The sequence below is a fragment of the Nicotiana tabacum genome, chromosome 3 (genome assembly GCF_000715075.1).
Source record: "Nicotiana tabacum cultivar K326 chromosome 3, ASM71507v2, whole genome shotgun sequence".
NCBI classification, from domain to species: domain Eukaryota; kingdom Viridiplantae; phylum Streptophyta; class Magnoliopsida; order Solanales; family Solanaceae; genus Nicotiana; species Nicotiana tabacum.
The window spans coordinates 94676846-94748934 of record NC_134082.1 but is presented as its reverse complement, the minus strand read 5'-3'; the positions used below and the strand labels follow the sequence as shown (position 1 = coordinate 94748934).

Genomic DNA, 72089 nt, shown 5'->3' with positions numbered 1-72089 from the left:
AAAATAAAGTGCAATTTTGTGTTTTTTTCAAGTTTATGATAAATACATAAACTAAAATTTATATATATATTTTTGTAATTTTTCTTTTGCGATGAAAATAAAGTAAAAATAGTTAAAAATAACTAATTAGACCCAATTTCACATATTCACGCTAAAAATGTGAAAATTCTCGGGGAGGGTCAAAAATCAGGTGTCTACACCCATTTACCCCCGAGCCCGAATATATAATTGATTTTGGAATCTGACATCAATTTGAGGTCTAAATCCCCAAATTTCAATATTCATAGGTTTTACCCAAAATTTTCAATTCCACCATGAAAATAATTGATTTGAAGTTGAAATCATGTTAAAAGATGTTAATGATTGAATAAAACTAGTTAAAAATGACTTACAATTGATTTGGAGAAGAAAGGTTATTTGAAAAATCGCCTTTTATAATTTTGGGGTTTTGAAAAGTAAAAAATAACTGAAAAGTCCGTTTAAATATACTCCTCTCAGACCCTCTCCGCGGACCGCATAAAAAGGACTGCGGTCGCGGAGCTCCACCGCGGACCGCAAGAAATCGAGCGTGACCACGGAGGCTTGGCCTTGCTCACCACGGATCGCACAAATCTACCGCGGTTGCGAAGTTTCCACCGCGGACCGCGAGACCTGGCTTCAGAGACCTGCAACTTCTATGAATCTGCAACTTTTTCCTAAGTTCAAAACTTGCCGAAACACATCCGAAACACACTCGAGCCCTCGGGGCTCCTAACCAAACACACGTACTAACTCAACAACATCATACGAACTTAGTCGTGCGATCAAATCGCCAAATCGCCAAAATAACCTCAATAACAATGAATCAAACCTCAAAATCAAGAACTTTTTTTTTCCTCAAACTTCATCAAGTATCAAATTTAGCAATTTAGGTCCGAATCACGTCAAACGACGTCCGTTTTCAACCAAAATTTACAGAAATGACTTAAACCATATATAAGACCTGTACCGGGTACCGAAACCAAAATACGGGCCCGATACCATCTCTTTCTAATCAAGCTTCATTTCAAATTTCCTTAAAAAATTTCAGAAAACAATTTCCTTTAAAAATTCATTTCTCGGGCTTGGGACCTCGGAATTCGATTCCGGGCATACTCTCAAGCCCCATATTTTCTTACGGACCCTCCGGGACTGTCAAATCATGGATCCGGGTCCGTTTACCCAAAATATTGACCGAAGTCAAATTTATTCATTTTATAGTCAAAACATATCATTTTTCACAAAAAATCATATTTAAGCTTTCCGGCTACGCGCCCGGATTGCGCACGCAAATCGAGGTGACTTTAAAGAGGTTTTCAAGGCCTCGGAATATGGAAGTTTTGTTTTAACATGGGGTGACTTTAACATGGGGTTGCTTTAATCAGATTTAATGCGACATACATTAAATGACACAGTCATGAATGAGAGGGGAATAATAATGAGCAATAAATGTATTAAATGACAGTAAATATAAATAGAGAGAAGGATTCACCCAATATTAAATGAAGTGGATGATTCCTCTTTGACAATGGTGTAAGACAAATAAATATGAGAATATATGAAGATTTCTCGGATCTGATGCGTGAAATATGAAATAAACAACAAATCAAATCTCTTTTGAAAGACGGTGTTTGTATTATACTTGAGAATCAACTTTTCAAGAGAGCTCTTATCATATAGAATATTACATGCTCATTTTCTTCTCTCATACCTTTCTATTTATATGAGACATACCCCTTGCCTAACCCAAAGTAAAGGTGTAGAGAATATTCAATAGAATATTCCCCTAAAACATCTTATTGCAGGACTAGCCGTTATTACTGGTCTGGGTACCTGACCTCGTCCCCGATTAATCAGCTCGCCAGTAGGTTCCTTCAATCTTGTGTACGACCTCGTCCTAATCGCCTCTTAGTAATCTATCCTTTTACCAGATTCCTCTAATTAGATTTTAACTCATACAATTATAACATATCTAATACATGATTGATTTACAACATCAAAAATATGATTTAATAACAAGAGAAGATAATATGATTCTATAACCAAAATGAAGGCACGTATTTAAATATTGAAGACAATTACAATTCATGTCCGGTGTAAGAGTCCGGAACCCAATTGTGGTTTTTTGGACAAATATGACGTAAATATGTGTAAGAAAAAGAGAGTGATCATTCTATATATAACGCGATTTTACACCGCGCTATATCCGATATTTGCATTTTAACGCATAGCGCCTTAAAGAACAACGCGATCCATCTTTTGCCTAGAAATCTGCTGCTACATTTAATTACTTCTCTATACAAATGGCCAAAATTAGCTTCAAACTGAATTTGAGATCACTTGTCTACATCAGTTTAACGGTTGGTGGTTGAAACATTTTCCCAACTTTTAATTTAGATGGGTAATTTCTGAGAAAGTTTGTTTTAAGTTTTAACACATGCATGAATATGAGAATGTGAGTGTGGTTATACATAATTTTCTAAAGTCAAAGAAAGAAAAAAATCTACAACTCCCTTTGTAGATGTAGAAATAGGATGAAAATCTATATCTATATTATATTAAAAGGAGAGTAGTGAAGCATGAGATTAAGCCAAGTGGCAAGCTAAAAAAAAGTCACTTGGCAATTTTAAGACAACATTAAAAATTTAAATTATAAATAAAAACATAATTAATGGAAGTAGTAGTTCAATAAGAATTATTTTTAATTATGATACAAATCTCTATTAGTAGTATAATTTAGTTAACATTTTTTTGTATAATTATGGTAGGGACGAAATAATTATAGTAGAGACGAATTTCAATTAATTGATCAAGCTTCGTAACTGACCTTATTTTGGTACAATATACATTACTGTAGGTATCTTTAATTAAAATTTTATGCATAATTCAGTTATGGTAGTTATCCTTTTTTGAGAAAGAATCAATTAAATTTTCGTTTTGTATCTTACACATTAATTTTAAGTTGAAATAGTAATTCTTTATTTAGTACAAACTTTGTATCTGGCCTTATTTGGGTGCAATATACATTATTGTAGGTATCTTTAATTAAAATTTTGTGTATAATTCCGTTATGGTCGGTATCGTTTTTTGAGAAAGAATTAATTAAATTTTTATTTTGTATCTTACACATTAATTTTAATTTGGAATAATAATTTTTTAATTAGTACAAGCTTTGTATCTGACCTTATTTGTGAACAATATACATTACTATAGGTATCTTTAATTAAATTTTGTGTATAATTCAATTATGGTAGGAAAAATAATTAAATAGTAATATATATATATAATGAGGTTATATTAATAAATAAATTAAATAGTAATATATATATATAATGAGGTTATATTAATGTTGACAATTTGGACAATAAATATTTTATACATAAATAAATATTTCTTGAAATAGTAGTGAAAATGTTGTTGCAACAATTAGAGGTTTTACGATTAATATTTGAATTGAGTATTGCTAGGTTAAGTTTGAAAGTATAAGATGATTTTTGGAAATGTGGTCCAATGGAGAAAATAGAAGAATAAGATATATTTGAATTTGAGATGGGACTTCTTTTTTAATATGATAAGAAAATTCATATTTAAGAATATAAGCAATAGAGTCAAAGTTACAACTGAAACAATTTTTATTTATTATTTGTATTATATTAAAATATATATGATAAAAGTGGATATTAAATTCAAGTAAACTAATAAAAAGCATATGACAATGTTAATAATATTAAGTATTGAATATATAAAAGCAAAATGTGAAACAAATAGAGAAAAAATCAAAATTTCTATCATAAAGAACAAAAAAGAATTAAATTTATTTAAATTTGATATAAAAAAGGTTTTTTTTAAGTATGATAAAAAATAGCCATGATGTGGATAAGGCCACATAACTGAAGTTTAATAGATTAAAAAATTTTAAAAAATCAAAATATTAATAAATTAGAGATAATGTGAGGTTATTTATACTAAGAATTAGTTTAAAAAATAAAATAAAGTAAATATATAATGCTTAAAAATATTATTAATAAATTTAAACAATTTGATAATTTTGGGTATTAATTTTAAATAAAAGAAATATTTATTTCAAGATTAAAAATCATGCATCTATTTATATAATAATATTAAAGGATATAAAGAGGCATGCTAATGAAAGCCACATAAGAAAATAAAATACTATATATTAGGTAACTTAATAACAATAATAAAAAATTTAAAAATATTTAATATTAGAAATAGAAGGAAAAGACGATTTGAACTTGAGATTTAGATTAAAATTATGGTGAAACGCTCAAACTATGGATAAGACTACAAAATTAAAGTTTTACTAGATAAAAAAAAAACTAAAAATTGGATAACAAATTAAAACTAAGGAAATATAAAATAAATATCTCGTGTGGGTAATTTTATGAACGAAAATTAAAGTCTATTTGTATCCTAACGTTAAAAGAGAAAGAAAATTTAATTACATGTGATACAAAAAATAATTATAAGAAAATTTAATAGATTTAAAATATAATAATAAAAAAATTATCTATTAATATTTTAAACTAATTCAAAGTTATAACTTAAAACAAAATGTGATATTATATATTTTGTTTATTGGTAAAATATTAATGTAAAAAACTAATTAAAAATTCATAGTAGGGAAGAGGATGTATAAAGAGGAAAATGGAGATAGTGTGAGAATATTTATATTTTGAATTAATTAAGTATAAGTATATTAAATAATTAAATAATACTCAAAAATGTTGTTGAAAGATTTAAATGAAAATAGAGTTCCAAGTAAGAGGATAAAAGTAAAAAATAAATTAAATTTTAGGAATAAAAAAATTTATATTTATATATGTTTATCAAAAGGGTAATAAGCAAGATATCAAGTCAATTGGTAAGCTAATAAAAGATCATATGAATATAACATTATTAAGTAATAGATAATGCAATAACTATAAGCAAAGATTAAAGAGAGAGTTGTTTTGGGTGAAAATGTAGAAGGATAAGACTTATTAGAATTTGCGGTGAAACATAAAGTGGTAGTAAGAATTTTGTTAAATAATATGCTCAAACAAGACATATCACAAACGTGATATGTTTAGTATTATTTAATATTGACTATAAAATAAAATACAAGTACTAAATCAAGGAGTTAGATTGTTAAAGATATAAAATAAAATATAAATAAAAAGAAACATGTTATCTGGAAGTTTTAAATTTTAAGATAATTCCAATAACTCAAATTCTAATTTGATATTTGTGTCCGCGCACCGCGCGGGTACTAATACTATTGATTTCTTAAAAAGAGTTTTGTCTTTCGTGTGTTGAGGTTGAACACAGCAATAGGCCACTCATTACACAATTAATTTTCAGGGTTTGGTAAATATACTACTTATATCTTAGGAATTAAATATTTTTCAAAAAGGCAAATCTAGGTATAGCGTTGTTCTTTTAAGGCTGTGAGCACGTGATTTTTGTTTCGCGCGACAATCGCTCCAAAAGAAATAAAAATAATAACAATTGGTCCTGCTGTACAAATTTTGGATTTTTACATGGCACTTTGTTAATTATTTATGATTTTTGCCCATTTTATTTTATTAAAACAAAATACAAAAAAATGTATGTGTCATGCGTAATTTGAACCATAATCCGGTTGTTAAATAGAAAATCATAAATAGGCATCTTGGTCCGTGATTTTTGTTTTATTTGATTTTACCTGTTTTGAAATATTTTAAGGTGTGTGCAAACAATTGTATTAAGTGTTTATTTAATTTTAATTTGATTTACTTAGGTTTTGTTTTTTTAAAAAAAAATAAAGAAAAAATAAAATAATAAAAAAAAATAGGAAGAAAGAAAGAAATCTTTTCGGACTTGGGCCAATTTTAAACAAATTGGCCCAAACAAACTCAGCCCAAAACCCCGTGCAACCCAGTCCAGTCCAGCTGACACCAAGGACGTCCAAACGACGTCGTAATGGTTGAGTCTGATCTGAGCCGTTGATCTCTGAATGATCAACGGCCAAGATCACCTCCTCACAACCCATGATAAACCCGACCCATTTCCACCCGGACCAACCCAAACCCCCTTTGGATGAAACGACACCGTTTCCCCTAAGCCTTCAGATCCAAGCCATTGATTTCGATTGATCCGACGGCTGAGATCAACCCACCCATTCCATATATAAGCCCCTTACCATACCCTGCCCCCCTATCCGATACCCCAGCCTTCGTCCTCACCAAACCTTTCCCCTTCAAACCCTAGCCGCCCCCATCTCCCTTCACCAGAAACCCGACGGCATGGATGCCGGTGACCCTACCTTTAACACCATAGATGCTCCTCACTGTCCTGAACCCAAATCCACCAACCACACACCTCGAATCCCATCCCACCTTCTCGAATCTTCATTTGAAGATTCGAGTCAAAACTCGATCTACCCCGATTTGCCCTAAATTCATACCAGGCAGTCCCCGGACCCCCCTCGTGACCAAACCATGCTTGGTTTGGTCCGAATCTGACCAGGGAAGCACGAATCCCGGATATAACTTTTGAAACTTTAAAGGTCCTCGTCGATGGTCCGTGTCTTGTTCAAACCAAAAGATTAAGGTCTAATGGACCTTAATCGAAGTGTTTCTCATCTGAGAAACATTTCGATTAAAGTCCGTTCAGCCTTAAGAAAGGTCTGTTCGAATCCAAGTTAAGATTTTTTGATTTTTCGGGTTTTAAGGTGAGTTTTCTTTCTTTTCTTTATTTGTTTTGGTTCATCTGATTGTTTTAAAGGTCTGTTCATGTTTTGTTTGTGTCCCTGAATTTTATCAACTATGCCCTGTCCACTCTGCCTGAACCTCTGTTGTTTGATTGAGTCTTTCTATTTGTTCTGATAATGTGTATGTAAGTGTTGTGCAATTAGCTGATTTTCAAATTTGAACTAACTGATTGATTCCTCGAATACCACTTTGTTTAGTCAGTATAATTCAAATCATGTGTCGATACTGTTAAATGTCTGATTTTTGGCTACGATTGTGCATGTTATGATTAATATAGTCGAGTCGACATGTGTCGTCAATTAGTTTCAGCTGCCTGAACAATAACAAATCGATTTACTTTTGATAAGCATGGTTTGAATCACTTAGGAACTGAGTTTAGTGCTTATAATTAGTAATTTGAATCAGAAATGTAAAAATCAATGTTCTGTTTAGTCACAGTTCTGAAATTGGAGAGCATATGCACTTATGCACAACATGTGCATTTTGTGCACAGCCTGTGCCCTGCTAAGTGCTTTTGAATTAAATAGTTTGACAGCATGTGCTGTCAGACTACATCCTGCTGCCCACATTCTGCTTTAAGTTTTAGAAATAATAAAACATTACTAAAAAGTTAAGCCTGCCAAGGGAATGTCATGGGATTAATACTTAAATAGCTGAGTGGAAACTGAAAAGAAGATGGCACATGTGAGGGGTGTTCTTTTGGTCTAACAGGCTGTTAAAGGGATGAAGTTAGGGCCTATAAGAGGGGAAGACATCTGACATTAAAGGAGACAGAGATAAGAGATTGGAGGGTAGAGGGCTGAAATACATACATATTAGTACACACAGAACATAAAGGAGAGGGAGAGGGATATACAGAAAGCAGAGACTGTTTTCTTCTTCCTGCTGTTTGTTCGATTCCCAGTTTGCTTAACCTGTTCAAATAAGTGCTGATTTCCTCCCAAGTATCAGCTAGGTTTTTGTTTGTTTGGTTCGTATTGGTTTGCTTTCTCTTGGAATTGGATCGTCTGAATTCTGAGTCCACTCCCCTGCTTATTGCTGTCATTTTGCTGCCTCTTCCCATTGGCTATAACTGCATCTTGCACTGGGATTTTGGTTATCTGCTGTTACTGCTGCTGCACTTGTTTGTCATTGTTACTCTGCTGACTTCCCTTTTTTCCTCAATTGTCAAACATTTCCAGGTACACAACTTCTGAAACCATATGTTGTTGAAAGTTTGAAGTTGAAGCAGAAATAAAGAAACGAATGTATGTTTATGTTATAATACTTGTGTTCAAAAATAGGTTGAATGTTAGTTTGGCCTGTATTTATTTAAATGCAAACTGTAAATACTCTGTATAAACTAACATACATTCTAAGTTGAGACGAACAATTAGATAACATTTGCTTGTTAGATCAGATGTGTTTTGATGTATACAACCGTTAGTTTTGTTTCAGTTGTGACATCATAACATAGGATCTTAGCAAGCATGCGTATGTATTTTTGCCTAGATCTCTGAACTATCGAATCTGCTACATTCAGTTTCATTTGACTTCAAGATAAGTGTACCCCAAACTAATTCCCATGCATGCATTACGTTAACAGGGTGATAATGTACACCAACCCTTTTGTTAGATCACTTGCTTCTACATAGTTTTGATATGGGCTTCAATATAGATTCATTGTTTCGGAATAATGCGATGACTTTCGAGGAAAACTAATAGGCATTCTCAAATCCAATTAATAGTAGTTTTTCTTAATAAGTAGCCGATTTCATTCATCAAGCCTAATTATAAAGTTCAAAATTTAAGGTTTGTTTAATGTTAAACTTAGTATGAGTTATTTGTTGCTTGCAATCTCTCCTATCAAATTAACAAAGCTTATTCACTCTTTGAAGACGAGGCATGAAATAATTCTCACCTCATAAACAACCAATCAGGCAATCAAGCAAAATTCGGATTTGTCACATATAGTAGAGATTTAGTATGTTAGTTTGCTTAAATAAGTAAGTTTGGTATTTTCTCTTTTATTTTTTAGAGACAAATGTAATAGAAATGTAGTCGCTTCAGGATATCCTTTTTCTAAAATAATGAGACGAGCCTCGTCAAGTAAGAATGCGAATTGCGGGGCCCTCAATAACTAACCATAATAAATATTTAGAATCCAAGACAGGCCGTTTAGTGAATCTCACGGCCTTATCCAAAAATAATAACGCGTTAGACCTTTTTAGGCACGGTTTAATCAAATTATATTCTTAAACACGGGTGCACATTGATGTGACCCAAATTCAAATCTCAACGGAGTCAAAATGTGTCGACGACTACGGGTGCATTGATTGTGACGTGGTTCAAGATGCATTTTCACGACGTTGCAATTCTATAAAAATAAATGATAATAATAAAAGCGGTTTAAACTTAATAAAAGCACATAAGTTACAACATGTATTTAAATCAGATATTTAGCCATTATAACAATTTAAGCGACCGTGCTAAAACCACGGGATTCGAGGGTGCCTAACACCTTCCCTCGGGTCAACAGAATTCCTTACTTAGAATTTCTGGTTCGCAGACTTCATTTGGAAAAGTCGAAAATTTCCTCGATTTGGGATTCAAGATAAACCGGTGACTTGGGACACCAAAAGCCAAACCTTTCCCAAGTGGCGACTCTGAATTAAATAAATAATCCCATTTCGAATATTGTCACTTAAATTGGAAAAACTCCCCTCGCGATTTAACCCTTCGGGGCGGGCGCGCAAAAAGGAGGTGTGACAGCTCTGGCGACTCTGCTGGGGATACGAACCCAGAATCTCTGGTTCAGGGTTCAAGAATTCGAGCTTAGAATAATTGTTACATTTGGTTTTATTATCTGATCTTTATTACATGTTCTTGCATAACGTGCTAAATGTTGTCTTTTACCGCTTTGATATTATCTGAACTGTATATAAACTGTGCCGAAACCCTTCTCTTCTTACCTCCGGGGAGAAGCTCGCTGGTCGAGACTCCCTATTCTTTTAGTGTCGATACCTGAAATAAGAAAGAGGTCGGACAAGTTACAAAGCCGGACGATCTCGCGGGTCCCCGGTACGTAGCCCCCTCCTCGACTCGAGTTGTCCGCTCGGGTACACAGTCTAGAACAAATACCCAGGGTATAAACCTAGTATAACGAAACTTCATGCCGGATCCCTAGTAGGAACGTTTATTTGCATCATGTTGCATTTGACTTAGGGGGCTCAACACAGGGGTTGGGTCCGTCTAGGACAGACAACCTGAAATGAAAAGACCACCCTGATGCATCCTATTTGTTTTGCGCATTTATTTGCTTCGGTTCCGCATGCTGACCGGTTTCTAAAAAAAAAAGAGAAAAAATAGCAGCGTAGGGAGATAATTACTTATTTTGGGAAAATAAAACCAATGTTCAAGTAGTGTCACAACCTCGCCGGAATTTTTCTAAAAAAAAAGAATAAAACCAACATTTGTCGTTTAGTTTGATTTACTAAAAAAAACATATAAAAATTTTTCTTTTCTTTTAAAAATCAAAAAGGGTATTTATTTAAAAGTAAAAAAAATTGGAAATTCATAATGTGTTGTTTCTTTCGTAGCACCTCTTTATAAATTCAGACTAATAGTCCAAATACTTCCTTAAAAAAAAATCTTTAGTCTTTATCTCTTTTCGAAAGAAAATAATAAAAAAAAATATTCTTGCTTTCTGGGTTTAATTGATTTTCTCTATTCATGATGTACTGAACTACGCGGGTCTGATTCTCACCGGATGTGAGATACGTAGGCAAACCTCATCGGTTTCGACCCCAATTTTCAAAAAATATCCAAAAATATTTTCCTTTAGTTCCTTCTTTATAAATCTTTCCTTAGAAAATGCAAAAAAAGAAATAAAAAATAATATAGAAGTTTTCTTTAAACTAAAATAAAAAAATAGTTTCCTTCTTTCTAAAGTCTTTCATACGAAAAATGAAATAAGAATTAAAAATCAGCAACAAAAATCAAAAAAATACTCTTTTCTTTTTAGTCTTTCTTTTGTAAATGTCCATAAAAAATAAATATTTGAAAAATTAATTCCAAAAAATATTTTCGCTTTTCTTTAGAAGTGCTTTTGTAAATAAATAAAAACTCAGAAATTCCAAATCATTTTCTTAAAAGTCCCTCTTTCAAAATTTAAGAGGCAACATCATAAATCAAAAAATATATTCTTTCTTCCGTAGAAAAAGGTGAAACAAATGAAAAATCAACCAAACACATTTTTTTAAAAATCAAACAAACACATTTTTTTTCTTCTTTTTTTAAAAATAAAAATAATATATATATATATTCCCAAAGTTCAAGTCAAAAGCAAATAACTTTTTTAGAAGTCTTTCTTTAAAAAATAAAACAAAAATCAAAATAAAAAAAATATCTTCTTTCTTCTTTTAAAGCATTTCTTTCGAAAATTCCAAAAAAAAAAAGAGTTAGTTTACTTACTCCATTCACGATCGCCCGAACTACGCCGGTTTGATTCTCACAGGGTATGAGATACGTAGGCAACCCTCATCGGGTTCAACCTCCCCCTTTTCAGAAATAGCCAAATGTCAGAATTTTAATTTATGAGTCTTTATAAATGTTTCTTTAGAAAATACAAAAAAAGGAAATAAAAAATAATATAGAAGTCTTCTTTAAACTCAAATAAAAATAGTCTCCTTCTTTCTGAAGTCTTTCATGTGAAATAATGAAATAAGAATTAAAAATCAGCAAAAAAAAAATACTCTTTGCTTTTTAGTCTCTCTTTTATAAAATGTTCAAAAAAAAATAGTTGAAAAATTGAATTCCAAAATATTAGGACTTTTCTTTAGAAGTGCTTTTGTAAATAAATAAAACTCAGAAATTCAAAATCATTTTTCTTAAAAGTCTCTCTTTCAAAATTTAAGAGGCAACATCATGACAAAGAAAATATATTCTTTCTTCCGTAGAAAAAGGTGAAACAAATGAAAAATCAACCAAAACACATTTTTTAGAAGCAAATAATGTTTTTAGAAGTCTTTCTTTAAAAAATAAAACAAAAATCAAAATAAAAAAAAATATCTTCTTTCTTCTTTTAAAGCATTTCTTTTGAAAATTCCAAAAAAAAAAGAGTTAGTTTACTTACTCCATTCACGATCGCCCGAACTACGCCGGTTTGATTTTCACCGGGTGTGAGATACGTAGGCAACCCTCGTCGGGTTCAACCCCCATTTTTGCTGAAATAGCCAAAATCAATGAATAAAAAAAAATGTGTTTCAAACTTTAAAAAGAGTCGTAAATAGATCGGGTGATGCTGTTTTGTCATAAATAGCCGAATGTTCCCGAAAGGGACGCCGGAAGGCTGACTTTGCATAAATAGCCACTTTTGGGTCTTGTTTAGTATTTTGTCCAGTTGACCCACACGGCCTTAAAATCTTCGTCCTCAAGGTGTTTAAAGGTCGTGTTCAAAACTTAATCCCTTTTGTAAAATATTTTTTAGTCAAAATCATTTTTGTTGAAATCACCTTAATAAATGTGCAGGATGAGCACGATGCAAAATGAACATTTTTCAATAATGACCAAAATCCCTGTCAAGTTACGGCTATGGTGGAATGATCTTGGTGCTGAAGGACAAAATGAGGTCAAGAAACATCTGAAAGGTCTCGTGGGTTTGTTGGAAATCTAGCCTCGGGGAGATATCATAAGAGCTTTGGTTACCTACTGGGACCCGGCGCACAATGTTTTCCATTTCTCTGATTTTGAACTCACCCCCACTTTGGAAGAAATGGCCGGATACATCGGGAATGCTGAACTTCCTTTGAGGCAAAAATACTTGGTCGCCCAAAGAGTTGTCACGGTACACCGGTTCCTAGATTCATTGAAGATACCCAGAACAGTCCACAACCCGGATCTAGCGGCCGGATTTTGTACTTCATGCTTCGTATATGATAGGTACGGTCATGAGGGGGGATTCAATAATCCAATCAACAAACTGTGCAGCAAAGGTGTTCGTCAGAAGTGGGACAAACACAGACGGACAACGTTCTTGATGATGTTCCTAGGCCTTCTGGTATTTCCAAGGAAAGACGGAAACATTGATTTGAAGATATCAGGGGTCGTCAGCACTTTACTCACGCAAAGTGACAGTACTCTCGCACCTATGGTGGTATCTGACATCTTTCGAGCTCTTACAGTTTGTAAAGCTGGGGGAAATTTCTTCGAAGGTTGTAACTTGCTCCTACAGATATGGATGACCGAGCACCTCTGCCATCATTCCGAGATTTTGAGCCATGGTTCCCCGGAAAAGACTTGCATAGAAGAATCTTACACGAGAACCAAAGAGATCAGTTTGCCCAAAGGAGTCCTGGCATGGACCTCGTTCTTTCAAGCTCTTACTGCCAGCCAAATACAGTGGACGCTAGGATGGTTGCCTGTTGATGAGATCCTATATATGTCGGCAGCTAAAACTCATTTCTTAATGATGGGGCTTAAGAGCATTCAACCTTACGCACCCTGCCGAGTTTTGAGACAGTTCGGAAGATGCCAGACAGTACCTCATGAGGAAGATCTTAGCACTCAAGCAGTTGAGATAAGTCCTAACGGACAATTCCCAGAAGCAAAGATTCGCCAAATCTGGAGTGAGTGTCAATATTTGAAATCAGATACTTGCGTGCGGGATCGAGCCAAAGGAGAGATGGCGCCAGGTTACCTTGCATGGTATAGAAGGGAACTTGAGCATGAAAGGCCAGCTAAGAGACCCCACATCCGGAATTTCACCGAATCATCGCAAAGGCAGTGGGATTGGTTAGCAAAGGAAAGAGGCTATTGCGCCGAAATCAGCAGGTTAAAGCAACAAGTGGAAAGTTTGAAATATGAGCACAACGTGCAAGATGCTACCAATCTGGGAGAGCGGAACAGGTTAATTCAGGACAACGAAAGACTCAGAGCCCAGATCAAACAGATAAGGGTGGATGCGGATAAACAGCCAAGGCATCGATCAGACGAGCAGCTGATAAAAAGGCTAAAAGGTGAAATCACGGAATGGCAAGATGGTTTGGAGAAATCTGAAAACGTCATAGCAGAGCTCAGGGCACAGTGGGATACAAGAGCAGATAAGCATCGCCGATACCTGAATCAATTGGAAGGCGACCACGAGAAAACTGTTGCTAAAATAAAGAGAGAGATGGCTACACTTGAGATCAAAGCAGCTAATCAGGCCAAGGATTTCCAAATTGAGAGCAGATACTGGTACGACTCAATAGCCCAGATAAAGTTTGAAGTACGACGACTGAAGCATCAGCATATACAGGATGCTCAAGTATTCAAGATATGTAGCGATCAGATAAAACGCCTACTCGTAGAGAAAAGGCAAACCAGAGATAGGATCAAGGCCATTGCCCATGCCATCACCAGACGATGTCTACGATGTGAGAACATGTCCAGCGTTACCGTCCTCTCGGCAGTAATGGGTTATGTCAAGCAGACTATGCATGAGCTGGAGCAACTTGAGAGAGATCTCACGCCTAGGACCGCGGTGAGGTCGAACGATGCCCCGCGGACACCGATTTTCAAAACCATAATGCACTCATAGGTCAAATCTGTATCTTAGCATCTTCTGCTTGTTTTTTCCATCAGGGTGATTTTTAGTCTATCTTGAATCTAGGTTTATTTTCAAAGTTCGCTTTTTTCTTTTGCAAGATGTAGTTTGTAATAGACCATTTCAACAATAAAGAGGTTGCTTCTTTTACGCTCATTTGTGTTTTTCGAACTACGCAATGATCTGATTCACGTAGGCATCGTGATACATAGGCAGTCCTCATCGGATCCGGTCGCATTTCTTTTACTGCAAAATAAAAAAAAATAAAAAATAAAAAATAAAAATAAAAGAAAAACAAAAAAAGGGGGGAAACTAATAAGAGGAAAAATGTCGGAATGACGCATGCTCTCGTAGCAAACATATAGTAATCCACTTAACTGCATAGGTGCATCATGCCCAACGTGAGATTAACTATTTGTTATTTGCTGCAAATTAACCGTGCGTTTGTCGATGAGTTTCTAGGGTTTTTGGAAAGACGGTTGGTTTGGTGAAAGTCTGGCCTCGCACTCATACTTCACGAGGTCAAGGAGAAGTGTTCAACTACCTGCTGTTAGGACCAGAAGCAGTACTCACACTTACTTCACCAGGTCAAAAGGAAGTGTGGAAATGTCTTCAGAAATTCCATTGCAAACAATCCTTGTTTCCGAGGAAAGCCCGATCTCAGCCGTCCTCACACCTGAATCCGCAACTGCGGAGGAAAATAGAATCCTACGGCTCCGCATGCTGGAAATGCTGGACGACTGGAATAATGGGAAAGAGCCGCCAAGTGTCGTCCCCGGATTCCCTGAATTATTCTCCAGGTCAAGTGGGACTTCTAATGTTCCCATAAATTATCCTGCTACCCCATTCGGGTACCCAGCCACCTCAGCCTTCGTTGCTGGATCGCCTTCTGAGCCTCATCCCCGAATGTCGGCCACTGATGCAAGCATGAACATCTTTACTGCATCGCCTTGCCCGATCACGGCACAGCCAGCCACGTACAAGCCAAGATTTGACTCATCCTTTTTTACATTCCAAGCACCATCGTTCTCAATGGAACCAACTAGGTTCGCTACCAGTACTAATCCTCTACCGCCTTAGTGCGATCTCGCACCTGGGCAGGATCAGAACCCCAGAACTGCAGAACAAAATGAGATTGCCAAGAGAATGAGAAGCCTTGAACAAAGTTTGAAGAATATGCAAGGATTGAGCGGACAAAAGAGCGTCTCTTACGCTGACCTGTGCATGTTCCCTCACGTGCACCTGCCAACGGGTTTCAAGACCCCAAAGTTCGAGAAATATGATGGGCACGGTGACCCCATTGCACATCTTAAGAAATACTGCAACCAATTACGGGGAGCCGGCGGAAAAGAAGAACTGCTGATGGCGTATTTTGGGGAAAGTCTAGTGGGGATAGCTTCGGAATGGTATATGGATCAGGAAATGTCCCGATGGCATATATGGGATGATCTCGCCAGAGATTTTGTAAAACAATTCCAGTATAACATCGACATTGCGCCAGACCGAAACTCTCTGTCGAATTTGAAGAAGAAACCTTCGGAAAGCTTCAGAGAATATGCTATTAAGTGGCGTGAACAAGCGTCGAGAGTGAAGCCTCCCATGGATGAAGTGGAAATGGTCACTACCTTTCTCCAGGCTCAAGAGTCTGACTATTTCCAAAACATGATGTCAGCCATGGGTAAGCCATTCGCGGAAGCGATCAAGATTGGAGAGATGGTGGAAAATGGCCTGAAAACAGGTAGGATTCTGAGTCAAGCAGCCATAAGGGCGACCTCCCAGGCCGTCCAAAGCGGGTCCGGAGGAACGACAAGGGGGAAGAAGAAGGAAGAAACGACTATGGCAGCCTCTGAAGCAAGGGAGTATCGTCATCCCAGGCCCCATTTTCCGGAAAGAGCCCCACAACACTACTACCCCCACTCAAATTTGGCATACGCTCATCAACCTTATATGGTCATGAATGCCCAACCTTATACCCCTCCTCCACAACAAGCCAACCGAGGCCCAGCTCCACCTCCCAGAAATCAGCCTCCTTACCGCAACCACTATAACCCACAACCCCCGCAGAATAACTTCCGCCCTCAGGAGCCACCCAGAAGGCGGACTTTCACGCCCATCGGTGAGCCATACTCAACTTTGTTCCCAAAGCTGGTCCAGTTGGGTTTCTTGCAACCAATCCCTCAAACAAGGCAAAACCCGACGTCACCTTCTTACAAAGCTGGAGTCAGATGCGCCTATCATTCAGGAGCCGAGGGACATGACACAAATGACTGCTGGTCGTTGAAAAGAGTGGTCGAAAACTTGATAGAGCAAGGGAAAATAGTGCTAAGGGACGAGGAGATCCCGAATGTAACTAACAATCCATTACCTGCTCACAATAATGGGCCGCTGATCGGAATGATTTGTGAAGACAAAGAGTTCGACCCTGCTCTGAAAGCCATAATTGCCATTGTCGACACGGGAAAGAGGCCCGAAACGGACCAAAAACCAGAAAAGGGGGAAGAGGCCAAAGCTATAAAGAAAGTGCCTGAAAAGAAGGTGGAGAAGAAAGTGGTACTGGTAAAGGGTGGAGTTCTTTACATACCACGAGGTCAAGCTGAGAAGACGCAGAACTTCGGAATCAAAAAGACAAAACCTATGTACGTGCCAAAAGGGGCATATGTGGTCCGGGGGACGATTCAACCACCTCGGCCGAATGAGCCAGTGGTTATCGGACGCGTGCCACAAAAGCCAATGACCAACCCGTCCACAGTGCCGTGGAATTATCAAAAGACTTTGGTAATGTACAAAGGTAAAGAGGTCATGGGAGAACTTCTAGAAAATACTTTCATTGGAAGGTATTCAAACACCCAAGAACTGAACAACGCCACACAGAGGCGCTTCCCGCCAAAGAAGCCCGTGAGTGTTGAAGAAGCGGAAGTGTTCTTCCAACAAATGAAAATGCCAGATTACGAAGTGATAGATCAACTGCGCAAGTACCCCAAGCAAGTGTCCATGCTGTCATTGTTAATGAGGTCGACCGAGCATCGAAAGATCTTACTAAAGACCCTGAATGAAGCATATGTGCCAGTTGAAACCTCGGTAGAGCAATTAGAGTGGATGACAGAAAGATTCTTCGCCGTCAACCAAATCTCTTTCAGCAAGAACGATCTACCCCCGGAAGGAGCGGCACACAACAAGGCTTTGCATCTAACAGTTAAATACGAAGACTATTATGTCAAGCGGGTAATGTTGGATGGGGGCTCAGGCGTTGATATTTGCCCTCTCTCCACGCTACAAAGAATGGAAATTGGGACCGGAAGAATCCGACCCAACAATGTCTGCGTAAGGGCTTTCGACGGCATCAAGAGAGATACCATGGGAGAAATAAACCTGTTGTTGGTCATAGGACCAGTCGAATTTCAAGTAACCTTCCAGGTGATCGACATGGATACATCCTACAATTTTCTCCTTGGCAGACCTTGGATCCATGCGGCAGGAGCCGTGCCTTCCACTCTTCACCAGATGGTGAAGTTCGAGTACGAAGACCGAGAGATCGTGGTCCATGGGGAAGATGAGCATGCCATTTATCGGGACCCATCCATCCCGTATCTTGAACCGAGAGAAGGGAGCGAACATACGGTCTATCAAGCTTTCGAGATTGTACTGGCAGAGCAGCACGAAGAGGGAATACCCTGCCCCCAGCCTTTCTTGTTTAACGCCTCGGTTATGGTGGCCAAAGAGATGATCCGGCATGGATTTAGGCCAGGGAAGGGGCTTGGACAAACCCTTCAGGGAATAACAGAACCCATTACTTTGCCAGTCACCAAGAAACCTTTTGGACTAGGTTTCAAACCTACTCCAGCCGACGAAGAGTGGGCAAAGAAAAGGAAAAGTGAGGGTTGGAAGTTACCTCGACCACTGCCGGATTTATATGCAACTTTTATCAGGCCAAGGTACGCTGAAGAAGAAGATGATGAGGTCTTCACAGCTGAGGAAATCGAGGAGATACGTGGGGCGATGAGAGAGATGCTCTACGAGGTCCACATGGTTCAACCAAGTGAAGGCACAAGCATTGCTGAGATGATGTACGTGGGGCCGAACGCCAAACTTCAAAACTGGGAGGCCACGCCATTCCCAACTAGACAGAAGTCCGGGTAGACCTGTCCTGCCACCTTTCCTGTGTCACAAGTTATCTCCAGGACATAACTTGAACGTTTTCTTCCTTTTAATTGTTGTTTTGAATTCCTAAGTTGTAAACAGTGTTGTCTTCTAGCTTTCCAAAGAAAATAATAAAAAAATCATCATTGCTTTCCCATTTCTTTCTTTTGTTCTGATTTTTGTTTTTTTTTCCTTTTATCTTTCTTTTCAGTTATAATAATGCGGCTTTAAATATGACATGCTTGCGGACTTCACGCCCAGATCACAATGAGCTATTTAACTGCGAATTAATGAACCCAGAACCAGAATATGATGCGGAAGAAGCTTTTAGGGAGATAAACCGAGAGTTGGAATATTTCGAGAATAAACCTAAGCCAAATCTGAATGACACTGAACCGGTAAATTTAGGAACCCCAGAAGAAATCCGGGAGACCAAGATAAGCATTCACACGGACAAGAAAACGCGAGAGGCGATAATTCAACTTCTTTTTGAATTTAAAGACGTGTTTGCTTGGTCGTATGATGACATGCCGGGACTAGGTGTTGATCTAGTGGTTCATAAATTGCCGATTCATCCTAATTGTCCTCCAGTTCAACAAAAGCAACGAAAGTTCAAAACTGAGGTCAGTGACAAGATTAAGGAGGAGATCACCAAACAACTGAAAACGGGAGTGATTCGGGTAGTCCAATATACAACATGGTTGGCGAATGTGGTTCCAGTACCAAAAAAGGACGGGAAGACTAGGGTATGTGTAGATTACCGAGATCTGAACAGAGCAAGTCCTAAAGATAATTTCCCGCTGCCCAACATCCACATCCTCGTTGACAATTGCGCCAAACACGAGATACAGTCTTTCGTAGATTGTTACGCTGGGTATCATCAGGTACTGATGGATGAAGAGGATGCCGAGAAAACTGCCTTCACCACGCCTTGGGGCACCTACTGCTATCGGGTCATGCCATTCGGTTTGAAGAATGCTGGGGCTACTTACATGAGGGCCATGACTGCCATTTTTCATGACATGATGCATCAGGAAATAGAGGTGTACGTGGACGACGTGATAGTCAAGTCCAGGACGCAGGATAATCACATCCAAGACCTGAGGAAATTCTTCGAGAGACTAAGGAAGTATGACTTGAAGCTGAACCCAGCCAAATGTGCTTTTGGAGTTCCGTCAGGCAAACTTTTGGGCTTCGTCGTAAGCAGGAGAGGTATCGAGCTAGATCCAACTAAGATAAAATCCATCAGAGATCTGCCTCCCCCGAAAACAAAGAAAGACGTAATGAGTCTGTTGGGCAGGTTGAACTACATCAGTCGGTTTATTGCCCAGCTGACAAGCACGTGTGAGCCCATATTCAAGCTGTTAAGGAAAGATGCGGCGATTAAATGGACGACTGAGTGTCAAGAAGCCTTTGATAAAGTCAAAGAATACCTTTCGAATCCCCCAGTCTTGGTCCCTCCAGAACCGAGGAGGCCAATTTTCTTGTATCTGACAGTCTTGGAGAACTCTTTCGGTTGCGTCCTCGGGCAACACGACGTAACCGGAAAGAAGGAGCAAGCAATCTACTACTTGATCAAGAAATTCACCGGCTACGAGGCCAAATACACACTGTTGGAAAGGACATGTTGCGCTCTCACGTGGGTTGCTCAAAAGCTGAGACATTATCTCCAAGCCCACACTACATTCCTCATAAGTAGGTTGGATCCTTTGAAGTATATATTTCAGAAACCAATGCCTACTGGGAGACTGGCTAAATGGCAAATCTTGCTTACGGAATTCGACATAGTCTATGTCACTCGCACGGCAATGAAAGCCCAGGCGCTAGCAGATCATTTGGCCGAAAATTCAGTCGATGAGGAGTACTAGCCATTGGATACCTACTTTCCAGATGAAGAGGTAAATCCTGTAGAAGTAGTCTCAGAGGACGCTCATGTTTGGAAGATGTTCTTTGATGGAGCCGTGAACGCCAAGGGTGTAGGGATTGGGGCAATTTTGATCTCGCCTTCTGGTCAACATTATCCCGCCACAGCTAGACTTCGTTTCTTTTGCACAAATAATACAGCTGAGTATGAAGCCTGCATCATGGGCATGCATATGGCAATCAATCAGGATGTCGAAGACTTACTGATTATGGGAGATTCTGACCTGATTATCCGGCAAGCCCAAGGCGAATGGGAAACTCGGGATGTCAAACTTATCCCTTACCGACAGCATGTGGAGGACCTCGGCAAGCGCTTTACATCAATAGAGTTCAGGTATATCCCGAGGTGTCACAATGAACTGGCAGACGCACTCGCTACTCTGGCTTCAATGCTACCCTACCCAGGCAACGCCCGCGTCGATCCTTTGGAAATCCAAATCAAGGAAAGACACGGTTACTGCAATGTAATCGAGGCGGGATCAAATACGCAGCTTTGGTACCATGACATCAAGAGGTTCCTGAAGACACAAGAATACCCCGAGCACGCTACTGGAGATCAAAAGAGGACCATTAGGCGACATGCAAGTGGTTTCTTTCTGAGCGGTGAATTGTTGTATAAGAGGACCCCGGACCTCAATCTTCTAAGATGTGTCGATATCGAGGAGGCAAAAAGATCATGCACGAAGTACACGCAGGTGTGTGCGGACCTCACATGAACGGGTATGTCTTAGCAAAGAAAATCCTTCGAGCAGGTTATTACTGGATGACCATGGAAAAGGATTGCTTTAGCTTCGTTCGGAAGTGTCATCAGTATCAGGTGCACGGTGATTTGATTCATGCACCTCCCACGGAGCTGCATCCCATGTCTGCACCTTGGCCATTTGTCGCCTGGGGCATGGACGTCATTGGACCAATCGAACCAAAGGCTTCGAATGGACACAGGTTTATACTGGTTGCCATCGATTACTTCACAAAATGGGTAGAAGCTGTCACTCTCAAGTCGGTCACTAAAAAAGCTGTAGTGGATTTTGTACACTCAAATCTTATCTATCGTTTCGGTATTCCTGCGACTATCATTACAGATAACGCAGCAAACTTGAACAGTCACTTGATGGGAGATGTATGCGAGCAATTCAAGATAAAGCATAGGAATTCTACTCCTTATCGGCCGAAAGCCAATGGTGCTGTGGAAGCAGCGAACAAAAACATCAAGAAGATTTTGAGGAAAACGATCCAAAGTTCCCGACAGTGGCATGAGCAGTTACCATTGGCATTGTTGGGGTATCGCACTACGGTACGCACATCAGTAGGAGCGACTCCTTATCTTTTGGTTTATGGGACCGAGGCTGTAATACCGGCAGAGGTAGAAATTCCTTCGCTTCGAATCATTGTCGAAGCAGAAATCGAAGACAGCGAGTGGGTCAAGACTCGGTTAGAGCAATTGACTTTGATTGATGAGAAGCGAATGGCCGCGGTTTGTCACGGACAGTTGTACCAACGAAGGATGGCCCGTGCTTACAACAAGAAAGTCCGACCCAGGAATTTCGAAGTATGTCAGCTGGTATTGAGGCGTATTCTGCCGCATCATGAGGAAGCAAAAGGGAAGTTTGCTCCAAATTGGAAAGGCCCATACATCATAAAGAAGATATTGTCGAGAGGAGCATTGTATTTAGGTGATATCGAAGGAAATGACCCCGACACAGCAGTAAATGCGGATGCAGTCAAGAGATACTACGTCTGAATTATACTCCAGTAGTCTTGACGCATTCGAAATGACGAAGGTTTTATTCCCCACTACTCCCCAAACACTACCCAATTCTCTCTACAAACCTTTGAGCCGCTTACAAAAAAAACAAAACAAAAGAAAAAAAATTTGATTGAGGCCTGAACTACGTTTGACTTGATTTCGAAAGGATACGTAGGCAGCCTCTCCCTGAGGTTCAGTCACACCAACAATAAAATCCCATTCACCCTGAAATTGAAACCGGGGCACGTCGAGCAGTTGAGAAGTTAGTATTATCTACCTCTCTTTACCAAGCACAAGCCTTCAAATCAATTACCGAAGATGGTGGAGAACCAATAAGCGTCACAAATGGAGACCGGCACACTCTGAATTGAGAGAGATAAAATGAGAGAGTCTCGTCGGTGAAAACCTTCGGGCACCACGAGGTGACGGGAGTAGAGAAACCAAAATGAGAGAGCTTGTTTAGTAAAAAATCACAAAGAGTGCTATCAAGCGATGACAGGAAGAGAAATGAGAGAGGTCAGCCGGCGAAAACCCGCAAAGGGCGCTGTTGGCCGAAAGAGTGACCCCACCCAAGGAGGTTTCGGCAAAGTTCCACCAGGTTTGGAATCACATATCCGTTCTGGTTGAGGGAAACGCAAGCTCATGGAAAGTCAGGCGTCCAGTCCAAAGAGCATGTCATGTCATTTAAAGCCAGCATTATCTTCCTCAGATAAGTCTTTCTCGTCCCGAAGAGGGCACTCCTTTTCTGAAATTCGTTTTATCTTTTCTTTGTTTTTCTTCGAATCTCTTTTATGTTTAAGCCCAAGTTCTAGATGTACCAGAAAGGACAGGTGGCAGGTTTGGTTGCACGGAATTCCGTTTCATGAAGGAAAACGCCTCGTTTCGTTGGTACGTTTGTCCAAGCCTGATGAATCATGATGTTTGATGGAGTTCAAAGTAAAGAGGAAAAAGAGAAATTTCCCCCAGCAAGTCCGCCTTCGAACGAATCCCCACAGAGTCTCCCTTTGTACAATCCCCCACAAAGTCTTAAAAATAAAAAATAAAAAAAAATCCCCGTTGGAATTTCCCCAACACATCCCCAGCGGGTCCCTTTATAAAAATTCCCCAACAAGCTTACCCCAACCAAGCCTAGAAAGCCCGCTTCAAAAAAAATCCCCAGCATGCCCCATTGTACAAAAATCCACACAAAGAATCCACTTTGTAAATATTCCCCCATAGGGTTTCCTTTGTACAAATCCCCACAAAATACCTCCAATAAAATCCCCGTTGAGAACCTCCAAGCAAAAAGGGACACAAAAAAAAAAAAAAAAAAGAGCCTTACGAGGCAAATCATCACAGAATCTGGAAATACAAGCCTGAGCGGTCTAAAGGGTTTCAGCATATGAATCAAATCAATGGCGGGACTTCACAACAGAAATGAAGACGCAACAAAGCAACCGGGAACGATCAAGGTCACTAAACCGACCGTCATTTCCGAACTAACAATTGTTCTTTGTCTGAAAAGTTGAAACAGGTGTAATCCAAGACAACCGTGCAAGAAGCAGGTGTCGCCCAAAGAAGAAGGTGCATGGGTACAAGAAATATTTTGGTAATAAGGAATTCACTCGAAAGGTAAGTTTCCACGAAACTCCCTTTTATCTTCTACTAAAACAAGAAAATTCAAAAAAAAAAGAGGTCGCTTAGTATTCTCGAACTTTGTCCCCAGCCAGTCAGCATTAGGGTTTTAAACCCTAAATTGACCCTTTTCCTTTAATCAACATTAGGGTTTTAAACCCTAAACTGAACCTTTTTCCATTCAGCCAGCATTAGGGTTTTAAACTCTAAACTGAGCTTTTCCATGCAATCAGCATTAGGGTTTTAAACCCTAAACTGAATTTTTCCTTTAATCAGCCTTAGGGTTTTAAACCCTAAACTGAACTTTTTCCATTCAGCCAGCACTAGGGTTTTAAACCCTAAACTGAGCTTTTTCTTTCCAGTCAGCATTAGGGCTTTAAACTCTAAACTGAGCTTTTCCATGCAATCAGCATTAGGGTTTTAAACCCTAAACTGAATTTTTTCCTTTAGTCAGCATTAGGGTTTTAAACCCTAAACTGAACTTTTTTCCATTCAGCCAGCATTAGGGTTTTAAACCCTAAACTGAGCTTTTCCATGCAATCAGCATTAGGGTTTTAAACCCTAAACTGAATTTTTCCTTTAGTCAGCATTAGGGTTTTAAACCCTTAACTGAACTTTTTTCCTTTCAGCCAGCATTAGGGTTTTAAACCCTAAACTAAGCTTTTCCATGCAGTCAGCATTAGGGTTTTAAACCCTAAACTGACCCTTTTCCTTTAATCAGCATTAGAGTTTTAAACCCTAAACTGAACTTTTTTCCTTTCAGCCAGCATTAGGGTTTTAAACCCTAAACTGAGCTTTTCCATGCAGTCAGCATTAGGGTTTTAAACCCTAAACTGACCCTTTTCCTTTAATCAGCATTAGGGTTTTAAACCCTAAACTGAACTTTTTTCCATTCAGCCAGCATTAGGGTTTTAAACCCTAAACTGAGCTTTTCCATGCAATCAGCATTAGGGTTTTAAACCCTAAACTGAATTTTTCCTTTAGTCAGCATTAGGGTTTTAAACCCTAAACTAAACTTTTTCCATTCAGCCAGCACTAGGGTTTTAAACCCTAAACTGAGCTTTTTATTTCCAGTCAGCATTAGGGCTTTAAACCCTAAACTGAACTTTTCCTGTTAGTCAGCATTAGGGTTTTAAACCCTAAACTGAACTTTTCCCTTTCAGTCAGCATTAGGGTTTTAAACCCTAAACTGAACCTTTCCATTTCAGTCAGCATTAGGGTTTTAAACCCTAAACTGAACTTTTCCCTTTCAGCCAGCATTAGGGTTTTAAACCCTAAACTGAACCTTTCCCTTTCAGTCAGCATTAGGGTTTTAAACCCTAAACTGAACTTTTTCCTTTAATCAGCATTAGGGTTTTAAACCCTAAACTGAACTTTTTTCCATTCAGCCAGCATTAGGGTTTTAAACTCTAAGCTGAGCTTTTCCATGCAATCAGCATTAGGGTTTTAAACCCTAAACTGAATTTTTCCTTTAATCAGCTTTAGGGTTTTAAACCCTAAACTGAACTTTTTCCATTCAGCCAGCACTAGGGTTTTAAACCCTAAACTGAGCTTTTTCTTTCCAGTCAGCATTAGGGCTTTAAACCCTAAACTGAGCTTTCCCTTTCAGTCAGCATTAGGGTTTTAAACCCTAAACTGAACTTTTCCCTTTCAGTCAGCATTAGGGTTTTAAACCCTAAACTGAACCTTTCCCTTTCAGTCAGCATTAGGGTTCTAAACCCTAAACTGAACTTTTCCCTTTCAGCCAGCATTAGGTTTTTAAACCCTAAACTGAACCTTTCCCTTTCAGTCAACATTAGGGTTTTAAACCCTAAACTGAACTTTTTCCTTTAATCAGCATTAGGGTTTTAAACCCTAAACTGAACTTTTTTCTTTAATCAGCATTAGGGTTTTAAACCCTAAACTTGAACTTTTCCTTCAGTTAGCATTAGGGTTTTAAACCCTAAACTGAATTTTTCCTTTGGTCAGCATTAGGGTTTTAAACCCTAAACTGAACTTTTCCCCAGTTGGTCAGTATTAGAGTTTCAACTCTAAACTGAACCTTTCCCCAGCTAGTCGATATTAGGGCTCCAACCCTGAACTGAGCATGCATATCCTCTTTCATCAATTTTATGAACTTCCTGGCGAATAATTAACGAAATCTTTCTAGTGAAACTGGGGTAGAAAATTTCGTTCGTTTGTTTTCTCCCGCAGGTCTAACCTCGAGCCACACGGATCGAAATGACCCACGAGATGAGTCCCAGCTCGGAATCAAAGAAGAAAAAGAAAAAAGAGAAGATGTCCCGAGATATCGGAGTAAATGGAAGGCAGATTGACTCCAACATTTGATTAAGGTCCTGAACCCTGCCAATCACGTCTCACTCAGTATCCCAGAGATTAAACAAGTCGCCGCAACTCGCAAGCATCAAGATTCAGATCGGAGTCTACAAGCAGAATCAGCTAAGACCCAAGATCAAGTCGCAAAAGAATCATAGATAGGAATCTTGTAACTAGCAGTTGACATGCATATAAGTAGTTAGTTCAGTTTCCAATTTTCCTTTGGTTGTAATAAGGCGGTCAGTGACGCAGCAGTGACAACAGCAACAGCAGTAACAGCAAGCATTGCAATCCCATGGTAGTCCCAGCTACCAAAACTTCCCGAACTACATTGACCTGATTCCTGTTTAGCCCAGGATATGTAGGAAATCTTTGAAGCAAGATTCGGTCAGATCTTTCAAAAACATGCTTCATACGGAGTAGTCCATAGGCAAAAATCGCTCATACACGCTCACTTTATCTTTGCACGAAAACTCTTCGTGTTTCCGAACAAAGAGGGGCAACTGTGAGCACGTGATTTTTGTTTCGCGCGACAATCGCTCCAAAAGAAATAAAAATAATAACAATTGGTCTTGCTGTACAAATTTTGGATTTTTACATGGCACTTTGTTAATTATTTACGATTTTTGCCCATTTTATTTTATTAAAACAAAATACAAAAAAATGTATGTGTCATGCGTAATTTGAACCATAATCCGGTTGTTAAATAGAAAATCATAAATAGGCATCTTGGTCCGTGATTTTTGTTTTATTTGATTTTACCTGTTTTGAAATATTTTAAGGTGTGTGCAAACAATTGTATTAAGTGTTTATTTAATTTTAATTTGATTTACTTAGGTTTTGTTTTTTTAAAAAAAAAATAAAGAAAAAATAAAATAATAATAAAAAAAAAAGGAAGAAAGAAAGAAATCTTTTCGGACTTGGGCCAATTTTAAACAAATTGGCCCAAACAAACTCAGCCCAAAACCCCGTGCAACCCAGTCCAGTCCAGCTGACACCAAGGACGTCCAAACGACGTCGTAATGGTTGAGTCTGATCTGAGCCGTTGATCTCTGAATGATCAACGGCCAAGATCACCTCCTCACAACCCATGATAAACCCGACCCATTTCCACCCGGACCAACCCAAACCCCCTTTGGATGAAACGACACCGTTTCCCCTAAGCCTTCAGATCCAAGCCATTGATTTCGATTGATCCGACGGCTGAGATCAACCCACCCATTCCATATATAAGCCCCTTACCATACCCTGCCCCCTATCCGATACCCCAGCCTTCGTCCTCACCAAACCTTTCCCCTTCAAACCCTAGCCGCCCCCATCTCCCTTCACCAGAAACCCGGCGGCATGGACGCCGGTGACCCTACCTTTAACACCATAGATGCTCCTCACCGTCCTGAACCCAAATCTACCAACCACACACCTCGAATCCCATCCCACCTTCTCGAATCTTCATTTGAAGATTCGAGTCAAAACTCGATCTACCCCGATTTGCCCTAAATTCATACCAGGCAGTCCCCGGACCCCCCTCGTGACCAAACCATGCTTGGTTTGGTCCGAATCTGACCAGGGAAGCACGAATCCCGGATCTAACTTTTGAAACTTTAAAGGTCCTCGTCGATGGTCCGTGTCTTGTTCAAACCAAAAGATTAAGGTCTAATGGACCTTAATCGAAGTGTTTCTCATCTGAGAAACACTTCGATTAAAGTCCGTTCAGCATTAATAAAGGTCTGTTCGAATCCAAGTTAAGATTTTTTGATTTTTCGGGTTTTAAGGTGAGTTTGCTTTCTTTTCTTTATTTGTTTTGGTTCATCTGATTGTTTTAAAGGTCTGTTCAGGTTTTGTTTGTGTCCCTGAATTTTATCGACTGTGCCCTGTCCACTCTGCCTGAACCTCTGTTGTTTGATTGAGTCTTTCTATTTGTTCTGATAATGTGTATGTAAGTGTTGTGCAATTAGCTGATTTTCAAATTTGAACTAACTGATTGATTCCTCGAATACCACTTTGTTTAGTCAGTATAATTCAAATCATGTGTCGATACTGTTAAATGTCTGATTTTTGGCTACGATTGTGCATGTTATGATTAATATAGTCGAGTCGACATGTGTCGTCAATTAGTTTCAGCTGCCTGAACAATAACAAATCGATTTACTTTTGATAAGCATGGTTTGAATCACTTAGGAACTGAGTTTAGTGCTTATAATTAGTAATTTGAATCAGAAATGTAAAAATCAATGTTCTGTTTAGTCACAGTTCTGAAATTGGAGAGCATGTGCACTTATGCACAATATGTGCATTTTGTGCACAGCCTGTGCCCTGCCTAAGTGCTTTTGAATTAAATAGTTTGACAGCATGTGCTGTCAGACTACATCCTGCTGCCCACATTCTGCTTTAAGTTTTAGAAATAATAAAACATTACTAAAAAGTTAAGCCTGCCAAGGGAATGTCATGGGATTAATACTTAAATAGCTGAGTGGAAACTGAAAAGAAGATGGCACATGTGAGGGGTGTTCTTTTGGTCTAACAGGCTGTTAAAGGGCTGAGGTTAGGGCCTATAAGAGGGGAAGACATCTGACATTAAAGGAGACAGAGATAAGAGATTGGAGGGCAGAGGGCTGAAATACATACATATTAGTACACACAGAACATAAAGGAGAGGGAGAGGGATATACAGAAAGCAAAGACTGTTTTCTTCTTCCTGCTGTTTGTTCGATTCCCAGTTTGCTTAACCTGTTCAAATAAGTGCTGATTTCCTCCCAAGTATCAGCTAGGTTTTTGTTTGTTTGGTTCGTATTGGTTTGCTTTCTCTTGGAATTGGATCGTCTGAATTCTGAGTCCACTCCCCTGCTTATTGCTGTCATTTTGCTGCCTCTTCCCATTGGCTATAACTGCATCTTGCACTGGGATTTTGGTTATCTGCTGTTACTGCTGCTGCACTTGTTTGTCATTGTTACTCTGCTGACTTCCCTTTTTTCCTCAATTGTCAAACATTTCCAGGTACACAACTTCTGAAACCATATGTTGTTGAAAGGTTGAAGCTGAAGCAGAAATAAAGAAACGAATGTCTGTTTATGTTATAATACTTGTGTTCAAAAATAGGTTGAATGTTAGTTTGGCCTGTATTTGTTTAAATGCAAACTGTAAATACTCTGTATAAACTAACATACATTCTAAGTTGAGACGAACAATTAGATAACATTTGCTTGTTAGATCAGATGTGTTTTGATGTATACAACCGTTAGTTTTGTTTCAGTTGTGACATCATAACATAGGATCTTAGCAAGCATGCGTATGTATTTTTGCCTAGATCTCTGAACTATCGAATCTGCTACATTCAGTTTCATTTGACTTCAAGATAAGTGTACCCCAAACTAATTCCCATGCATGCATTACGTTAACAGGGTGATAATGTACACCAACCCTTTTGTTAGATCACTTGCTTCTACATAGTTTTGATATGGGCTTCAATATAGATTCATTGTTTCGGAATAATGCGATGACTTTCGAGGAAAACTAATAGGCATTCTCAAATCCAATTAATAGTAGTTTTTCTTAATAAGTAGCCGATTTCATTCATCAAGCCTAATTATAAAGTTCAAAATTTAAGGTTTGTTTAATGTTAAACTTAGTATGAGTTATTTGTTGCTTGCAATCTCTCCTATCAAATTAACAAAGCTTATTCACTCTTTGAAGACGAGGCATGAAATAATTCTCACCTCATAAACAACCAATCAGGCAATCAAGCAAAATTCGGATTCGTCACATATAGTAGAGATTTAGTATGTTAGTTTGCTTAAATAAGTAAGTTTGGTATTTTCTCTTTTATTTTTTAGAGACAAATGTAATAGAAATGTAGTCGCTTCAGGATATCCTTTTTCTAAAATAATGAGACGAGCCTCGTCAAGTAAGAATGCGAATTGCGGGGCCCTCAATAACTAACCATAATAAATATTTAGAATCCAGGACAGGCCGTTTAGTGAATCTCACGGCCTTATCCAAAAATAATAACGCGTTAGACCTTTTTAGGCACGGTTTAATCAAATTATATTCTTAAACACGGGTGCACATTGATGTGACCCAAATTCAAATCTCAACGGAGTCAAAATGTGTCGACGACTACGGGTGCATTGATTGTGACGTGGTTCGAGATGCATTTTCACGACGTTGCAATTCTATAAAAATAAATGATAATAATAAAAGCGGTTTAAACTTAATAAAAGCACATAAGTCACAACATGTATTTAAATCAGATATTTAGCCATTATAACAATTTAAGCGACCGTGCTAGAACCACGGGATTCGAGGGTGCCTAACACCTTCCCTCGGGTCAACAGAATTCCTTACTTAGAATTTCTGGTTCGCAGACTTCATTTGGAAAAGTCGAAAATTTCCTCGATTTGGGATTCAAGATAAACCGGTGACTTGGGACACCAAAAGCCAAACCTTTCCCAAGTGGCGACTCTGAATTAAATAAATAATCCCATTTCGAATATTGTCACTTAAATTGGAAAAACTCCCCTCGCGCATTTAACCCTTCGGGGCGGGCGCGCAAAAAGGAGGTGTGACAAAGGTCACCGAACCGACCGTCATTTCCGAACTAACAATTGTTCTTTGTCTGAAAAGTTGAAACAGGTATAACCCAAGACAACCGCGGTATAAAACCGCGTTATATATAGAACGGTCACTCTTTTTTTTTTATATACATATTTATGTCATATTTGTCCAAAAAGATCACAGTTGGATTCCGGACTCCCAGGTGTAATCTATGACTCGCATTAAAAAACATATATGTACTGATATGTGTCTCATCAAATCAAAATATCAGTAGAAATTATTACTGTAGAAAAACACCAAGTTTGTGTCACATCATGCCAAAACAGCAAAATTGTAGTAGCAAATCGTATAAAGCAAAAGAACATAACACTTTCCAATAGAAGTGGACTATTTTAGAGGGCGTGGAGAGAAAAATCTATAGAGAAGGGACAGCATATTTTATGTATAATATTAAGTGTAAATGCAGCATCATCATGCCTGAAGTTTTGAATTCATATTAGTATTAAGTTGTTTGTAATTTATTGCTAATTGTCATAAATATTGTTACTTGTTCAAGGAGGCAATGGGATTATTTTCTGATATGTCTTTCGAAAAATAGGAAATATAAGAAAAAATAGTTTTAGCAATTAGAAAATCTTTTAATCACTTTTCAAATGAAATAGGATACTAGTAGTTGTCACTTGGTATCTGTGCCGGTAGAATGTAGCAAGTACCCAATAAAATTAGTCGAAATTCGTGCAAATTTGTTGGGATAATACTATTAAAAAAATAATTTATACTATATTAAACGCACGAAGGCTTTTAGCGAAATGTCGTTCGCCCTTTTTACTCTTAAAAAATAGATTTTACAATGGACAAAATAATAATTTAAGTTAATTTCCTATATTTAGAATTTTATCATTAAATTTTGATTATTAAATCTTTCCTTATTCAATTAGGTGCTAATATTTAGGAGTTTGATTCAATTGAGATTTTACCTCATAGGAAAGGATCCCCTTTATTTTAAAATAATATACCTTTGCAATAAAAATAGCTTTCTTTTTCTTTTAGGCATGCAGTAGTATAGTCGTAATTATGATTTATCATTAATGCAATACAACTAAATTATCATCGGCACAGTACAAATACCTCTATATAATACAAATAAAATATATAAATATAATAGGGAAACGGTTTCGACTATATACACAAGAACATCATTTTTGTAGCTACCACCTATATATTGGGTAATAAAGCATAAAAATAGTATAATTTATCATATTACGACACATGTCTTTATATTTAATATTATTATTGAATTATAGTTAATTAATATATATTCTCACTTTATTATTTAATTATGATAAATTAGTATAGTTTAGCTTCGTATACTTACTAATGATTCTTTCTTTTTTAATATACTAGTCTTTGAGTACGCGTTTTGCGCGTGTAACCTGTCTCAATGAATTATATGCTTGTTATTGAGTTACAAAAATAAAATTTTACAAAAAAATAATTCTTGAGAATAATAATAATTTATCTAATTTAGCCAATTACTCAAGAAAAAAAAATTCTACCTCATAGAGATTCTCAATCATGCATCTCAATTACTATATTCAACTTAATATTTCTCCCAGTTTTATAATTTTATTAAAATAATATACCATAGTTTACCTAATACTGAAAATGATAATCTTATACCTCTTTATTGTTTGATTTTGAGCTGTTTTCCTTTCGACTTTGGATTTTTAGCACCCAAAAAGTATGTCTGTACAAACAATCTAGGCATGTATTCGGAGTTTCCATGGGGTTGGTAAGGCGAAATGAGGCTACCCTTTCGTCCATGGCTGTGCATTGGTCCTTTATGCCAGCTAGCATAATATAAAAAAAATTCTATGTATTCTAATAATCGCTTATAGCTTCTTACACATTAAACAAAATAAGTATAAAAATATACAAAATCGGCTTATGGAAGTAGAAGATAATAAAACTTATTGTATATATTTATATCTGTATAAGGAATAACATAAGTAAAAGAATACAATAGAATAATACTATATTCTTTATTTTATTTTTAACTAAATAGTAAATAGAATAGAAACTATAGACCTTTTTTCTAGAATTTAAATATATTAAGAAAATAATTTCATATTTAACGTTATACTTTTAAAAGGAGTTGATGAAAAATATATTATATGCAAGAATAATTTCGCCCAAAGTAAAAATAAGACGTAAGATATCAAAAATTTAAATTAAAAAAATTATATAAGGAAAAGATAGATTTAATGGTAGAATTTAAATGGGAATCAGCTTTTATATAAATCAAACCTAAACTTTATATAGAACAAATATAGACGTAAGAAATCTAACGAAGACAAATTAATTATGAAGTAAATAAATTAATTATGAAGTAAATAAGGAAAGAATTTACTTAAGTAAAATCTTATTTGGTTTTAAATTCTTAAATGTTAGATCCTAAATATGAGGACTTTTTACCTAGTTCAATAAGAAAATATTTAATAGTCAAAATTTTAGTTGATTTCAAAGTGCTAGATATTAGGAAAGTTAATTAAATTACAATTTTATCTAACGTGAAACCTATTTTTAAAGGGTAAAAAAGGCGAACGATATTTCGCTAAGGGCCTTCGTGCTTTTAATATAGTATAGATTAATAAAATTACTTCTCAGTTAGCAAAGATCATGCATTTAAAATCGCGTTTCTAATATATATTTTTTAATATAAGCTCTTGAAAATGACAAATATTGAACCTATTTAGTAAAAAAACAAAAGTAGAGGCTAAGCATGAAACAACGTAACCAAGATGATTTTGAAAGTTTAGTGTTCTTTTATATTAGTTTCGTATCAAAATAATCGTCTAGATACCATGTATTCTAGACAAGTCAACTATATAAAGAAATAAATTAGCGATAAAAAAATTATGTAGTTAAATAATAAAAAATTATCGCTAGTGATAGATCAATAAAAAAAGTGATCAGCTACAAGAAGAATTTCGTAACTAATTCCTATTTTTAAAGTTAAATTATGCAATAAAATTTCTTAATAATAATATTAGTTTCTTTTTTAACACGAATTTTTATTGAGGTACTTTAGGTATTTTCGTAAATTAGATTACGCTAATTAATATTTTATCACAAATTAGTTATTACTTTTTTCCAAAAATAATTACTCTTCCCTAAAACCTAATGTCGTAGAAAATTTGAGAAATAAACGAATTTAACAACCAAGCTTCTAAAAAAAATAATGAAAATTTAAAAATAATAAATAAATTATATGAAAGGGAAATAAAGAGGCAAAATTGGTCTTTATGATTAAACAAGGACAAAGAACAAAAATTTTACACAAAATCGTGAAGTTTCCTTGTTGGGAACTAACAAAAAAAATTTCCTCCTACCTTTTTGGATTCTTTTATTGTCTTAATATTTTGTATCCTTATTAGGAGAAGATATCAAATAGTAAATTATTTAGAAAAAACTTAGTCTATTTAGAACTCCTAAATATTTGGAAAGTTTTTTAATTTTACAATTTTACCGATGTAAAATATAGTTTTAAAGGGTAAAAAAGGCGAACGACATTTCGCTAAGGGCCTTCGTGCTTTTAATATAGTATAGATTAACCTTGATTGAGGACTTCTATGTGGCAGCTTTTCCTTAGCTATATAGAATCAATGTTCTTCATTTTTAGGACTAACACTTTTATTTTATAACTCAAATATAATTTTAAATAAAATTTATATAATCTTTTTAAAAACTTTTTACTCATGTAAATAAGGTACACGTGCAACGCACATACTATTTACTGGTGTGATAATAATGTGAGACTAAAATTAAAAACTACTAAATATATAGGAAAATAATGTTTCACCTTTTTTGTCTTCTTCAATCACTCTAGAATATTATAAAAGTACGAATTTTCAACGGAAAATTGATCGGCCTTTTTATTATTTAGAAATAAGTTTTACATTGGATAAAATTATCGTTTAATTTGTACTTTCTATATTTAGAAATTAACTAAAAATTTTACTATTAAATCTTTTCTATTTAAACTATATAGGAGATCCTAATATTTAGGAATGTAATCATAATAAGATTAATTATATAAGTCGAGTAAGTTAATTTTCACCAGAATTTATAACTTTAGAATTCTATATTTTACCCAGAATAAGAATAATCCTGGTGACACTAGAAGTCCTCCACTTCAAAATTCCAAGAGACGAAAACTGATATTTTCAGAAGTGTTGTCATAAAGTTCATAATTTCTTATAGTGTTGATAAATTTATCTAGCGGATAGATATTTCACATAATCGTGAACAAATATCAAATTAGAAATATGTGGCTAACTGATATTAACAATTACTATTGAGTTAAAGAAAGTAAGCATGTATTATCTCTTATCATGATAATGATCGAATTTACCTAAAAAGGATAGCGTGAAAACCTAAATCTATCCCTACCGAAAGTCCAAATAATTAGACATTATTAAAGAAGAGATCTTCTTTTATTAAGTAAGATAAATGTAATTAAAGTTCATGATTTTTTCCAGTAATTTATATTTTTTATTGATAATTATGTAATTCTTTAAAGTTTGTATTCACTGATATGAAATACACGCACAACGCGCGTACTCTAAGACTAGTTAAAAAGAAAAGATGCTAATACATCAACCGTTTTAAAAAGATTGGTATTATTTCTTTATTAGTTTGTTCCAAAAAGATTGACACATTTTAATATTTCTTTAATAGAAAACATTAATAGTCACACAAATGCTATGACAGGTTTCGGAGCACAAGTTTCAAAAGTTTACCGCCACACAAATGTTATGACTTATTTAAGACCACATATCTTAAAAGTCTTCCCTTCTTTGTTAAAATTTGTGCCAAATCAAATGAAAATAATCTATATCTATATATTATTGAAAGGAGAGGAAAAAGCCCTCTCCTTAAGCCAAGTGTCATAATCAGAATATGCCACATGGTACTTTAGGACAAGCCTCCAAAAAATTAGGAGCTATAAAATTATTTGAAAAAGAACTACTTCAAAATTAATAGAGTTAATTAATATACGTTTTCTCGATAGAATTTGTTAGTTTTGAATCTATATTTTTGAGTAATAATTTAGAAAGATGAATATTTTTTCTTTGAAACATGAAATGTTTACATCATTTTGTCTCCTGAATAGTTATTCCAACTTTTAAGTACGTATTAGGATATTTGGATTTTTTTATTTTTGATATATTTATATATTTTATATATTATTAAAAGGAAAAAATAGACATATAGTAGTTTTAAGGTAAAATCAGTTAGATAAATTAATAATTAGCTATATAATTATTTTTAAACTCAAATTCAAATTCAGTTGTTTGGTTATGAGTGCTCCGAAATGTTTGCACCATTTTTTCTCCTGTATAGTTATCCCAACTTTTGAAATGTTTAAAATCCAATAACATACGTTTTTACCTCCTTATTTTCAGGAAAAAGCAGGCTACATGAGTTGCACATTATTCAAACTTAACTGTTTTTAGAGAAATTGAAAAGTCATGCCTCCCCCTTACATATTCTCTTAATTAATAATAATAATAATAATAATTACATCTTATACTTTTTTTTAAAATTATTTAAAATAAATTCTTGCCCTTTTTTCCTGCTAACTTATATAGAGATTCTTTATAGATTAATATTAATTCAAGCGTATCAAGTGTCCTTATAAAAAGTTCTAAAATTGTTTTGAAATATGCAAAATTTGAACTTAAGATTAACTGTGCACCCGTAATCTAGGGCACATTTAGGTCTCTTTTTTTGAGAAGTTATCAATTTTTTATATTAATTTTTAAACTAATTTTTTTAATAAACTAACGTAGTTGAAACTACCCCTTCTTTATAGAGAAAAAATTGCAGATTGTTTACATGAATTTTGTAAACTTAAAAATAACTTTTAATTATACTTTTGAATTTAAAGCGGTTACAATTTCTCAGATTTATCCTAAACACATCCGGTCATCCCTTACAATTTTTCTCTCTTCTTTTCAATCTATTTTCTTTTTTTCTCAGTAACCTTTTGATTTTTTTTCTCCTTCTCTTTTGCTTTCTTTATTCTCAGACTCTCAGTAATGATCGCAGCCTTGAGGAAATGACTTGATAAGATTCAAGATACATGTGAAGATGAAAGATAATATTGGTGATACCATTTTTTTATTTATTTATGAAGAAGCTGAAAGATTAATCGATTGCAAAAAGTTCAGTGGAGTGAATCATTATCAAGTAATGTTATTCTACAACTTACATTATTGTGCAGTCATGTAATATTTATTCCTGAACTATATGATCACAATAATATAATTTTTTTTAACTTTCTAAGAAACATGGAACTATAATGGCTAATGATTGTAAGGAGGGGGACGAAATTGTTGTAGCAGTATTTCACACACACACACACATATATATATATATATATATATATATATATATATATGTAATTTATATTTTTTACTTTTCAACAATTTAATTTTAAGGTTTTTTTTATTTGAATTTCACAGGAAAATGACACATCAATTAATACTAATGGGGATTTTATTTGAATCTATAGATAAGGATTTTAGATTGGACTGAAATATTAAAAAAATTATTTTGAATTAAATGACGTCTTTTTAAAAAACACTGACAAGAATGGTGAAATATATTATTTAAACAAAAAATTTTAATGAGTACATGCAGCATTTTCCATATGCTATAATGTTTTCGAATTTGGACTAAAATATAAAAATTTATTTTAAATGGAAAGATAAACAATTGTATGAAAAACATGTATAATAATGGTAAAGGATATTATTTTAAACGAAAGATTTCAATTAATGAAGGTAATGTTCTTCTAAGACTATGAATATAGTACTACGATAACTTATAAGTAAAATGTTTAAGAATCTTATAAAGCAAGTAACTAAAATTTATTTGATTTCTCCAACAATAATATAATATCATTTTTTAACCAAAAAATTATAGTAGTATTATTTCGTCCACATCAAATTGAAAGCTATAAGATTTCATAAAATAACTAAATAAGTAAGACCTATAAATTGAGATACTGAATTAAGAATTTATCAGAAAACAAGTTGAATAAAAATCCCAATAATAATTATGACTCTATCTAAGTCAAAATACCTTCTAATCTAATCGAAGATAAATTTTCATATTATTTTTTTAATTATTAAAAGACATGAAATTATTTTTCTCATATGAGGCTATTCTAAATATACATCTCTTTACAAAAGAATAACTTTACGATCTTCATTAGAGTTACATGTAGGAAGAAATTGAAGATTTTAATGACGAAGATGACGATGACAATTATGATCAAATAACAAATGAAGTTAGAAAAATAGAAAATCAAGCATTTTTAGATTCATTTAATTATAATATATTCTTATCTGTGTTGAATCGTGTTATATCTTTAGATTGTGTGGAGCACAAACTACATAATTATTTCACCCATCTCAATTAATAAGGTACTTTTTTCCTTTTTAGTCAATCTAAAAAAGAATACCACCTTTCCTTATTTAAAATAATTTATCCGTAGAATTTATACTTTATCCCTTAATGAATCGATTTATAGGCACACAAATATTTATGATTTATTTTAGACCACAAATTTTAAAATTCTTTATTTAGTTTTTACTAACTCAAATAGTGGCAGATAAATTGAAAAGAAAGGAGTATGATATTTTAGTATCATCCAAGAGTTATTTGATGATTATATGATTTGTTTAATTTAGTTACATATATTTTTATTATAAGGGTACCTACATTGAGATAAGACGATAACTACGATTTTGTTAAAATGTATCCAAACAAATCAGATCATGAATAGTTGATATGATTAATACTCTTTAATAATGTCTGCGCATCTCGCGGGCAGTAATACTAATTTTATCGAAACGAATGGAGTAGGTTTTAGCTTTCAAAGAAGATTTCAATGTAAACACGAGTAGATAGATCAGAGTAATTTACCAAAAGGTCCATAGGAATCTCTGAACTTGTAGTGTCACCTTCAAGTAGAGTACATTTGTACCAAAGTCCTGCTATTGGCAGACATTTCTCAAGTTTCTGCTATTTTGCTTTCTAAGTTTTGGCTTTTATTTATACTATAAAACCAATGCCATATTTCCAATTTGTCCTGACATTTAATTTCATTTTTTTTGGTGATCAAGACATTTCATCATATAAACACAATCAATCAACAATCACACGAAGAAGACACTCGGTGAACGATTTACCTCTGCAATTTAATTATATACCGATCCATGTAGTACTTAAAATACTCCGTACATATTTTGAATAAATAATTATGGGACTATTACCCACTTGCAGAAAGTAATCTAAAGTTTGTCAATCAAAAAATTAACAATCACAAATTACAAAATAAAGATAAAACAGATTAATCATTGAGTAATATAAAATTATCTTGATGTCTGTGATAATTGAAACCCATCACAAAATCTTTATAGAGTCGAGTTTGATTTAGCTCTTTGGGCCAAACTCTTTATATTCAAGTCAACTTGGTCAAAACTCGAAAAATAGAAAGATGATCTAGACAGATGTTTGGTTGGCGAGAATCCTCATTTGCAATTAATTGAGATGAGACAAGAGGGGTTACTCTGATGGTAAGCAACCTCCACTTCCAACCAAGAGCTTGTGAGTTCGAGTCACCCCAAAAGCAAGGTGGAGAGTTCTTGAAGGGAAGGATGCCGAGGGTCTATTTCGAAACAACCTCTTTATCCTAGGGTAGGGGTAAGGTTTGCGTAGACCTACTGTGTTGTCGTTGTTGTTGAGATGGGAAAAGAAATATTAATGGTCCGAATCAATGAGTTCGACAGGCCAAAGAATAAAGAACAAGTCACCGACGGAATGTCATCTTAAAGTATTATATTTGCTTCAGTGATAAATATCACCCAGACTCTGACCATATCTATATGATTGCTAAGAAATGTAGTAGTGAAAATGAAAGACTACTCTTTGACATTTTGTCAAGATTTAGATGTTTGGTCTGTCTTTTGGATTGTGGCTAGAGTTGTCAATATGGGCCGGTCCACACGCGCATTTGATGGTGAGCCTGGGCCCCGCCATTTTGACGGGCTTTAAAATGGCCATCTCAACCTTATGTGAGTTGTAGGCCCCGTAGGCTGGCCCACCAATTTATTAAATTAAGTTCTAATCTTATAAAAAAAAGAGAAACTTACACAAATATTCCAAATAAGTCTCAAATTACCAACCTCTAGCCATTAATCATAGACTTACCAAAACTAGTCATGCACATATAAAAATTGAAAAACCAAATATATAAGGTTCTTTCTCTCAAAGAATTACATGCAAAAATCTCCTTCCACATTTTTAAGCGTGATTAGCAACATTATATGCACGACGGAAAGGAATTTCATGGATTGGGTAGCAAATAAAGTGATGAAATACAAAAAAATGATACAATATTCAGAAAATCTAGGCAAAAAAGGAACTTTTTCAATGGGTATAGTTGAAATTCATTGAAAACATATAGATAAGTCAATATACAAAATTTGAGGAAGATTGGAGGTGATTTGGACTGGTTTTGTATCAAAATTCGTAACTAAATCGAGTTCAAAAAATTCTTCTGCGACACTTGTATCAAACATGTATCACGCATGTATCACACACACAGATATACATGAATATACATGTGATACACAATTGATACAACTATGATACATATGTGATACACTAATGATACACATATCATTTTTTTCATGTTCAGTTTTTACTTCGAATTTTCAATTCAAACCACCTCAAAACTTCACCAAATTATTCCAAAACTGAGATTCAAACTCCTTAAGATGTACCCAATCTATTCTAATAACACCCATTCAAAAGAAAGCAAAAACTTGATCTTTTTTTGTTACAAATAGCTAATTGGCTAATATTAGTAATATTTTATAAATTGACCAATTTTTATAATGAGTTACTTATAAATAGACATAGGTGATAGTTTTCCTAAAAAAAAGGTAACACGATGCATAAAGTATTTCGCATTCACGTAAGCTCCAGAGAACGACAAGTTTCTAATGTTGCAAGATTTGGTTTTTAGTTTCTCATATATGAAACTTTTATGTAGTTTTCACTCATACTACAGGACTAGATGTTTATCCATTTCTATGTATATATACTTTGCTAACTCAAACAATACACATTTACAACGACCAAATGTGCACAACCAGCGAAGAAATCATCTTAATCCGATATTTTAGGTGTAAAGTGTTAAATGTTGGTTAGTGATTTTTGAGATTCTGTCTTATCGTATTATCAAAACGCTGAAAGTGTTAAATGGCAGACACTTTATATATTTAGATTTTAGTTAGCAACATGTTCCTTCATGTTATTTGTGGCTTGAATTATTTTCTTGTATTTTTAGGAAATTTAGGGTTCCTATAGGTTTAGAAAACTCAATTGTCCTAATAGATTTGGGAAAGGAAAACCTATAATCCTTGTCAAATTGGGAAACCTTTCTCATATATGTTTGAGACCTTTTGGGATCTATATATAGGGGTTGTAGTTGGAGATTCTATAGATTGTATTGTGCTTTTCTTCTCATTCATAGTGGAAAACTCTCTCTTCTTTTGCCCCGAGGATTAGGCTTAGCCGAACCTCGTTAAATCCTTGTGTTGATTTTTCTTCTCTATTTGCTTTGTGTGTGATTGTGTGCTAGTTAACCCACGATATTCCGCAACAATTGGTATCAGGGCAAGGTTTGGGTTTCTACACATAATTTAGGGTTAAGATGTCTTCATCATCTTCAACAAAGTACGAAGTAGAGAAATTTGACGGAGGTTCTAGTTTCAGTCTATGGAAGATTAGGATGAAATCGTCTCTGGTGTTACAAGGATTATGGAAAGCAATTGATGAGGATTTTCCTGAAGATATGAAAGAGACAAAGAAGGAAGACCTGAAGGAGAGGGCTTTGAGTGCGATCTTCATGAGCGTTACAGATAGCGTTCTTCGGGAAATTGCTGAAGAAACTTCTGCAGCAACAACATGGAAGAAGTTGGAAGATCTGTATTCTAAGAAATCGCTGACAAACTGCCTCTACCTGAAAAAGAGGTTATACAATCTCCGTATGAACGAAGGTACACCTGTTAAAACTCACCTTGATGAGTTTAATTCAATTATAATGGACCTGAAGAACGTGGATATCAAAATTGAGAGTGAGGATCAGGCCTTGATTGTGTTATGTTCTTTACCACAGTCTTATGATATTTTTGCCGATATACTGCTATATAGGAAAGATAGCATTTCACTAGAAGATGTTAGTGATGCACTAAAATCTAAAGAGTTGAAAAAGAGCTTTTCAGACAACATAATTGAGGGCAGGGGTCTTGTGGTTAGAGGAAGAACACAACAAAAGGACTTTAATAGGAAAAAGTCAACCCCAAGATCAAAGTCTAGAGTAAGTAAGCAAAACTGTTATGGGTGCGGGGAGCAAGGTCACTATAAGAGAGATTGTCCTAAGCTGAAGGAGAAAAGAGGGAAGCAGAAAATAGATAATTCGGCAAATATTGTTGACACTGGCAATAATTCTGATGATAGTGATTATGCAGGGGAAGTTTGTGTTGTGAGTTCTAGTCATAGGCAAAATTCTTGGATTCTTGATTCCGGTGCTACTTTCCACATATGTTCACACAAGAAACAAATAAATGAGACTGTCTATATGGGAGATGATAATCCATTACCAGTAGAGGGGGTTGGTAACATCAAATTGAGAATGTTCGATGGAACTATCAGAGACATTGAGTGTTGGCATGTTCCTCGGATAATCAAGGGTATAAATTTCACTACGAGAATGGAATACTTAAAGTGTGTAAAGACTTCATGGTACTCATGAAGGGTAAACTATATTCTAAATTATATCATCTTCAGGCCAGTGTAGTTGAAGGGGAATCTGCTGTAGCTTCTGGGAAAAGTGATCTGAATCAGTCTCAGTTGTGGCACTTGCGACTTGGCCATATGAGTGATAATGGATTGTCTTTGTTGAGTAAGCAGAATTTGCTGAATAGGTACAAAAATCAAGTTTTGAATTTTTGTGAGCACTGTGTGTTTGGTAAAACAACAAGGGTAAAGTTCATCAAGAAGGCCGAGCACAAGACCAGAGACAAGTTAGATTATATACACTCTGACTTGTGGGGTCCAAACAGAGTTCCCTCCAAGAGTGGTGCCAAGTATTTTATGACTTTGATTGATGATTACTCAAGGATGGTGTGGGTGTATTTTCTGAAAACAAAAGATGAGGCATTTTCGACATTTGTTAAATGGAAGACGATGGTTGAGAGACAGACGGAAAGAAAAGTTAAGCGTCTTCGAACTGACAATGGGTTGGAATTTTGCAATTTTGAGTTCGATAATTTCTGCAGCAGGGAGGGCATAGTGAGACATCGTACTTGTGTAGGAACACCACAACAAAATGGTGTTGCAGAACATATGAATAGAACGTTTTGTGATAGGGCATGAATCATGCTTTCACACTCATGTGTTAGCAAAGATTTTTGGGCTGAAGCAATCAATATAACTTATTATTTGGTCAATAGATCTCCATCCACAACTATTGAGTTCAAAACTCCTTTTGAGGTATGGTTCGGTTCGCCTGCTGATTATTCAAATTTAAGGATATTTGGTTGTCCTGCTTATGCTCATGTGAGGGATGGAAAACTTGAGCCGAGGGAAAAGAAGTGCATATTTCTAGGGTATGCAACTGGAGTGAAATGTTATAGGTTGTGGTGCACAGATCAAAAGACTCCAAGGCTAATTATCAGTAGGGATGTAACATTCAATGAATCTGCCTCACTGGACAGTTAGAGGGAGAAGGCAATAGCAGAAACAGACCGTGGTGTCAGTGACCACATAGAGCTAGAAATTGAATCTCCACTAGCTCAGCCCAATAGTTCTAAAGTAGAGGAAGCAGAGGAGGTGCAAAATATTGATCAAGACGATAATGTTGATGCACCTGCGCAACAACAACCATATAGCATTGCAACATGCAGAGAGATGAGAGTGATCAACCGACCGCAAAGGTTTGCAAACGTAGTTGATGGAAATCTTCTTGGATATACGAATCCAGTGGGATTTGCTTTGGCAGTTGCAGAGACTGTTGATGCGTTTGAGTGTTATAGCTATCTAGAAGCTATTCTGAGTATAGAACCAAATCGACGGATTAGTGCTATGAGTAAAGAGATTGAGTCTCTTAACAAGTTTAGGTGTTTCCTAGACTTGGTTGATGCGTGCGAAAATGGATAGAGCCCTTGCAAGAGCTGAGGGCAAGGTAGAGAGACGTTGTTCCTGTTGATGAAGAGAATTCAAGCAAAGGGGAAGATTTGTTATTTGTGGCTTGAATTATTTCCTTGTATTTTGAGGAAACCCATAGTCCTTATAGGTTTAGGAAAACCCATTGTCCTAATAGATTTGGGAAAGGAAAACCTATAGTTCTTGTCAAATTGGGAAACCTTTCTCATATATGTTTGTGACCTTTTGGATCTATATATAGGGGTTGTAGTTGGGGATGTTATAGATTGTATTGTGCTTTTCTTCTCATTCATAGGGGAAAACTCTCTCTTCTTTTGCCTTGAGGATTAGGCTTAGCCGAACCTCGTTAAATCCTTGTGTTGATTTTTCTTCTTTATTTGTTTTGTGTGTGATTGTGTGCTAGTTAACCTACCATATTCCGCAACACTTCATTTTCAAGTTTGATATTTATTTTTCTTTAGGCTAATTAGTACAACATTGGAGTCATATATATTATTGTTGATAAGTGATGATTACTTGTATTGCATCCTTGAACTGCTTTTATATTAAGTGAAAATGAATAGTTAATGAATTTTAATCCTTTGTTATATGTGTATTAGTCAAAAAGCTACTACAAAGCAAAGAGAATAAGGGAAAGCTTGAAGATCAGTGGCAAGCATTGATTTCGGTAAAGATACGGCGGATGCCGTATAGAGGCAAAAGGAAAAGCGCAGCTATTTCCTCAAAAACAGAATGTACAACGGCTGCTTTCCTTTGATTTTTCGGTCGCTGACTATGTCACGTTCCATGTACTAGGCAAACCAAATCAAGATTACTGCCTTTTCCCTAAAATTATGTGCCCTAGTCCGAGGTAGTTTGGCTTGACTCACCATAAAAATTTATTCGTATTCGGTATTTATATCAATCCAATAAATACATGACGCATATCTTCATATACACTCTTATCCAGGAACGGATTTATAGGTGTAATTACGGGGCACGTGAACTCATGGTCTCTTCGTAAAATTAGATATTTATGTACATATTTTCTAAAATTGAAATAGTATTAACTATTGACACTCATGCTCAAAGAAAATTAAATGGGTTGAAGGCTGAGTTAATTACTAAGAGGTATAGGATCAATTCCTACTAAATACATTTTTTCTGTGCATCCATGTACTAGAAACCCTAGATCCGCCTCTGCTCTTATCAGTAAATGGTGATTTTGTGCTTCAAGCTCGTTCTTGAATAGGATAAATCTTGAAGTCATCACACATCAAAGATACCCCTACATTTTACACATTTTTGGTATATTGCCGGGTATCTCTTGATATTAAGTTAGCTAGCCGATAAAGCTGACGACAGTTCCTTGCATCAGAGGAAAGTTAAAGATTCAAGCCAAGGTATTTCCACCTTAGTTAAATAAAGAAAGAGCTGAAAAGGGAATGGATCAGTTGCTTCTAATCAAGAACTATAGATTAAAAGGAGAATCTTGAAAAGGCACACACATTACATACTCTTGAAGCAACCCATATATCCTTATATACATAAAGAAACAAAAATATTCATAAACAAACAAGTGTGACTAAAGGCAGAGGGAGTTTCCAAGCCATGGAAGAAATGGTGGTGGAAGCTCTACTCTTTGGTGATAGACAAGCACAGCTCTTTGGTGCAAGACAAATTGGTCACTTTTCCGGCAAGCAAAGGCACAAGATCGTCGAAAAAGGCATAGTTCCTCCATTGATTTTGATGCTGAGTACTGATGATTATGAAGCCATTGAAGCTGCGCTGTTTGCTCTGCTTAGTATAGCCTTTCGCAGTGAAAGGTTAGCATGCGCATACTTCATTCAGGAACGTGTTTGGTACGTTGGAAGTCATTTTCGAGAAAAATGCATGAAAACATTTCTTATGGAAAATGACTTTTGTTGTATCAAACATAGCCAAAAAAAATTTGTTTTCGATCAATTTTTAAGGAACACGAGTGTATCTATACCTGTTTGATTTTAGTACTAAAATTGTGAATATTCTTATTGCTTGTTGCAGGAACAAGATAGTCATAGCAAAATCAGGGGCCATACAAGTGTTGTTAGATGTGCTTCAATGCGAAAATGAATTGTTAGTAGAGCTAGCAGTGGCATTTCTATTGACCCTCTCTTCTTGTGCTTCAAACAAGTTGGCAATTGCTTCATCTGGAACTATTCCACTTGTACTTGAATTATTAAATTCACAAGCCTACAACAGCATGAGCTTGCAGGCTAATTTGGACATCTTGTCAATACTTCACAATCTTTCAACTTGCCATCAGCTCATCCCTTCTATTGTTTCATCTGGTGGGGTAGCTACCCTGCTTGGATTAATTAGCCTGGCGTCGGAAACGAAAACAGCAGGAGAAGTGATTGTGGAGAAAGCCATGGTATTGCTAGAGAATATTGTTTCTTCATCAAGAATTGGACTAGAGGAAGCTGCAGGAACAGATGGAGCAATTCAGTGTTTGGTGGAGGCCATGGAGGAAGGTTAATTTCATGACAATCTCATATAAAAGTTTCACACTATTAATTACTCCGTTAATTGTATTATGTATCAGCACGCGTTGGCCTGATTCTTTTTCATGGGTCAAACACATTTGAATCTAGGACCCTTTGCATGCTTTGGTACCATGTTGAGTCGTGTGACTATATCATGTTGAATTATATATGACTATATCGTCTAAAAACTTAAGTTGTTAAAGAGAGTACACTTTTAATTACTTAATTGCATTACGTCTCAACAGGTTCAAGACAATGTAAAGAAGATGCAGTGGCAATTTTACTCCTAATATGTGAGAGCTGCAGAGAGAGATACAGAGGGATGATATTGAGGGAAGGAGCTACGGCAGCACTGCTTCAGTTGAGTGTGGATGGGACAAAGAGAGCCAGAGACAATGCTAAAAGACTGCTTTTGCTTTTGAGAGACCGTTCGCATTGCAGCCCGAAGAATAAACAGCCAAAGAATATTCTGCTATTGGAACATGTTATGAGACAAATTGAGCAAGGAGTTGGAGAGAGAGCAGGGATGTCTGTAGCATTCTTGGAGGAAATGATTTCAAAACTTAGGACATGACAGTTCATGTGCTAGATGTTCGAGTTGTGCTGATAGTTGCAGTAAATTTCATTTGCTTTCTGAGCTTTGGAAGGGGTACATGACCAATGTTGTATGATTATTTTATCATATATCTGTACATAAATTTGGATTTAGATTATTTTCTTAGCGGGGCATCATTTATCATACACTACAATTTGACAAAAGAAGTTCATTTCCTATCTTTTCAGCTCGGTATTTCTCATTTCTTTTTTCTTTTTAGCTCAAAAATGTTTGGTTGGGGTGAAAGGAGGAAAACAGGAGGAGAAAAAGTAAAAAGGAAAGAGGAATGAGTAATTTTCCATATTTGGTAAGTCGGAACACCAAATATAAGGGAGCCTTGGAGTAGCAAATATGGAAAGTCGGAACACCAAGGGGAACCTTGGAATAGCAGTAAAGTTGTCTCCATGTGACCTATAGATCATGAGTTCGCGGTCCTTCTCCGAATTCTGCGTGAATGCGGGGATGCTTTGTACACCGCGCTACCCTTAAGGTAAGTCACAACACCCCCTCTATAATTATTTCCAATCTTCTTAAAGGACAGAAATGAAGAAAATGAACAACCAATAGTCAATTAGAAAAAGAAGTCACCTTATTCAGGCTAAATTAGTGATTTTCATCTAGAGACTCAAATGCTACGAATCTACTACTCTCGAGTGGTTTTGTATTTTTAATCAGAAGCCACCTGATTGGTTGGGGTGGGGGTGGGTGGGGGGGGGGGGTATGCTACAAATGACTGGTGTGTCATACAGTGAAATTTATGTCCAAAAGCAAAAATCAACTTCCACAAAAAATTTCAACAAGTCATCCAATATCCCCAGACAACAAATGAAATACCAACACAACAATAAACAAGGTAATTCCGACAAGCCCAATAGCCTATCGAAAACCTTATTCACCTTTAACCAAAACAGCCAGGAAGCAAGACCTCCAGACCTGGAATTTTAATCATCTCTGTAGAGTGTAGACAAAACTTGCAGGTATCTGTAGTAACTAGTTAGAGCTGTGTAACTAAGAGGCCCTTAGGGTGCTCACTTGAAGAGAACAAGAGGACATCATCTCCATATAGTCGGACATATTCTGCATTTACTTCTTCTCCTTCAGAAAAATTCACACGTAACACGTAGCAAATGTCAGGGTTTAGAGTTACATCATTATTCTCTAAAAAAGACAATGTTTGGAATCTCTTCGTGACAGCATATCAGTGTGACCTCTTGTAAAATCCATAAGCAACAGCAACAAAAGCCACTGCTCCGACCACGCCAATGGCTGTGAACACTTCAGGCCGATCCCATTTTCCTGACCAGCATGAAAGTCTTCCCTGCCCCTTCTTTCCCTCTTTCACCTCAGTACTTGCATCTCTACAACAAGAAAAACCTACAGTTCCTTGGCAACAGCCCTGACTAGCATTTTCTACAGGGGCTTGTCCTTTTTCGTCCACATTGGTTCCATTGGGAACCCTCTGCTCATTCACCTTATCAGTTATCTCAGCAGGCAGTCCCATTTGGCCCCTATAGTTAACCAGGATAAAGTGTTTCAGACTGTATTCACAAAAAAATGAGAAAAAGAGCAAAACAATTTTAACTTTGCAACTGCTAAAGAGATTGCCTCCAACCGAAACTTAGAGAGTTCAAATTAGAAGTTTAGAATGTGAGAAATTCCCTGTTCTGTAATTGGAAAGGCATTACCTCTTGCACTTTATTCCGTAACTAGTCAGCAAAATTAATCTAACTTTTTCAAACCCTTCACATACACATACATGCCCATCTAAAATGAATGCTGAGAATAGCATCCAGCTCCCAGCAAAAAAGCAACAGAGAAAAGAAGATAGATCCAAATACCAAGAGCAAAAGATCCATCATCTGCCACCACTCTTTACTTAATTTTACTTAAGATTATTAGTTAACATGCAAACATTAAAGCTTCATAAGAGCAAAGCTCATGATCAAGCATGAAAAAACAAATGGACTAAATTTTATTATGATTACCTTTTATGCAAAAAAAATCAACATGAGAAAATGAGGCAATCATACAGCATTACCTTATAATCACTCACACAATATCTAATAATGATGCCAGTGATTGAGCTATTCTTGATTTTGGAGAAATAAAGGACAACGTGGTGCACAAAGCATCCCGCATTCATGCAGGGTCCGGGGAAGGCCCTCACCCCAAGAGTGTGATGTAGACAGACAGAAATATATTGGTGGAGGCATGGTGCAAATAAAGTAATCGAGCTTGGCTAAATTAACGTTTACATTATAGAAATATTGGTGGAGGCATGGTGCAAACAAGGCAGTTGAGCTTGGCTAAGTTAAAGTTTACGTTGGAATCATGGTGGAGGCATGGTGCAAATAAGGTAATCGAGCTTGGCTAAGGTAAAGTTTACTTAGAAGTTATGGTGACTGGGCTTGTTACGGAAACTGCAAAAAGATAATCCGGAACCAGCCCTCTACGGGATTTTCTCAAAGCTAAATGAAGAATTTGGACCATGTATTATGTATAAAGCAAACCCCAAATCATGCATATGAGAAACAAAGTATAGCACAACGAATACAAACCTCCAAAGTCTTTCAATGACTTTCCCCTCTCTGATCTGCTCGTCAAGCAAAATAGGTACATCACTTGGGGTAACATAGCCATACCTGCATTATGACAACAGATCACATATATATGTATAACGGACAGTCTAACAAGGATCTTCTCCACTTTGATCCATTTAAAAAGCCACATACTAAGGAATTGGTCAAGAAACTAATGGAAACTAAAAGAGCACCTCGATAAGTACAAAACTAGGTCTTACCAATTCCCAGCAATTTTCCCTTCTTTATCTGCACTGAAGATTATCACATTACCAGCATACTTGTGGCCACCAACATGGGAACAAGCTGTCACATGAACTTCGTTTTTCAAGTCCTTGGAATCAATCAATTTGCTAAATTCCTCAATCAGAATTGGTCCACAGACACCACACCTTCGATCTCGATTATTGTGGGAACAGACAAATACATAAGAACCACTTAGTGGCTCCTGCAGTCCAGAAGTCCAGGGCTTGCCATTCACAAGCACATCCTCAACAAAAGCTTCAACATCTGACTCCTTCAAATTCCTTGATTAAAAGAACCAGACACAAACTCAAGCTCAAGGTACGATAATGCTTGGAGATGCATACAATGGCTAGGTCAAATACTTTGCAACAAAATCAAGAGGAAAATTTAAAAATACACCCTTAGTCCTAATTTTTTTTATCACTTTTAGCTAACTGAGAGTCAATTTGACTAACTTTTTCTAATTAAATCAAACTAGATCAATTCATTTATGTTTGAATTAAAATTTGGACATTCAGAAACTAGTCGAAAAATACTACTCCTAAAAATTCTGATATGAGAAAGTTCCATTTTTAAATGTTGGTCAATTTCATAAGGTTGTGAAGAAGAAAAAAAGAATAAAGTCAAATTCACCATGTTTATTTCTTTTGTCTTGTTTCCAGATAGCCTAGTTATGTATTTCATCACTACTACACACAGAATACTAAAGGAGGACGAATTTTTCGCAGCCTAATACAATGATATAAAAATAATAACAAAATAAAAGTAAAAAATCATAGAAGATTGTCGAAAACTACCTGTATTTGATCATTTCAGGAAAAATCAGAACATCTCCATCAGATAGTCCAATGTCTTCGCGTACTTCGCAAATCGTCAAAACAGTCTACCACAAATAATCACCGAGCCAAAAACGCATTAAACTCAATTTCACACTTGCTAAGCTAACATCATAAAACTATTAATGCATTCTAATTGACCGAACTAGAATTCTTATATTGTGTACTAAATTTATCCACCACACATTTGAGAGGCTAATAACTTAAACCCACTAATTGCATTCTAATAGACAAGCTACAATTCTTATTAACTTCGTATAAAATTTTGAACATTTCGATAAAGTTCTTGCAATTAGATGACGAGATTTTTCATTATTTTATATAGAGTTTAAATTTTGTGCACCCACAGTGTGAAAGTTATTTACACAATTAGGTCACTACAAGGTAGTGACAGGTAAATCTCTACAATAAATATTAATTAGTAACCTGATAAAAGGTAACTAAGGTGGTTAAACAACACATGATAGTGTGAAAAATCATTTATACCGTTAGTATATATAAATTTAATCCTTTTATATAAACATTCAAAAACTTATAAACTTCATTAATGTTATCCATAGTATATCAAAAATATTAAATATATTATCTATAGTAGATCCAAAAAGAACCGATTGCTAATTTCAAATCAGAAACTAAAATCAATAGAAATGAAGTTCAATGTAACGCCGTTGACTTAACTAATCAGTTGAAAATAACTAACCTTAAGCTTGATTTCATCCTTACGAGCTTTAAGAGTAGCAGCGAGAAGCTTCGGAAGTGGATCGGAGTCGGAGGATTCAACGTGAGAAGGCCAAGTTTCATGTGATTTGTAACAAAGGAAAACGTGACGATCGTAAACAGTAGCAGTGCCGGAGAGTTTAAGTTCGTACATCTCCGAACGTTTGAACCCGAAGTTAACGTCGTCACTGACGATGTCCTCCGAGTTCCCGGCCATTTTCGAAAGAAGCGAGAAAGAGAGAGATTGCTGGAGAGTAGAGAAAGTAAAATGGGAACGTGGAGAGAACGAGCCACGGATTAAATAGTAGGAATGGTTTGACAAGTAATGTCTTAGGTCGATTGCTGAACTCAAAAGGACAATTTTCCTTTTTGGACTAATTGGAGAAATTTTGGAATTTGGACATATGACGGAAGTGGGCCATGGGGGAGAAAATGAACAGTTTACCTGTATTTCAGTTTCTTGCGTGGAGGAATGATAATCGTTGACATTTTATAATTAAGTATAAATGTATGTGACATATGTTAGTGGTAAAATATGGATGATTGATATAGGGATACAGGTACTCTGTTATTTTTAGTGTTAACAGTTGACGACAAGGTTTAGGTATTGATTGAAATAAGTGATATTTCATAAAAGTTGAAATATTGCACACAAAAAAATGACTTCCGCCCATAAGTGATAACTCATGTTTTGTCGAAATACTTTCTTTAAGAAAAATATTTTAAACAATTCAAGAAATGAAACACTAGAAAAATAATCTTACCGACAATTAACTAATTATAAAGCATAGAGAAAATTATTAAACTTAAGATTCAAACTTGTGACATTGTGATTTTAATCTTGACCGCTTTACTTCTTCGCTCGTAAAAAATGGCTAGCCTAGTGCTATTGAGAGTAAAGGGTCAATCAGAAGGACTACAGACAAAAATTTAAGGTGCGTGTTGTGGGCATTAGGCCATATTCCAGCTACCAACTTTTCTAACTCTGAATGGTGGGTGTGGATAGAAATAGAAAGGAATACATTTGACTAAGAAAACCAGTTGATAAATTCTAGTTCAGGTTTACACAAAACTCTGCTTAATGGAGAGAATATTTTCACTTGTATACGTTGAGGACAATTTGAAATCCTGAAAATTGACTATACTATAGTTTAGTATAAATGAGTTTAAAATACTTGTAGTACAAGAAAGTTGCGCGCTTTTCTTCCAGTTGTGTTAATTGTAACAAAATTGTGTAGCTTTGGTGGTAGTTGACTGGTTGGCAGTGGTGATAGTTGTAATGGTGGAGGTGGATTGATGTGGTAGTGACTAGAGGTGGTGATTGTGATGGTTGACGCAGTGGCAGTTGACACGGTGGTGGTGGTTGTGATCGCGGAGGTGGTGGTTGTGGATAGAGTGATGGTGAAAAGCGATCGTCAAAGATTAAGATTTATATAATCCAGAGAAGAGGACAACAAATAGCTGCAAGCATAAACATTGACAAATAAAGAAGATACTAGAAAAGTGACCTTCAAATATCCAATTCCTATGCATTTGTTTTTCAGGAGAGTATGCACTATTGCACTTTACATTTTCATATAAAAGGTAACAACAAATCGGTGTTCTTGCTATAAGCGGGCATGGACTTAACTGCTAAGGAAACAAGTTTACTCAGAAGAAATCAATCTCAAAATAATTATCAGCGCCTGGCACCTTTGTTGCTGGTGTGCTGGGGACATCATGTAGCACGAACGGCTTTGGTACATCAGGAGGACTAGCACATCGGATAAGTGCCCAATTCACGCTCTGAAAGAAAGGGTGTTGTTTTATTTCTGTAGCACCCCGCCTATATGCAAGGCGATGCTGTGGCTCTTTCACAAGTAAACCTCTTATCAAGTCCCTTGCAGCAAAGCTAACACTAGGTGATGAAGGGAATCTCAGGGGCTGGCCAACAACATTAAACAAGGTGGCTCTGTTGCCTGCTCCTTTAAAAGGTGTCTGCCCGAACAAGAGCTCATAGAGAAAGATCCCAAATGTCCACCAATCAACGGCACTACCATGTCCCTCGCCTTTAATGATTTCTGGAGCAAGGTACTCATGTGTCCCCACGAAAGACATGGATCGAGCATTTGTTGGTTCAGCAAGGAGCTCTGGCAGGGGGCTCACTTGATTGTGCATCTCGGTTTTCTGTTTCGTGTTCTTTCCTTTCTTGGGCCTGCTTAAGAAACGCGGTGAAAAACATGCAGGCTGGATGATACAAGATGGCTCAATACAAGCAGGCTGGACACAGTATGATGAAGTCTTCGACTCTAAACTTGAATTTGAGGATTTAACCAAAGTTGGACTTGTGGCACACCTCAAGGAGAGGTCAAAGTCAGATAGCATTATATGACCATCTTCTCGAACCAAAACGTTCTCTGGTTTAAGGTCTCTATAAATGATTCCAAGCATGTGCAGATACTCTAGAGCAAGGAGAACTTCTGCTACATAGAACCTATACTCCAAAACAGAAGATAACAAGTGCAAGTTAAAATCATTATCAAGATGGACAGGCGTCCTTGTGATTTTGTGCATGATATGGACAGAAAATAATATTTTAACCTAACTACTATTTATGCAGGATCTCCCTTATGCCATAGGTCTAGGAAAAGGAATTCCAATTTAACAACGTATCTTGGGACCCTTAAATCATGGTAATGATGCAGGTTCCGATAAAGAGAGATGTTAACATTTCCAAAACCAATCAAAAATGATAAAGGAAGTTAATGTATTGTAGTTTGATCACTACAATTGGAGCAAGAAACTAAACATATTGACCATGAAACCTGATCATCAGATCCGAAGTCCTGAATATACAGATACATGGACAAAAAAAGCGCTTCCAGCTGAATGGAGATTCAGAGTAAAATAGCTACAACATCAACAAAAATGCATCAATAAGAAACTAGCCTAACCTGGCAGCATGCTCAGGGAAAAACTTTCCTGGTTGTCTTTGCCGAAGTGCATGCAAATCTCCGCCAGGGCAGAATTCCATCACCAAGCAGGAAAATTTGTCGGTTTCAAAGTGTGAATAGAGTGTTGGTAGAAAAGGATGATCCAGAGACTGTAGTATCTCTCTTTCTGTCTGAGCTCTAACAATTTTCTTACGACTCTCTAGAGCTGCTTTGTCCATCACTTTCATGGCAAAGAAATCTCTTGTTCCAATCAACTGTGCTAGGAAAACATTTCCGATGTCTCCACCTCCCAATCTCTTCAGAAGTCTGAAGTGGTTGAACCCCAGTGTTCCATCAAGAGATCTAATGGCTTGAATTGCATCCCACTTTGTATCATTTGCCTGATGTGGTTTATATATTGCGCTGCTGAAACTAGTACAACTGCTCTCGTCACTGATATCACTACCTGTGCTGCCTCTATAGAAGCTTGTTTTTCTGCTCTCACTGATGTCGCACGAGTTGCTAACATCACCGCTTTCACCAGACTTGGCCATGCTGCTAGCGCATTCGCTGATGACTTCTGTAGTGGTGAAACTTTGTTTGGCTTCTATGTATTGTGTTGCAGTGTAAAAGCTGTTTTGAGGACTAGGACAATAGTTTATTCCAGATTGAGATGTTAAAAGGTCAGCATCTCCTCTGCCGACAGCATGTAACATAAAATCCTTGCGCTCCACAAAGCCACTTGAAGTAGTGTTCTTGTTATCATGAAGTGAATCCTTGAAAGCTGATTTGGCTTCAAAGATTAAAACCCGATCAAGTGAACATTTTTGTGATTGTTGATCAAGAGTATCTTCTATGTCCTCTTTTTCTTTAGTCAATTCAGAATAGCGTCTCATCGAGCCAGAGATATTATCCCTCTTTACACGATTACTGGATGTTTTATATGAACACTTAGAAGCAGTCCCCGACCCTGTTGGGGTATCAATTGTCTTCGACCCAAAGTCAATAGCTATCGGATCGAAAGACAACTCTTTACATCTAGATTGTCTCATTGATGTAGGATGGGGAGGACGACTAATCCGGGAAGCTGAAGACGCGTTACCCTTAATAGGAGTGAAGGAAGTATGACTGTTTGGCAAAGAACTGACTCCTTCAACAAGTGACTCCATTCTGCTCTTTGGCCTAGACACTGCCATTGTACAATCAAAAAATGAGATTATTACCTCATACTTACTCTATGATACAAAATAAGCCATTTTGAACAAAGTTTTTTTCTTTTATATAATAAATCTGAAATTGATTCTATGATCCCAAAATGCAGCACTAAATCCTTAAACAAATCGGAAGGAATCTTTGGCAGAGAAATAAGAGGTACAATATCATTCACAGTTTCCCATTAACAAGAAAAAGCTACTTAACTTATAATTAACAAATCAATCAACTAGGTCTCAATATAAAACTAGTTGGAATTGGCTGCATTTGTATGAACACACTTTAATTATTACACTCTATTCGGGTCCATTTCATTCCTATTAATAGAAATCTAAGAGCGGATCAATGCTTTAATTAAAATCAAAGAGAAGTTAAAATTTTAACTGCCCAATTGCATTACAGCAGAAATCAAACATCTTTCACAACAGAAATTAAAATACTAATTAAGTTACACGAAAATTCAATGTTACATCCAAAATCCAGGAAAGAACATTCACCAAAAACTTTAGGAAATCTTGCATGGTTCAGCACTTTCCTTTTTTGCTTTTTCCAAAAGAACTAAAAAAATACAAATAACAGAAAATAACGGGTTCTTGATAATTACCTGATTAAAGAACTGAGGACAGTGAATTAATCTTTCATAATTGTTGAGACTCAACAAAAGCTAGAGCGAAACAGAGACCCTTTCAAGAACTTGGCTCGAAAAGTGAAACAATCTTTGCTCTGTTACTGCTTTTTCCTGTATTGTTTTTCTGGCTTCTTTTTCAGATCCGATCGAAAAACAAGAAAGAATGTTAAGTAATAGTAATTCTACTGATTTTGTGAGTTTGAGTTTTTGTGGGGTAAATGGGGTGCAATAGTAATTACAATGGAGAAGAAAAGAAACAAGAAAAGGAGAGAAAGTTGTATGAATGATATGAAAGAAAACTCAGAAGCAAAGCAAAAAGACAGGAAAACAAAGCAAAGCTAAAGAAAAGCTGTCTTCACTTTTAAGAGAAAATCTAATTTCTCGCACTGTACGTCTTTCTGCTTTACCTTCACCTTTCTTTTCTTGTTTATGTAAACGCTTATACTGAACTACTATACAGAACTCTTCTTTATCGTCGAATACAAAAATGCATACTGTAACTTATCACAGTGAATCTGTTGAGAGACAAGGCTGGAAAATGCATTTTATTATTGGAACTCTCAACTTCTATTCTTTTCTATTTTTAATCGCACTCTCAACTTTTATTCGCAATTAAACCACAAATTAATTGAGACTTGTTATGAATATACTATATTATGGATGTTCATTTAGTACTCCATTGTAAATAAGCTTCCTGAAGAAACTTATTCATACGGGACTCCGCCGTAAATATGTTTATCTATTTAGTACTCTATTGGAAATAAGTCTCCCGAAGAAGTTTATCACTTCGGTAGAAGATTATCCATACCGGATATAATAAGCTTATCATTTCGATACTCCATTATGGATAAACATTACCCCCAGTAGAAGATTATCTATACCTGGTACAATGAGCTTATCCTTTCAGTACTCCGTTATGGATAAATATTACTCTCAGTAGAAGATTATCCATATCTGATATAGTAGCAGCTTACACAGCAGCTTGCAGTAGCAGCTTGCACAACAGCTTGCAACAACAACTTACACATTAGCTTCCTTTCTTCTATAAATAGAGGAGATTTCAGTTCATTATGTACATCAGTTTGAATTCGAATAATATATCAGTTTCTCTCTATACTTGTCTTTACTTTACAGTCTTTATTTTATACAAAAACTATTTTTTATTATCTCGGGTAAATACTTTGAAAGTATCTGAGGTACGAACTTTCTTTTTCTATATAATGTCAAATCTTTCTAAACTTGAATTTGTAGCCCTGGATATATCGGGCAAAAGCTACATGTTTTGGGTGCTTGATGCTGAAATTCATCTTGATGCGATAGGTCTGGCAGACACCATCAAGGATAAAAATCAGGCATCAAACCAAGACCGTGCCAAAGCAATGATATTCCTACTCCATCACCTTGATGAGGGCCTAAAAATGGAATATCTCACTATTAAAGATCCAGTCATATTATGGAATAATTTGGAAGATAGATACGACCACCTGAAGATGGTCGTTCTTCCACATGCACGTTATGATTGGACTCATCTAAGGCTACAGGATTTTAAATCTATAAGTAAATATAATTCTTCTATGTTCAGAATTATTTCCCAATTGAAATTATGTGGTGATAATATTACTGATCATGACATGTTGGAGAAAACTTTCACCACTTTTCATGCCTCGAATATGCTCACGCAACAATAATATTGAGAGATGGGATTTAAAAAGTATTCTGAACTTATCTCACATCTTCTTATAGCCGAGCAACATAATGAGTTATTAATGAAAACCCATGAAAGCTGACCTACTGGTTCTTGTCCATTCCCTGAAGTGAATGAGACGAACTTCCACCAAGCTAGACGTGAAAGAGGTCGTGGCCCCAGTCGTGGTCATGGCCGTGGTCGGGGAAGAAATTTGAATCATGGTAATAATAATGCACCAAAGAACCCTCCTCACCACCAGCAGTGGAAAAGGAAGGAACAAAAGCATGAAGCGTTGCAAGCACCAAATGCAGAAAATGCATGCTATGGATGTGGAGGAAAAGGGCACTGGTCACGTACCTGCCGCACGCCAAAGCACCTGGTTGAGCTTTATCAAGCTTCCCTAAAGAACACAGAGAAAAATGCTAAAGCAAATTTTATTTCTGAAGATAATTTAGATTTCATGCATTTGGATGTAGCTGATTACCTTGCACTCCCAGAAGGAGAAACAACTCATGTAATCGGTGGTGAATATGTAGAAATGTAAATATTTTAATTTTTGTTGTTTGTAATAGATAGTATGATTATGTAATTGTTGTACATAAAAAAAAATTATAATTTGATAATGATGTTTACTATAATACATCTTATTTATGTCATTTTGAAGAATATGGATAACATTATTAGATCAACTTAAACTCTAGCAGAGTTTGCAAGAAATATACAACCACCAAAAGTGGTTATATTTCGTTCTCATTATAATTATATTTTGTTAACCACCAGAAGTGGTATATGCATATGATCACCAGAAGTGATAATTTAGGTTTTCTATGGTTACAATTGAAAATAAGCTACATAAATATTCTCTATATTAAATGCACGCCTCGATTTGCTCCTGAAGCAATAAATATTTTAAAAGAGATTGATGTATCACAATTTGATATGATTAATGCGCATTCAGATAATTATGTTCGATTTCCTGAAGGATGAGAACTTTTGATAATATTAATCCATTCCCTGAAGTGAATGTGACAATATTAATAAGTCGGGTAAATATGAACGCGCTCTTGATGTGAATATATTACAATTCACCTCCAGAAGAGGTAATATAATCGAGAGAATATATAATCAATATTTCGTATTTTAAAATTGCTCCTGAAGAAGTAACACAATTGAAATTGCCTCCTGAAGTAGGAAAATATTATGAAGAAGAGTTTTCGTGTGCTTAAACAATTGTTTTACATTGTTTATTTGATTGTGATTTTCTCTCATGATACCAGAAGTGTCTGATCAATATTTAATAGTATAAAATATATTAACAACTCCTGAAGAGCTAATTGTTTGCCTAGAGGATACATGACACCAGTTGCGTCCGATAAATATTAGATTGTGGATAATAAATGAAAGCTCTCGAAGAGCTTATATACAAATATGTCATTCATATTATATGATTATGGTCAAAACATATGTTGTATTAAACCCGAAGTTTACTAATACAAATGATTATCATATTGAGACTACAAATGACTGGAAGATTGAAAATCTTCATGTTTCCACAATCATAGGGGGTAAAATAATATATATGTGAGAAGTTACCCGCCTTATTCTTCAATTTATATTATATCATGTATCATTGTAAATTAGAAGTTTACTGATGCAAAAGCAGTTACGGTAAACTAGAAGTTTACTAATGCAAAAGTTTATGCCATAGTAAACTAGAAGTTTACTAAGAGATAGCACATGCCATGATAAACTTGAAGTTCTCATTTGCCATTTTTAAATGAGTTATTTGAGAATTCTGATAAGCATATACTGAAGAACCAGGAGATTCTTCAAGAATTCTCTTGTGCTGCTTGTTCTCATAATATTATACCGGCTAAAGTTGGGACTAAGACCCCTGAATTCTGGAATATATAAAAGGTGAATATAGGCCCATTCACCTATCATGTGAACCACTTATAGATGCATATATAAGATGGTTACATGTATGTTTATTGTCAACTTGCAGTTTGGCATTTGAGATTGCTTTTCTCAATTAAGAGCATAACTTTCAGATTATGAAATCAAGACAGTTCATCTTGATAATGCTAGTTTATATCCAAGCTGATTTAGCATTGAATACCTCTTACTAATGGCTAAACTATTGCTTATGAGAACAAAACTTCATGTGTTGGTCTAAGATATTCTAATTTGCATACAACAACACTTGTATGCATCCGACGAACAATATATGATAAAGTCCTCCCCTCACAATTGGTTTAGGATCAGAAATCAAATATTTTTACTATCTTTTGATGTGTGGTATATGATTAATTTCTCTACCACAATACACAAAGATATGTTTCCCAAAGAAGATTGGGGATATATGTTAATTTTCTAACATTTGGGGGATGGAATAAACAACTGAAAAATATGCTATATGAATCGAATTATCATTAATATGATCCTCACTTAGAAGATAATTCAAGTCAAATGCCAGAAGCATTTGCTTATCTAAAATTTAATATTATATTTCAGCTGCAAATGCTCCTATTAAAATTAAAGTCCCTGAAGGATATAATTTACTGTACGCATGAAGCGTGGTAGACGAATCGATTCCAAAGGTAACAATCCTTGAAAAATAATAGGAGCTAATGATCATAATGATGAGGAAATAAGCTCTAGAAGAGCCCACAACATAACATTTCATGAAACTCCCGAAGAAGTTCAGGTACCTGAAAATAAAGAAAGTGATAAGATCTCAACAAGTTATGTCACTTAGGAACTAATACAAAATGATCGTCGACGATATATTTGATACGATATAATGCACAATATTGTAAAAGATTGTGAGAATCGGACCAGCAGTCCAGACACTTGAAGATGTCATACTATTTAGATACAAGTCAAAACCTATATGACTTATTTGATTAAATCTATATGAAGATCCTTGAAGGATTTAAAATGTCTGAAGCATATAATTCAAAGTTTTGAAAAAAGGTACTCGACCAAATTATAAAGATCTTTGTATGGTTTAAAGCAACCTGGGCACGTGTGGTATAATCGCCTCAGTAAATATTTGCTGAAAAAAGATTACATAAATGATGTTATTTGTCCATATATTTTTTATAAAGAAAATGTCATCAGAATTTGTTATACTTATTATTTATGATGATGACATAAATCTTATTGGAACTCCAGAAGAGCTCCAAAAGGGTCTTAAAATGTTTTTACATGGACAAAGTGTACCCATTAAGTACACCAATGGATATTCAATCACTTGAAGTGAATAAGGATCCGTTCCAACCTCTAGAAAAGGATGAGAAACTCCTTGGTCCTGAAATACTCTATCTCGGTGTAGATGATGCACTTATTTATCTTGCTAATGCTAACAAAAGTGGTGTAGATCGTATTGGTTATGCAGATGCAGGTAATTTGTCCGATCCCCATAAAGCTCGATCTCAAACCGGCAAGCAGGGAGTGCATATGATTGAGATCAGTGATTCATTCGAGAAACATATGGGTTGGAATGTGATAAAAGACCCAAAATATTATACGGAGACAATGTTGCATGCATAGGCCAATTAAAGAGGGGATTTATAAAAGGAGATAGAACGAAGATGTGATGACCCAAAAGGGCATCACTTGATTTTAATTGAATTCGGTGTCTCCGAGGCTTTGAAAACCTCATTTAGAGTCATCTCGATTTGCGTGCACAGTCCGGGCGCATAGCTGGAAAGCTTAAATATGAAATTTTGTGAAAAATGATAAGTTTTGACTATGAAATGAATAAATTTGACTTCGGTCAAAATTTTCTGTAAACGAACCCGCATCCGTGATTTGATGGTCCCAAAGGGTCCGTAGAAAAATATGGGACTTGGGCGTATGCCCGGAATCAAATTCCGAGGTCCCGAACCCGAGAAATGAATTTTTGAAGGAAATTGTTTTCTGAAAAATTTAAGGAAATTTGAAATGAAGTTTGATTAGAAAGAGATGGTATCGGGCCTGTATTTTGGTTCCTGCACTCGGTACGAGTTTTATAGATGGTTTAAGTTATTTTTGTAAAGTTTGGTTGAAAACGCACGTTGTTTGACGTGATTCGGACCTAAATTGCTAAATTTGATACTTGATGAAGTTTGAGAAAAAGTTCTTGATTTTGAGGTTTGATTAATTGTTATTGAGGTTATTTTGGCGATTTAATCGCACAGATAAGTTTGTATGATGTTGTTGAGTTAGTACGTGTGTTTGGTTAGGAGCCCCGAGGGCTCAAGTATGTTTCAGATGTGTTTCAGCAAGTTTTGAACTTAAGAAAAAGTTGCAGATTCAGAGAAGTTGCAGGTCTGTGAAGCCAGGTCTCGCGGTCCGCGGTGGAAACTTCGCAGCCACGGTGGGGACTCCGTGAACGCGGTGGGATTTGTGCGGTCCGCGGTTAGCAAGACCAAGCTTCCGCAGCCGCGCTCGATTTCTTGCGGTCCGCGGTGGAGCTCTGCGGCCGCAGTCCGTTTTATGTGGTCCGCGGTGGAGCTCCGCGACCGCAGTCCTTTTTATGCGGCCCGCGGAGAGGGTCTGAGAGGAGTATATTTAAACGGACTTTTCAGTTATTTTTCACTTTTCAAAACCCCAAAAACATAAGAGGCGATTTTTCAAATAACTTTTCTCCTCCAAATCAATTGTAAGTCATTTTTAACTAGTTTTCTTCAATCTTTAACATCTTTTAACATGATTTCAACTTCAAATCAATTATTTTCATGGGGGAAATTGGGTGTTTTGGGTAGAACCTAGGTTTTCACAAAAAATGGGGATTTGGACCTCGATTTGAGGTCCGATTTCAAAACAAATTACATATTTGAGCTCGTGGGGGAATGGGTAATCGGGTTTTGGTTCGAATTTCGGGTTTGGACCAAGCGGGCCCAGGGTCGATTTTTGACTTTTTGGGGAAATCTTTATAAAACCTATTTTCATGCATTAGAATTGATTCATTTAGTATTTAATTATATCGTTAAGTAAATTATGGTTAGATACAAGCGAGTTGGCGGTGGAATCATGGGGTAAAGCTATCTTTGAACCTTGAGTTGTGTTCGTTGCATCGAAGTAAGTGTTTGGTCTAACCTTAGCTTGAGGGATTAGGAGTTGTGTCCTATTTGCTATTTGCTTCTTGTCGGGTACGACGTATAGGCATGGTGACGAGTATCTATACGTTGGTGTCAAGCATGACAGTGGGTCTTATATTATAATTTTCATGATTTCGTTGTATTATTCATGCCTTGGTGAAGATTTCTAATTGTTGTATAAAGTTTGTGGAAGGAATTGTGACCTATGAACATTGAGGAGCGTTGGCTCAGGTTGTATAGAGAAATTGTGAAAGTATAAGTGATAATCGAACCTCTAGAGCATTGGCTCGAGTTGTGAAGTGAATTGTGAAGTAAAATTGAGAAAGAGAAGAGATCATTATGTTGTCACCCTTGCCGGTCTATTGTTGATTTATTTGGTGTTCCCTTGCCGGGATTTAATTGTTTAATTGTTCTTTTGCCGGGATTTAATTAGTGACTTGTTGGTCCCTTGCCGGGATTATTATTGCAAAATTTCCTTTATTTCCTTACCCTATTGTTTGTGATTATTGTTTGGGTGAGGAAGAGAGTTAAAGCACGAAAGGTGATGCCGTGAATTGTTTGTTATTGTGAGGAAAGAGTATAAAGCATGAAGGGTGATGCCGTGCCGCACGATGTACCATTCCATGCCGATTTTATTGATTATACGGTGAGGAAAGAGAGTAAAAGCATGAAGGGTGATGCCATGCAAATTTTTATTATATGATTGCTTTGGTGAGGACGAGAGTAAAAGCATGAAGGGTGATGCCGTGCATTTGTTGATTTCTGATTCTTTGATGATATCCGAGTTATGTTGTTTCTTTCATTACTTGTTGTTATTTGATTTACTTCGAAGTTATAGATTCCTTTACCCTATTTGCCTTGTGATTGTTGTTTGGGTGAGGAAGAGCGTAAAGCACGAAGGGTGATGCCGTGTATTGTTTTAGTGAGAACGAGAGTAAAAGCACGAAGGGTGATGCCGTGCAAATTGTTGATTTCTGCTTCCTTGTTGATATTCTAGTTATGTTGTTTCTTTCCTTACTTGATGCCTTTCCATTCGGAACTATTATCTCCCCCACAGCATGTTTCCCTCTCCCTCCCCCTTCCACGTTGACTAGTTATTTCTGTATTTCTTTTCCGCTATATACATATATGAACTGCACATGTTTATTTGGTAGTCTGGTCCTAGCCTCGTCACTACTTCGCCGAGGTTAGGCTAGACACTTACCAGCACATGGGGTCGGTTGTGCTGATACTACACTCTGCACTGTGTGCAGATCCAGGAGCAGCTTTCGGACAGTAGTTGGAAGGCTTCCTTCAGTCCACTCGGAGACCCAAGGTAGACCTGTATGTGTCTGCAGGCCCTGGCATCTCCCTCTATCTCCATTTCCTGTTTCATTTCCTTTGTTTAGAAATAGTGTATTGTATTTCTTCAGACCTTGTATGTAGAAATTCTTAGACAGTCTGTGACACTGTGACACCAGGTTTTGTGGTATTTGAGATTTTAAAAGTTGTAATAGACGTAGCCTTTAGATATTTCATTGTTATCTTCCGCTTAATTATTTAAAGTTTTGCTGTTTTTTTGTTATTGCTTGTAATTGTTAAAAAGAAGTAATTTGGTAAGGAATTAGATAGTTAAGGGTTGGCTTGCCTAGATCTCATTAGTAGGCGCCATCACTACTCCCGAGGGTGGGAAATTCGGGTCGTGACAAGTTGGTATTCGAGCTCTAGGTTACATAGGTCTCACAGTTCATAGATAAGCTTAGTAGAGTCTGAGGGATCTGTACGGAGACGTCTGTATTTATCCCCTAGAGGCTACAGAGTTAGGAAAAACTTCACATCTATTCTTTCTTGTCGTGCGGTTCTGTTTCCCAATGCTAATTAAACTTTTACTCTGTTCTTTCACAGATTGTGAGAACACGTGCTTCCTCATCCACCGCTCAGCAACCCGAGCCCCCAGCAGCAGCTTCCACGAGGAGCAGAGGGCGAGGTCGTGCTAGAGGCCGAGGTAGGGGCAGAGCTCAGCCCCGAGCAGTAGCACCAGTGGCAGAGCCTCAGGTTGATTTTGACGAGGAGGTTTCGGCTCTAGCAGCTCCGGTGGGCTAGGGGTTTATTGCTACCCCAGTCCTTCAGGATGCTCTTGTCCGATTAGTGGGCCTCACGGAGAGTGTCACCCGAGCAAGCTTGCTTCCTGTAGCACCAACCGTCTCTCAGGTTAGAGAAGGGGCCCAGACTCTTGCTACTCGCACTCCGAAATAGGCAGCTCCTCAGATTCGGACTCCAGCGGTTCAGCCAGTTGGAGCAGTTCAGTCGGGTATGGTAGCTTAGACTGGTGATAGAGCGGCTATGTTCGTCGATGCTTTGTGGAGACTGGATAGGTTCACCAAGCTCTTCACTTCTACTTTCAGTGGTGCATCTACTGAGGATCCCCAGGATTATCTAGATAGCTACCACAAGGTTCTTAAGAACATGGGCATTGTTGAGACCAACAGGGTTGATTTTTCTACATTTCGCTTGTCTAGATCCGCCAAGACTTGGTGGATAGATTATTGCTTAGCTAGACCAGCCAGGTCACCAGCCTTGACTTGGGAGCAGTTTACAGTGTTGTTTCTGGAGAAATTTCTCCCCGTTACTTAGAGAGAGGCCTATCGGAGGCAGTTTGAGCGCCTCCAGCAGGGTTCCATGACTGTTACCCAGTATGAGACCAGGTTCATTGATTTGGTTTGCCATGCTCTCATCATACTTCCCACCGATAGAGAGAGGGTGATGAGGTTTATTGACGGTCTTATTCAGCCGATTCGTCTTCAGATGGCTAGGGAGGCTGGGAGTGAGATCACTTTTCAGGAGGCGGCCAATGTGGCCCGCAGAGTTGAGATGGTTCTATCGTAGGGAGGTGGTCATGAGTCAGACAAGAGGCCCCGTCATTCAGGCAGATTCAGTGGTACCTAGTCTAGAGGTAGAGATTCATATGGTAGAGGCCATCCTCCTAGGCCCTTTCAGTCAGCGCTCCAGGTTTCTCACGGTACTTCAGGTGGTCGTGGTTCCCAGATGCAGTATTCCGATTAGCAGCCCTACAGTGCACTACCTGCTCCTATTAGTGCACCACCGCTTCAAAGTTTTCGGGGTGGTCATTTCAGGTCGTCAGGGCCAGCAGTCTCAGCAGCTAAGGGCTTGTTACACTTGTGGTGAGTGCCAGGTTTTGCCCTCGAGCACCGAGTAGCTCTTAGCATCAGGGTTCTCGTGCTATGGTACAGGCACCAGGTGTTCCACAACCTGCCCAGCCAGCTAGAGGTAGGGGTAGAGGTGCTAGAGGTGGAGGTAGAGGTACTAGAGGTGGAGCTCAGGCCGCCAGAGGTAGAGGCCAGCCAGCTGCAGGCCGTCCTAGAGATATAGTTCAGGGTGGTGGGGCCCAGCGCCGATATTACGCCCTTCCAGCCAGGCCCGAGGCTGAGGCTTCAGATGCAGTCATTACATGTACTATTCTGGTTTGTGATAGAGATGCTTCAGTGTTATTTGATCCAGGGTCTACCTACTCGTATGTGTCCTCTTATTTTGTACTGTATCTGGTCATGCCTAGTGATTCATTAAGTGTTCCTATTTATGTGTCTACATCGGTGGGTGATTCTATTGTGGTGATTGGGGGTCTTGAGACTCGTGTGGATTTGTTACTTCTAGACATGATCGATTTCGATGTTATATTAGGTATGGACTGGTTATCACCTTACCACGCTATCTTGGACTGTCATGCCAAGACTGTGACCTTAGCCTTACTGGATTTTCCCCATTTAGAGTGGAGAGGCACTCCTGGTCATTCTACCCGCAATGTTATCTCGTATGTGAAGGCCCGACGTATGGTCGAGAAGGGGTGTTTGACCTATTTGGCATATATTCGTGATTCTAGTGCTGAGGGTCCCTCTATTGATTCTGTGCCCATTGTTCGTGAGTTTCCTGAGGTATTCCCTTCAGACTTGCCGGGTATGCCACTCGACAGGGATATTGATTTTTGCATTGATTTGGCTCCGGGCACTCAGCCCATTTCTATCCCGCTGTATCGTATGGCCCCGCCTGAGTTGAAAGAGTTGAAGGAACAATTGCAAGACTTTCTTGAGAAGGGTTTCATTAAACCCAGTGTTTCGCCTTGGGGTGCACTGGTGTTGTTTGTTAAGAAGAAGGACGGATCAATGAGAACATGTATTGATTACCGGCAGTTGAACAATGTTACAATTAAGAATAAGTATCCATTACCGAGGATTGATGATTTGTTTGATCATCTTCAGGGTGTCAAGGTGTTTTCAAAGATTGATTTGAGATCTGGCTACCATCAGTTGAGGATTAGGGCATCCGATGTCCCTAAGACAGCTTTCCGCACTCGGTACGGGCATTATGAGTTCCTGGTCATGTCATTTGGGTTGACCAATGCCCCAGCAACTTTTATGGATTTGATGAACCGAGTGTCCGGGGCTTATTTAAACTCGTTCGTGATAGTCTTTATTGATGATATTTTGATATATTCCCGCAGCCGGGGGGAGCACAAGCAACATCTTAGAATAGTTCTTCAGACCTTGAGGGATAGTCAGTTATATGCTAAATTCTCGAAGTGTGAGTTCTGCTTGAGTTCAGTTGCATTCCTGGGTCATATTGTGTCAGTAGAGGGCATTCAGGTTGATCTGAAGAAGATTGAGGCAGTCAAGAACTGTCCTAGACCAACATTAGCTACAGAGATTCGGAGTTTCTTAGGACTGGCAGGCTACTACCGTCGGTTTGTAGAGGGATTCTTATCTATCGCAGCCCCGATGACCAGATTGACCTAGAAGGGTGCCCAGTTCAGATGGTCAGATGAGTGTGAGGCGAGCTTTCAGAAGCTCAAGACATCTCTGACTATGGCATTGGTGTTGGTTTTGCCCACAGGTTCAGGGCCTTATACAGTTTATTGTGACGCCTCTCGTATTGGGCTTGGTGCAGTGTTGATGCAGGATGGCAAGGTCATTGCCTATGCTTCGCGGTAGTTGAAGATTCATGAGAAGAACTATCCAGTTCATGATTTAGAGTTGGCAGCCATAGTTCATGCATTGAAGATTTGGAGGCATTATCTGTATGGCGTGGCATGTGAGGTGTTCACGGATCACAAGAGTCTTCAGTATTTGTTCAAGCAAAAGGAGCTGAATTTGAGGCAGAGGAGGTGGTTGGAGTTGTTGAAGGATTATGATATCACTATCTTATATCACCCGTGAAAGGACAATGTGGTGGCCGATGCCTTGAGTAGGAAGTCAGCCAGTATGGGCAGTCTTGCTTATATTCCGGTGGGTGAGAGACTGCTTGCTTTGGACGTTCAAGCCTTGGCCAATCAGTTTGTGAGGTTGGATATTTCTGAGCCTAGTCGTGTATTGGCCTGCACGGTCACTCGTTCTTCCTTATTGGAGCGTATCCGCGATCGGCAGTATGATGATCCCCATTTGTGTGTCCTTAGAGACACGGTGCAGCGCGGAGGTGCCAAGCAGGTTACCTTAGATGACGATGGAGTTTTGAGATTGCAGGTTCGAGTTTGTGTGCCTAATATGGATGGGCTCCGAGAGTTGATTTTAGAGGAGGCCCATAGCTCCTGGTATTCTATTCATCCGGGCGCCGCGAAGATGTATCAAGATTTGCGGTAGTATTATTGGTGGCGGAGAATGAAGAAGGATATCATTGCATATGTAGCTCGGTATTTAAATTGTCAGCAGGTTAAGTACGAGCATCAGAGGCCTGGTGGTTTATTTTAGAGGATTGAACTTCCCGAGTGGAAGTGGGAGCGGATCACTATGGATTTCGTTGTTGAACTCCCGCAGACCCGGAGGAAGTTCGACGCAGTTTGGGTCATTGTTGATAGGCTGACCAAGTCAGCGCATTTCATTCTTGTGGCAGTCTCCTATTCATCCGAGATGTTAGCTGAGATCTATATCCGGGAGATTGTTCGTCTTTATGGTGTGCCTGTATCTATCATTTTGGACCGAGGTACGCAGTTTACCTCGCATTTCTAGAGAGCAGTTCAGCGAGAGTTGGGCACCCAAATTGAGTTGAGTACAACATTTCATCCTCAGATGGACGGGCAGTCCGATCGGACTATTCAGATTTTGGAGGATATGCTCCGAGCTTGTGTTATTGACTTTGGAGGCTCGTGGGATCAGTTTTTGCCTTTAGCATAATTTGCCTACAACAACAGTTACCAATCGAGTATCCAGATGGCTCCTTATGAGGCTTTATATGGTAGGCGGTGTCGATCTCCGGTTGGATGGTTTGAGCCGGGAGAGGCTCGATTGTTGGGTACGGATCTGGTTCAAGAGGCTTTGGATAAGGTCAGGATTATTCAGGATAGGCTTTGTACAGCTCAGTCCAGGCAAAAGAGTTATGCAGACCGCAAGATTCGAGATGTGGCTTTTATGGTTGGAGAGCGGGTATTGCTCCGAGTGTCGCCTATGAAGGGTGTGATGAGATTTGGGAAGAAGGGCAAACTTAGCCCTAGGTTCATTGGCCCGTTTGAGATTCTTGATCGAGTGAGAGAGGTGGCTTATAGACTTGCATTACCGCCGAGCTTATCAGTCGTGCATCCAGTATTTCATATATCCATGCTCCGGAAATATCACGGCGATCTATCCCACGTGTTAGATTTCAGCACTGTCCAGTTGGACAAGGACTTGTCTTATGAGGAGGAGCCGGTAACTATTCTAGACTAGCAGGTTCGTCAGTTGAGGTCGAAGAGTTTTCCTTCTATTCATGTTCAGTGGAGAGGTCAGCCCCTTGAGGCATCGACCTGGGAGTCCGAGTCTGATATGCGGAGCCGTTATCCCCATCTTTTCCCCGACTCAGGTACTTCCTTCTTCTGTACGTTCGAGGACGAACAATTGTTTTAGAGGTGGAGAATGTGATGACCCAAAGGGCATCACTTTCTTTTAATTGAATTTGGTGTCTCCGAGGCTTTGAAAACCTCATTTAGAGTCACCTCGATTTGCATGCGCAATCCGGGCGCGTAGCCGGAAAGCTTAAATATGAAATTTTGTGAAAATGATAAGTTTTGACTGTGAAATGAATAAATTTGACTTCGGTCAAAATTTTCTGTAAACGGATCCGGATCCATGATTTGACGATCCCGGAGGGTCCGTAGGAAAATATGAGACTTGGGCGTATGCCCGGAATCAAATTCCGAGGTCCCGAGCCCGAAAAATGAATTTTTGAAGGAAATTGTTTTCTGAAATTTTTTAAGAAAATTTGAAATGAAGTTTGATTAGAAAGAGATGGTATCGGGCTCGTATTTTGGTTCTGGCTCTCGTTACGGGTCTTATATATGGTTTAAGTCATTTATGTAAAGTTTGGTTGAAAACGGACGTCGTTTGACGTGATTCGGACCTAAATTGCTAAATTTGATACTTGATGACGTTTGAGAAAAAGTTCTTGATTTTGAGGTTTGATTCATTGTTATTGAGGTTATTTTGGAAATTTGATCGCATGGATAAGTTCGTATGATGTTGCTGAGTTAGTACGGGTGTTTGGTTAGGAGCCCCGAGGGCTCAAGTGTGTTTCGGCAAGTTTTGAACTTAGGAAAAAGTTTCAGATTTAGAGAAGTTGCAGGTCTCTGAAGCCATGTCTCGCGGTCCGCGGTGGAAACTTCGCGGCGGAGGTGGGGACTCCGCAACCCCGGTGGGATTTGTACGGTCTGCGATGGAGCTCCGCGGCCACAGTCCATTTTATGCGGTCCGCGGTGGAGCTCCGCGGCCGCAGTCCTTTTTATGCGGCCTGTAGAGAGGGTCTGAGAGGAATATATTTAAACGGACTTTTCAGTTATTTTTCACTTTTCAAAACCGCAAAAACATAAGAGGCGATTTTTCAAATAACCTTTCTCCTCCAAATCAATTGTAAGTCATTTTTAACTAGTTTTCTTCAATCTTTAACATTTTTTAACATGATTTCAACTTCAAATCAATTATTTTCATGGGGGAAATTGGGTGTTTTGGGTAGAACCTAGGTTTTCACAAAAAATGGGGATTTGGACCTCGATTTGAGGTCCGATTTCAAAACAAATTACATATTTGAGCTCGTGGGGGAATGGGTAATCGGGTTTTGGTTCGAATTTCGGGTTTGGACCAAGCGGGCCCAGGGTCGATTTTTGACTTTTTGGGGAAATCTTTATAAAACCTATTTTCATGCATTAGAATTGATTCATTTAGTATTTAATTATATCGTTAAGTAAATTATGGTTAGATACAAGCGAGTTGGCGGTGGAATCATGGGGTAAAGCTATCTTTGAACCTTGAGTTGTGTTCGTTGCATCGAAGTAAGTGTTTGGTCTAACCTTAGCTTGAGGGATTAGGAGTTGTGTCCTATTTGCTATTTGCTTCTTGTCGGGTACGACGTATAGGCATGGTGACGAGTATCTATACGTTGGTGTCAAGCATGACAGTGGGTCTTATATTATAATTTTCATGATTTCGTTGTATTATTCATGCCTTGGTGAAGATTTCTAATTGTTGTATGAAGTTTGTGGAAGGAATTGTGACCTATGAACATTGAGGAGCGTTGGCTCAGGTTGTATAGTGAAATTGTGAAAGTATAAGTGATAATCGAACCTCTAGAGCATTGGCTCGAGTTGTGAAGTGAATTGTGAAGTAAAATTGAGAAAGAGAAGAGATCATTATGTTGTCACCCTTGCCGGTCTATTGTTGATTTATTTGGTGTTCCCTTGCCGGGATTTAATTGTTTAATTGTTCTCTTGCCGGGATTTAATTAGTGACTTGTTGGTCCCTTGCCGGGATTCTTATTGCAAAATTTCCTTTATTTCCTTACCCTATTGTTTGTGATTATTGTTTGGGTGAGGAAGAGAGTTAAAGCACGAAGGGTGATGTCGTGCATTGTTTGTTATTGTGAGGAAAGAGTATAAAGCATGAAGGGTGATGCTGTGCCGCATGATGTACCATTCCGTGCCGATTTTATTGATTATATGGTGAGGAAAGAGAGTAAAAGCATGAAGGGTGATGCCGTGCAAATTTTTATTATATGATTGCTTTGGTGAGGACGAGAGTAAAAGCATGAAGGGTGATGCCGTGCATTTGTTGATTTTTGATTCTTTGATGATATCCAAGTTATGTTGTTTCTTTCATTACTTGTTGTTATTTGATTTACTTAAAAGTTATAGATTCCCTTATCCTA

At 37.2% G+C, this 72089-nt stretch overlaps 3 protein-coding genes across 4 annotated transcripts; 1 reads left to right on the top strand and 2 right to left on the bottom strand.

The window, feature by feature from the left end:
• The first annotated feature begins 45380 nt into the window (after window positions 1–45380).
• On the top strand, window positions 45381–47211 carry LOC107767332 (uncharacterized). Of its 2 annotated transcripts, none has more exons than XM_016586300.2 (3): window positions 45381–45738; window positions 45956–46425; window positions 46683–47211. In XM_016586300.2, exons 1-3 carry the CDS (start codon window positions 45524–45526, stop codon window positions 47009–47011), a joined length of 1014 nt encoding a protein of 337 aa, XP_016441786.1. In that variant the 5' UTR covers window positions 45381–45523; the 3' UTR covers window positions 47012–47211. The 2 variants fall into 2 exon arrangements, with proteins under 2 accessions (XP_016441786.1, XP_016441785.1); XM_016586299.2 differs by having other exon boundaries at window positions 45381–45774.
• A 575-nt stretch (window positions 47212–47786) lies between these two features.
• Window positions 47787–51761, bottom strand: LOC107767330 (altered inheritance of mitochondria protein 32). The gene is made up of 5 exons (XM_016586297.2): window positions 51394–51761; window positions 50655–50740; window positions 49833–50138; window positions 49591–49674; window positions 47787–48540 (listed from the first exon to the last, which is right to left on the bottom strand). Exons 1-5 carry the CDS (start codon window positions 51625–51627, stop codon window positions 48231–48233), a joined length of 1020 nt encoding a protein of 339 aa, XP_016441783.1. The 5' UTR covers window positions 51628–51761; the 3' UTR covers window positions 47787–48230.
• A 1109-nt stretch (window positions 51762–52870) lies between these two features.
• LOC107767331 (serine/threonine-protein kinase D6PK) lies at window positions 52871–56770 on the bottom strand. The gene is made up of 3 exons (XM_016586298.2): window positions 56139–56770; window positions 54344–55511; window positions 52871–53883 (listed from the first exon to the last, which is right to left on the bottom strand). The coding sequence occupies exons 2-3, from the start codon at window positions 55489–55491 to the stop codon at window positions 53061–53063; spliced, it is 1971 nt and encodes a 656-aa protein (XP_016441784.1). The 5' UTR covers window positions 55492–55511; window positions 56139–56770; the 3' UTR covers window positions 52871–53060.
• Between the last annotated feature and the right edge of the window lie 15319 nt (window positions 56771–72089).

Excerpts from the sequence above, each read along its gene's own strand:
- LOC107767331 (XM_016586298.2), bottom strand. The coding sequence starts at position 55,491 with ATGGAGTCACTTGTTGAAGGAGTCAGTTCTTTGCCAAACAGTCATACT. Across the intron at positions 53,884-54,343 it reads TTCCCTGAGCATGCTGCCAG|GTTCTATGTAGCAGAAGTTC; the intron begins GTTAGGCTAGTT and ends TTTGGAGTATAG.
- LOC107767332 (XM_016586299.2), top strand. The coding sequence starts at position 45,524 with ATGGAAGAAATGGTGGTGGAAGCTCTACTCTTTGGTGATAGACAAGCA. Across the intron at positions 45,775-45,955 it reads TTCATTCAGGAACGTGTTTG|GAACAAGATAGTCATAGCAA; the intron begins GTACGTTGGAAG and ends TGCTTGTTGCAG. Across the intron at positions 46,426-46,682 it reads GGTGGAGGCCATGGAGGAAG|GTTCAAGACAATGTAAAGAA; the intron begins GTTAATTTCATG and ends ACGTCTCAACAG.
- LOC107767330 (XM_016586297.2), bottom strand. The coding sequence starts at position 51,627 with ATGGCCGGGAACTCGGAGGACATCGTCAGTGACGACGTTAACTTCGGG. Across the intron at positions 50,741-51,393 it reads AGGATGAAATCAAGCTTAAG|ACTGTTTTGACGATTTGCGA; the intron begins GTTAGTTATTTT and ends TATTTGTGGTAG. Across the intron at positions 49,675-49,832 it reads GGGAAAATTGCTGGGAATTG|GTATGGCTATGTTACCCCAA; the intron begins GTAAGACCTAGT and ends GTCATAATGCAG.